The sequence below is a fragment of the Brassica napus genome, chromosome C1 (genome assembly GCF_020379485.1).
Source record: "Brassica napus cultivar Da-Ae chromosome C1, Da-Ae, whole genome shotgun sequence".
Classification (NCBI taxonomy): domain Eukaryota; kingdom Viridiplantae; phylum Streptophyta; class Magnoliopsida; order Brassicales; family Brassicaceae; genus Brassica; species Brassica napus.
The window spans coordinates 39,864,171-39,933,572 of record NC_063444.1 but is presented as its reverse complement, the minus strand read 5'-3'; the positions used below and the strand labels follow the sequence as shown (position 1 = coordinate 39,933,572).

The 69,402-nt window shown below is 38.8% G+C and overlaps 11 protein-coding genes across 13 annotated transcripts; 5 read left to right on the top strand and 6 right to left on the bottom strand.

The window, feature by feature from the left end:
* Positions 1-6,676: 6,676 nt before the first annotated feature.
* On the bottom strand, positions 6,677-10,398 carry LOC106401823 (EH domain-containing protein 1). The gene is made up of 16 exons (XM_013842423.3): positions 10,144-10,398; positions 9,982-10,061; positions 9,778-9,846; positions 9,644-9,701; positions 9,500-9,555; positions 9,368-9,413; positions 9,227-9,288; positions 8,882-8,995; positions 8,653-8,755; positions 8,510-8,559; positions 8,170-8,298; positions 7,823-8,074; positions 7,629-7,708; positions 7,399-7,525; positions 7,180-7,323; positions 6,677-7,072 (listed from the first exon to the last, which is right to left on the bottom strand). Exons 1-16 carry the CDS (start codon positions 10,226-10,228, stop codon positions 6,887-6,889), a joined length of 1,641 nt encoding a protein of 546 aa, XP_013697877.2. The 5' UTR covers positions 10,229-10,398; the 3' UTR covers positions 6,677-6,886.
* Positions 10,399-23,911: 13,513 nt separating this feature from the next.
* LOC106399274 lies at positions 23,912-26,303 on the bottom strand. Its single transcript, XM_022696730.2, has 4 exons — positions 25,654-26,303; positions 24,721-25,170; positions 24,319-24,640; positions 23,912-24,245 (listed from the first exon to the last, which is right to left on the bottom strand). Exons 1-4 carry the CDS (start codon positions 26,098-26,100, stop codon positions 24,109-24,111), a joined length of 1,356 nt encoding a protein of 451 aa, XP_022552451.2. The 5' UTR covers positions 26,101-26,303; the 3' UTR covers positions 23,912-24,108.
* A 9,284-nt stretch (positions 26,304-35,587) lies between these two features.
* Positions 35,588-41,335, top strand: LOC106393717. Its single transcript, XM_048743952.1, has 10 exons — positions 35,588-38,712; positions 39,311-39,584; positions 39,650-39,740; positions 39,812-39,936; positions 40,014-40,095; positions 40,194-40,311; positions 40,386-40,543; positions 40,619-40,733; positions 40,807-40,992; positions 41,058-41,335. Exons 1-10 carry the CDS (start codon positions 38,563-38,565, stop codon positions 41,181-41,183), a joined length of 1,425 nt encoding a protein of 474 aa, XP_048599909.1. The 5' UTR covers positions 35,588-38,562; the 3' UTR covers positions 41,184-41,335.
* Positions 41,336-43,419: 2,084 nt separating this feature from the next.
* On the top strand, positions 43,420-45,662 carry LOC125580019. Its single transcript, XM_048743951.1, has 2 exons — positions 43,420-44,524; positions 44,623-45,662. The coding sequence occupies exons 1-2, from the start codon at positions 43,420-43,422 to the stop codon at positions 45,660-45,662; spliced, it is 2,145 nt and encodes a 714-aa protein (XP_048599908.1).
* Positions 45,663-45,694: 32 nt separating this feature from the next.
* On the top strand, positions 45,695-49,308 carry LOC125580245 (ATP-dependent DNA helicase pif1-like). The gene has a single exon (XM_048744493.1). The coding sequence runs from the start codon at positions 45,739-45,741 to the stop codon at positions 47,572-47,574; it is 1,836 nt and encodes a 611-aa protein (XP_048600450.1). The 5' UTR covers positions 45,695-45,738; the 3' UTR covers positions 47,575-49,308.
* On the top strand, positions 49,098-50,307 carry LOC125580018. Its single transcript, XM_048743950.1, has 4 exons — positions 49,098-49,247; positions 49,650-49,923; positions 49,986-50,076; positions 50,166-50,307. The coding sequence occupies exons 1-4, from the start codon at positions 49,098-49,100 to the stop codon at positions 50,305-50,307; spliced, it is 657 nt and encodes a 218-aa protein (XP_048599907.1).
* LOC125580244 lies at positions 49,358-53,545 on the top strand. Of its 2 annotated transcripts, XM_048744492.1 has the most exons (4): positions 49,358-49,923; positions 49,986-50,900; positions 50,979-51,093; positions 51,167-53,545. In XM_048744492.1, the coding sequence occupies exons 2-4, from the start codon at positions 50,653-50,655 to the stop codon at positions 51,374-51,376; spliced, it is 573 nt and encodes a 190-aa protein (XP_048600449.1). In that variant the 5' UTR covers positions 49,358-49,923; positions 49,986-50,652; the 3' UTR covers positions 51,377-53,545. The 2 variants fall into 2 exon arrangements, with proteins under 2 accessions (XP_048600449.1, XP_048600448.1); XM_048744491.1 differs by having other exon boundaries at positions 49,986-51,093.
* A 668-nt stretch (positions 53,546-54,213) lies between these two features.
* Positions 54,214-55,365, bottom strand: LOC106346152 (ethylene-responsive transcription factor 7-like). Its single transcript, XM_013785410.3, has one exon. It carries the CDS (start codon positions 55,176-55,178, stop codon positions 54,507-54,509), a length of 672 nt encoding a protein of 223 aa, XP_013640864.2. The 5' UTR covers positions 55,179-55,365; the 3' UTR covers positions 54,214-54,506.
* Positions 55,366-55,639: 274 nt separating this feature from the next.
* On the bottom strand, positions 55,640-58,050 carry LOC111203209 (protein TRIGALACTOSYLDIACYLGLYCEROL 2, chloroplastic-like). 2 transcript variants are annotated; one of them, XM_048744490.1, is made up of 6 exons: positions 57,897-58,050; positions 56,954-57,796; positions 56,728-56,843; positions 56,164-56,254; positions 55,981-56,081; positions 55,640-55,848 (listed from the first exon to the last, which is right to left on the bottom strand). In XM_048744490.1, the coding sequence occupies exons 2-5, from the start codon at positions 57,755-57,757 to the stop codon at positions 55,989-55,991; spliced, it is 1,104 nt and encodes a 367-aa protein (XP_048600447.1). In that variant the 5' UTR covers positions 57,758-57,796; positions 57,897-58,050; the 3' UTR covers positions 55,640-55,848; positions 55,981-55,988. The 2 variants fall into 2 exon arrangements, 1 of the variants encoding a protein (XP_048600447.1); XR_007318006.1 differs by lacking the exon at positions 55,640-55,848 and having other exon boundaries at positions 56,058-56,081; positions 56,728-56,854.
* Positions 58,051-58,162: 112 nt separating this feature from the next.
* On the bottom strand, positions 58,163-60,310 carry LOC111203208 (aspartate carbamoyltransferase, chloroplastic-like). Its single transcript, XM_022696728.2, has 6 exons — positions 60,136-60,310; positions 59,311-59,855; positions 59,093-59,232; positions 58,840-59,013; positions 58,530-58,766; positions 58,163-58,452 (listed from the first exon to the last, which is right to left on the bottom strand). Exons 2-6 carry the CDS (start codon positions 59,807-59,809, stop codon positions 58,345-58,347), a joined length of 1,158 nt encoding a protein of 385 aa, XP_022552449.2. The 5' UTR covers positions 59,810-59,855; positions 60,136-60,310; the 3' UTR covers positions 58,163-58,344.
* Positions 60,311-60,386: 76 nt separating this feature from the next.
* Positions 60,387-60,972, bottom strand: BNACNNG10880D. The gene has a single exon (XM_013838290.3). It carries the CDS (start codon positions 60,868-60,870, stop codon positions 60,544-60,546), a length of 327 nt encoding a protein of 108 aa, XP_013693744.1. The 5' UTR covers positions 60,871-60,972; the 3' UTR covers positions 60,387-60,543.
* Between the last annotated feature and the right edge of the window lie 8,430 nt (positions 60,973-69,402).

Here is a 69,402-nt window from a genome sequence, read left to right as displayed (position 1 = left end):
ATGGGTCCGAAGCAGAAGCAGAAGCCGAAGCTAAAGCATAAGCAGCCGGTTGTTTATGAGGAAGATTAGGTACCAATTAAAACTTGTAAGTTTCTATTCCTTTCAGCAAGCTGACTTGAACGACATTATGTTTTTTTTTTCGATTGCTAGATTTGTTTATTGCACTGCCTGAGGTTGATTTCCTTGTGTTCTGTAATTATCCTGTATGAGCTTCAATTCTACAAATCTTTGTCCTTGATATGTTATTCTGTTCCGTGTTATTCAAGTAACCAAGTACTGTCTAGAGGCTAAAATTGTGAAAACACTGGGAGATGGTGACATCTGGAATAATCTTCTGACCACAAAGAACATCAGAAACAACAAGAAGCTCCTCGCTGGAATCAAAGCTCTACCAGAGGCTAATTATGACCAAATCTGTGAAGCTGTTGACGATATAATGGTTAGTTTAAAACGTTTTGCTTTTTTTTTGTGTTTGGTCAGAATAACACTGATACAACAATATGTACTTTGTTTCAGGCTTCACTAACCTCCGAAGTTCAAATCTTCATTGAAAAGACTCTAGTTTCACTTGAAGAGATGTACGATAAAAAAAGGTGATGACATGAAACCTATTGTTCGTGCCACTTCAAAATGCGTTGAAGCCTGTTACTCATTCGATGAGATGCATGAGACATTGTCTGCTAGATTTGGTCAGCCACGCAGAACAACACAGAAGATGTATGACTTTTATTTTACTGGTAAAAAAGGATGTAAAGCTTACAAGCAACTTTCATTGGTGCGTGCTGCACAAAGTGTTGGATTAAGCTTGAAGATTACTTGAGAAACAAGTCATTATCCTAATCCTATCGAGTAATGGAATTATGAATATATTTAGGAGTTATCTAGATGTATTACCTATTAGGATTAGGAAATAATAATCTCTATATAAGGATATGCAAGAGTGTTGCATAACTTGTGAGTTGATAGAGATAGAGCTTAAGTTTTGAGTTAGTTTCTTAAAGCATTAATAAAGAGAGTTATTCTTTATACTTGATCTAGTTTGTTTCATACGTTTGAGCTCTATATTTGGTATCAGAGCCATACAAGCGAAATGGGAGATATCGTAGCAATTACAGAGAGACCTAAAGGAGGAGGAACGATCCAATGCCCTATGCTCACGGCAACAAATTACACAGTGTGGGCGATGCGCATAAAGATAGCCCTCAAAGTGCATAAGGTTTGGGAAACCGTAGAAGATGATTCGATCGAGGGAGACAAGAACAACTTGGCTATTGCGCTCCTTTTTCAATCAATACCTGAGACCCTTACATTGCAAGTTGGAGAGATGGATACGGCGAAAAAGGTTTGGGAAGCCATTAAAGCAAGATATGTGGGTGCAGAGAGAGTCAAAGAAGCCCGCTTGCAAACCCTAATGAATGAATTTGAGCGACTGAAGATGAAGGATAAGGAAACAATTGATGAGTTTGGTGGTAAATTATCAGAACTTGCGTCGAAGTCAGCTGCTTTGGGAGTAAGCATCGAAGAGCCGAAGTTGGTCAAGAAGTTTCTATCAAGTCTTCCACGGAAGAAATATATCCATATTGTGGCCTCACTTGAGCAGGTTCTAGACCTAAATACCACAGGATTTGAAGACATCATAGGACGTCTTAAAGCTTATGAAGAACGCGTAGCTGAAGAAGAAGAAGATCCTCAAGAAGATTCAAAACAACTGATGTATACAAACACAGAATCTCAAGAAAATCAGTCAAACAAAGGATACAATGAATATCGGAACAGAGGACGAGGTGGACGCGGTTCATGGTATAGAGGACGAGGTCGCGGTAGAGGAGGAAGAGATACATCGAGAGTTATGTGCTATAGGTGTGATATACTTGGGCATTACGCGATTCAACAGATAGGTGGAGTGTCGTGTCGCCTCACCCCATAGGAAGTTCGGAATTCTCATGTCCTTCAAGATACCTCTCCTCATCTCCATTAACGTTCTGTTACGTCTCTCAACCACTCCGTTCTGTTGCGGGGTGTAGGGCGCTGTAAGGTGCCTCTTGATCCCTGAATCTTCACAGAACTTATTGAATTCATGAGACGCGGTTCATGGTATAGAGGACGAGGTCGCGGTAGAGGAGGAAGAGATACATCGAGAGTTATGTGCTATAGGTGTGATAAACTTGGGCATTACGCATCAGACTGTCCGGACCGACTTCTCAACCTGCAAGAAACTGAAGAGAACAAAAGCGAAACACACGACGCTGATGAGCTCATGATACATGAGATTGTTTACCTCAATGAAGATGGAATTGTGGCAAGCAAATATGAAGTAGACGAGAGTGGAGACAATGTTTGGTACCTAGATAACGGAGCTAGCAATCACATGACAGGAGATAAGAGATATTTCAGGATTCTTGATGATACCATCACCGGAAAGGTCAAATTTGGAGATGATTCTCGGATAGATATCAAAGGGAAAGGTTCTATAGAGTTTATTGATAGAAACGGTGAAACAAGAATGATGGAAGAGGTGTACTATATTCCTGATTTGAAAAGTAACATCATCTCGCTTGGTCAAGCCACAGAGTCAGGATGCGATATAAGGTTAAGAGGTGAGTACTTAACCATGCATGATCGTGAAGGGAAGTTACTTGTCAAGGCGCTTAGAGCAAGAAACAGACTCTACAAAGTTCGTATGGGTCTAAAAGAGGAGTTGTGTCTACACTCAACGATGTTAGGAGACTCTAACATCTGGCATTCACGACTGGGACACGTAAACCAAGAGACAATACGGTATATGATGCAAAGAGACCTTGTTACAGGCATGCCACAGCAAAAAATTGAAAAAGAGGTATGTGGATCTTGCATGCTTGGGAAGCAAGCAAGACAACCTTTTCCAAAATCAACATCATATCGAGCAACAAAGATACGGAGATTTGTGTGGCCCCATTACTCCCAAAACAACTGCAGGAAACAGGTATATCTTTGTTCTCGTGGACGATCATTCAAGGTACATGTGGTCAATATTACTCAAGGAGAAGAGTGATGCGTTTGTGAAGTTCAAGAAATTTAAAGAGATAGTAGAACGGGATTCGAGAGCAAAGATACAAACCTTTAGAACAGACAGAGGCGGAGAGTTTGTGTCTCATGAATTCAACAAGTTCTGTGAAGATTCAGGGATCAAGAGGCACCTTACAGCGCCCTACACCCCGCAACAGAATGGAGTGGTTGAGAGACGTAACAGAACGTTAATGGAGATGATGAGAAGTATCTTGAAGGACATGAGAATTCCGAACTTCCTATGGGGTGAGGCGACACGACACTCCACCTATCTGTTGAATCGAATTGGGACGAGATCACTGGTGAATATGACTTCGTACGAAGCGTTTTAACGGTAGGAAACCTAATATAAGTCACCTACGTGTGTTTGGTTGCATTGGATATGCAAAAGTCGAGAAGCCGTACTTAAAAAAGCTTGACGATAGGTCGCGTATACTGGTTCATCTCGGGACAGAACCAGGGTCAAAGGCTTATAGAATGCTTGATCCTAAGACACGTAAGATCATAGTGAGCCGTGACGTAGTCTTTGAAGAGACAAAAGGATGGAACTGGAGTCATAATAACAGTGAAGAAAACAAAGTTGGAGACTTTAAGATCACACTTGGAGAATTTGGAAATTATGGTATACAAGAAAATAATCTTGATGGTGATAAAAGTCCAAAAGGAGAAGAAGACATCAAGACAGAAGATGAAGATCTTTCGAGAGAGTTGATAACTCAAGGAGAGATCCATGAAAATAACGAAGAGGCAGATGAGGAAGAGCCACCGTTAAGACGATCTCAGAGGCAAGTATTCACACCTAAATACCTTGATGACTATATTCTACTAATCGAATAAGAAGAAGGAGAGCTACTTCTCAATATGATAAATCAAGAGCCAAGAAACTTAGGAGAAGCACAAGAGTTAGAAGAGTGGATCAAGGCGTGCGAAGAAGAAATACAATCCATTGTGAAGAATGGAACGTGGGAACTTGTGGACCTTCCAAGAGGAGCTAAAGCCATCGGTCTAAAGTAGGTGTTTAAGCTGAAGAGAAACGCAGATGGCAGCATAAATAAATACAAGGCTCGGCTCGTGGCAAAAGGGTATGTACAGGAGTATGGTGTGGACTTTGATGAAGTCTTTGCACCTGTTGCGCGTATGGAGACAATCCGCCTCCTTATCAGTTAGCAGCTACAAGGGGATGGGAGATTCATCATCTTGATGTCAAGACGGCGTTTCTCCACGGAGAGCTGAAAGAAACCGTGTATATCACACAGCCTGAAGGCTTCATTGTTAATGGTTTCGAAGCAAAAGTCTACAAATTAAAGAAAGAATTATACGGACTTAGGCGAGCGCCTAGAGCCTGGAACAATAAGCTTAATCAGATTCTGAAGGAGCTAAAATTTACGAAGTGTTCAAAGGAACCGTCGGTATATCGAAGGGAAGTAGACGGACGCCTCTTACTTCTTGCAGTTTATGTGGATGACTTATTTGTCACAGGTATGAGCAGTGATATGATTAAAGAGTTCAAAAAAGAGATGTCAAGCAAGTTTGAGATGAGTGATCTCGAGAAGCTTTCTTATTATCTCGGAATAGAGGTTCATCAACATGATGGAGGTATAACGCTGAACCAAAAACGTTATGCATTGAGAATCCTAGAAGAAGCAAGAATGAAGAACTGTAACCCGTGCCAAATACCTATGGAGGCAGGACTGAAACTTTCTAAAGCATTGAAAGAAGAAGAGATAGACGCCACTAGCTATAGAAGGAATGTTGGTTGTTTGCGATACTTACTTCACACCCAACCAGATCTGGCTTACTGCGTCGGGGTCTTGAGCAGATATATGCAGGCACCAAGAGTATCACACGGAGCAGCGATGAAGCAGTGTATAAGGTATCTACAAGGAACTACAATGTATGGGATCACGTTCGAGCGAACAAGATCAAAGCCATTGAAGATAGTGGGATATAGCGACAGTAGTCACAATGTTGATGAAGATGATGGAAGAAGTACCACAGGACACATATTTTACGCTGGTGATAGTCCTATCACGTGGTGCTCGCAGAAACAGGAGACAGTCGCCTTGTCTTCGTGTGAGGCAGAGTTTATGGTCGGGACTGAAGCAGCTCAACAAGCCATCTGGTTGCAAGACTTGATCGACGAGATCATGGGTAATGGAAGTGAACGTGTGGTCATCAGGATTGATAATCAGTCAGCGATTGCTTTAACTAAGAACCCAGTGTTCCATGGCCGAAGCAAACACATCCATACACGCTACCACTTTATAAGAGAGTGTGTTGAGAAGGACAAGATCAAAGTGGAGCACATACCCGGACAAGAACAAAAAGCTGACATCCTAACTAAGGCACTAGGAAGAATCAAGTTCAAGGAGATGAGGGAGCTCATAGGAGTTCAAGATGTGTTGACAAATGACTTCAAGCTTAAGGGGGAGAATGTTGGATTAAGCTTGAAGATTACTTGAGAAACAAGTCATTATCCTAATCCTATCGAGTAATGGAATTATGAATATATTTAGGAGTTATCTAGATGTATTACCTATTAGGATTAGGAGATAATAATCTCTATATAAGGATATGCAAGAGTGTTGCATAACTTGTGAGTTGATAGAGATTAAGAGAGTTTAAGTTTTGAGTTAGTTTCTTAAAACATTAATAAAGAGAGTTATTCTTTATATTTGATCTAGTTTGATTTATACGTTTGAGCTCTATACAAAGAAGAGCAGAGAAACTTCAGCAGCTCAAAATCTGTGAAGCAGTTGACAAGGTTAGTCTTAAAAAACATATAATAAATAGGATATATTGCATAAATAATAGAACTTCCAAAACCTTTACACAATTTCAGATTAATATTGAGCAGGAGCAAGTTGGAGAAGATCAAGTTCATGAGTAAGCTAGGGAAGATCAAGTTCCTGAGCTGAAGCACGCTAGAGAAGATCAAATTTCATGAGAAGAAGGAGCAAGCTAAATGACCCACACAGAGTTTCCAATAGTCGTATTTTAATAACAACGTTAACAAAAAAAATCAGAATCACGGCCGGATTGGCACCTAATAGTTTTAAAAGACTGAAGTACCCCTACCTGGTTCGCAGACTGTGACAGTATGTTAAGCCCGGTTTCGTCATTTTCTTGTTTCGCTTAAAAATTGATAACTTGGTTTGCCACGTGTTGAAACATCTAACTATCACCTCACCACCAAAAACACACACTTTAGTTCTCTGTGTTTTTCTTTATAGATGCGCTCATACACACACCTGCACAGAAATATTTTGATGTATTAAAACCAAAATAACATTCAGATTTTCATTTATAGTTATATCAGATCAAGACTCGAAGATCACTGCCAAAGCATCCATTATTCAGCTTATCAGGCCTCCCTATGGTGAAAAACAGCTCCGCGGCCTCCTTTGGGGTCATGTAACTAGCTTTCACAAAGCAAGAAGGAAACATAAATTGTTCTATATTTTTTACAAAATGTCCTGGGAGATTCACAGAAAGGTGAAGGGTCAAATTTTTTGAGATGATAGACATCAGGAACAACCTTCAGATCCTGCCTAAAATTCTTATATGAAATCAAATAAAAATTGATATAATGCTGACAATTACAGAGTTACGATCAAGAGGCTATCATTTGTAGGCTTTGATAACGATAATACTTTTATTTTGTGGTATAATGATATACACCATTATCAAGTCGATACTCTTTATGCGTCTTCATTGTTTACAAGTCTTTTCAAGAATACAAAATGTGCATTTGTGCTCACAAGGGAAGGTTTAGGCCAAAGGTGAATGCATAGATAGGATTATAACAGTAAACACATAAGCTAAGAAGGGGTGATATATATTAATCATAGGGGTTTCTGAAATTTTTCAAGAGCTCTGGAATGTCATACCCCAACATATCATCAACAGTCTGCAACATTTTCGGCTTTAGCTTCTCGAACTTGTCGATGTTGTAACCACTTAGCACCTCCCTGAACTGCTCCACGTTTGGGAAATCTCCTTTTGGTAAGTGATGCTCTCTTTGTACCTGTTTCCATGTCAAACACAAAATTCAACACACAAACAGACATTGGTATTAAGAATCTGAGAATTAGAAATGCCATATTGAATAGATCCTTTAGAAGTCGGTTCAACCTTTCCAAAGACGTCTTCCAAGTTATCTACCAGTTTCTGTTGAGCTTTGGCTTTTCCCATTATGGCTGGCATCTCCTTCTTCAAATGGCTGATGATGCACGCATGTATCTTTGCAGCTCTTGCCCTTTTCACAAACTCATTTATCTGTTATAGCACAAAGAAGATTGTTAGATCCAATCGGGGGGGGGAGGAAGTGAAAGAAGTCTCGTTCACACTCACTCGACGATCACAAGCTTTCTTTGGAATGTCTTTCAAATCAGCGAGAAGGTCATCTTGCTCCTTTTCAAACAATTCTCTCCCAATTGGACCAGTCGCAGCTTCATTAATGGGTTTATCACTGAACGAACTGTAAAAAGCAAACAAATAAACAAGATCATCAAAACATAAACTTCAGTTTCAAACCGCTTTATTGTCTGCCAACAACAAGTTGAAGAAAAAAGTTCACTTACCCAATGTAGACACGGGAAACCTCGGGAGTATTGAGAACTTTCCCAAGTGACCACATGAGAGCACCATATACTCTCATTAACTGTCCAACATTCAGAGACAGACGTGTAAATGTATCAGAACATGGAAAACAATAAAAGGAGTGTGTGAAAGAAGGAACGAAATAAGAATTGATAACAGATTGGGGCGTGTCAACCTGCTGAGTGTCCACTTGGTCAGCCTTATTCAGAACAACGCGGATCTTGTCGTCGTGACCTCGTAAAGATGAAATAACCCGCTTGAACTCATCGCTTACATCCAGCTTGTGAGGATCGAACAGGAGGAGGATGAGATCACACTTAGAGGCGAACCATGATGTAACACCAGTGAAGTCATATGCTCGCTGTGTCCGTTGCTTTTCCCCTGATAAAACTCCAGGAGTGTCGACAAATGCTACGTGCTCCAGCAGCTTCAGTAAAGGTGAAGTGATCAACAATTATCAGTAAATCAATAGAAGCAAAAATCAAGAACAATCTCCATTGGGAAGCATGAGGTTAGACATACAGGGTGAGGCATCTGAGAACATTCAAACTTCGACAAAAAGGCAGTCCCGAAAGTTGTAAGACCGCTGAATGGCATATCTGCTTGAACCGCTACTGTGTTCCCTGGAATGCTTCTTTCATCAGGTCCAGACTGTGAAACACAATAAACAGATTGAAATCATTCTTCACTCAAGGTGAAAATGAAATAACATAGCCACTATTGTCAACCACCGAGTTAAAACTTAGTCAGTACTATTCACCACAAAAATCAAATGTTTAGCAGGAGATGATGAATATCGTTTTAAAGAGACTAATACATCCTACCAGAAATGAAAGTATCGGTAAACTACAAATTATCATACCATGACAACAACAAATCTGTCAGTAGTTGGTTCAGGTCCAATATGAGCTCCTGAAAGTATGATAGGTGACGTTATAAGAAGCTGTTTTACAGCTTAGCATTGTCTCTTTTTAAACATAGAAACTACTAAGTAGGATAACTTGCCTGGATAACTAGCTTTAAGCAAATGCTTAATGAATGTTGTTTTTCCTGTGGAATATTGACCCAGAAGCATTACCATGGGTTTTGCATCGAAATCACTGTTCGTCTACGTAAAACACAAGTAATTAGTTTAATGGTCAATACAGTTTACAACTCAATAACATTCGAAACTTAAATAACAACTATCCCGAATTAATATTATAAGAGTACCAATAAGCGATGCCCAACTTACCAACAAAGGGGATACAAAATCGTTGAACCGATAAGCAACTTCGAGTGGCTTCAGCTTTTGAATGTACAGCCTCTTCAGGCCATCGACTATAGATGTTACGGAGGACAGAGAAATCTGAAAACAAGATATTCAGTTTAGACAAACAGTAGATGTAAATGAAAATAAAACAGATGTTAGCAACTAAGAAAACTCGACTTTAACTCCACCAATGATCTTTTTGAATACATAATAAAGAGTAGGTAAGAAGGACCATCATAAATATTTGCTAAATATGGGAATATTTTGATTCTTGAACCCTGAACTGTTGGCAGTTAAATAGACTGGTTAAAGCAAAGCAAAGCAAACCTTTTTAGAAGATTTTGAAGAGAACCAGTGAGCTGTAAGTGATGCATCTGCAGAAGGACTACCTGAACAATTTAAACCAATATGAGGTATTAAATTACAAAAATTAAACCGTTGGGTCTAGTATAAGGAGATTCTTCATACCATTAACATTAAGATCACTGGACTTTGATGATGAATGCTTCTTCTTCTGAATGACAAACATGAACAGTTGTAAGCAACAGTTATTTAACCCTCGAAAGACATCAAAAAGGAAACTACAGGACCAACACTAACCGCCATTAATACACCTAGACCTTCCATAACAGGAGGATTCATATTCTTGAAGTCAACTGCAATTACCCAGATTATCATTCAGAAACAAGAACCAACACATTAACTAGCCAAAGGAAGGTACTATTAATGCTTTAGTGGCCATGCCGTCGCTATGAAGAACGTCATGCGAAATCTCATGTCCAGTTTGAGCCAAAGAAACGAGCTATAACAAACAACAAATAGATTAGAATTTCAAGAGCGATACAAGGAGATTTGAAATAAAAGAAATGGATGTGAACCTGCATAGCAACAATGAAATCTTTGAAACCAAGATACCCCTGTCTCTTTGCATCTGCAATTGCCCACACCTATCAGAAATTCACAAGACACAGTGTAGAGCATGATCGCAAAAGCCGATTTAATAATAATGAACAAAATTTATAATCCCTCAAGTGAACTTGTTCCAATCACTTATTCAACCAACGCAATCAAAATCCTTATACCTGCTTCAACTCGGGTCGAGGCAAATTCGACATGGAGAAGAACTTGATCGCGTCGCTACCAGTAATGCGTCCATCTCCGTCTGCTCGTTACAACCAAAACCAGAGAAGCTCTTTAGCGGGCGATAAACTGAGTAAACAAATCGTAGATTGAAGAAGTGAGACCTGAATCGGCGAACTCGAACCATTCCTTGTAGATCAGTTGATTCTCCTTTGAACACGAACCAGCTGCCACGGAATCGATCTCCATCTCCGAAAGCGGGTTCTTCTTCTTCTTCGTCTCGACGGGGGGCAAGAAAGAGAATTAGCAATGCGAGAAAGTGTCCTATACTTTCATAAATTTTCACATATGCCCCAATTACTGTTGATTGCGTCGTAATAGCCCCCTATTAATAAAGAGAGAGAAAGAGAGAGTTTTAAGATTCCCTTTTAAGATTGGTCAGTATAGTAATAAATACAGTACTTTGTTTTGCCAACATGGTAAAATCCAAATACAACTCAATATGGTTAAAGTATTTTAGATTTTAATCAAGACAAAAAGACAAAAATAGCACTAAATCAAGTTTTTGTTTCCAAACTAGCATTCAAAATCAAAAGCCATAAAAATAGCACTTAATGTTTTATCAAAAGTCACAAACTTAAGGTTTAGAGTTAAAGGGTGGGATTTAAGATTTAGGGTTTAGAGTTTAGAGTTTAGAGTTTAGGGTTTAGGGTTTAGGGTTTAGAATTTAGGGTTTAGGGTTTAGAGTTTAGGGTTTAGGGTTTAGGGTTTAGGATTTAGGGTTTAGAATTTAGGGTTTAGGGTTTAGGGTTTAGGGTTTAGAATTTAGAAATGAGGTTTTGGGGATAAGATATAAACTTAGAAATGTGCTATTTTGGTCATTTTAGTTTTTGAATGCTATTTTTGTGATATAAACTTAGAAATGTGCTATTTTGGACATTTGCCCTTTAGTCAACATGTGAAGGATTTATTTGATTATATCATGGAGATTAACAGATTCAACATTAAAAATGTTTAATTTTCATCCAAAAACTTTAATGAAGTCTAATGTTATTGAATGATTTTTGTACACCTGGTGCAAAAATAGTCAACATAATTTTGAAATCTAATTATGAACATTATTCATTACCAACTAAAAGAGAAAGTTTTATTGGTTTTAGTATTCTAAATTTCTACCACATTTAAAAAAAAAATTGTATCTGAGATTCCAGAATATTTTAATCCTCCTATATATTAATTGAGAAGTCACTTTAGTAATTTATGCTAATGTGTCATTCATTGAAGATGTTTGAGAAAAATTGTTATAACTTGATTGGTTCATGATTTTCTATTTTTTATTTATTTTTAAAAATTATAAAGACAATAATATCAAAACTAAACAAAACTCATTGCCATTGACGATGTTTCAAAAAAAAAAAAAAAAAAAACTCATTGCCAAACAACTTGACTTGTAACCTAATAAGTAACAATTCCATATTGTATTCTTTATTTTCCGTCGATCATTCAATTTTTCATATAGAATTTAAGACTGCAGCTAGCTAATCTCAACGAAAGTTGCTCAAATAAAATCAGATCACGAAGAAAAAAACCTTTTTCTTCAGTACCATTGACGATGTTCGGGCTCAATAACGCCAAGTCAACTGTCACAGCATATATGAAACTTTTCTAAGAAGAATCCTTAGTTTGTTGAGAAGTGTAACAGGAAGCAAAGCCTTTTCTCAAACGCACACAATAAGTAAGCTTCTTTTTATCCTCTTTGTATTTCCTTTGTAGTTTGTAGCTTCATTTTATGACCAAGAAAGTGATTAATTGTTTATGGTAGTGGAGAGTAAATGGTGTTTGCAACAGTTGAGAAAGTTTTTCGCTTTAGGATCTTGATTACACCTTGTATCTTATGGCAACTGATTGTTTAGAGTCAATGTTACATCTTTTTCGCATGTTTTCAGATGTCTTGAAGAAAATCCTCACAACTGTTTGACAAATATTGCTCTCGAAGGTGGTGATTCAGATAGTGATGGATATTTGGCTGAGGTATTATTCAGACACAATGAAACGTAAAGTACTCTCATGATCTGTTTTAAGCTCTTGCTCTGACCTAGCCACTAGAAAAAAAATAATTTAAGATTGTTACATGATTGTGTAAGAGCAGGAGGTGGAGATGAAGAAGCTAGAAGAAGAGAAGGAAGATGCATTAGCGGCACATGATGCCCCAGAGTAAGCATTGAGTATGTTAGCTTTTAACTACTTTAGATGTCCGGAATCGACATTTGAGATTCAGATAAAATCTCAACTTGTTGTAAAACTTAGGATTGGAATCAGTAAGTTCTTATTTCATTAATTATAAAGTGTGTCTTTTATATACGGAATTACAAGATAGATAAAAGGAAAGATTACAAATCATAAACACAAAGGGAAAAAGAAAAAGGAAAACACAAGGTAGCCGCCTCTCTCTCTTTGGCCGACTCTCTCTCCTCTCTCTCTCTCTCCTGCGGATTGGGCCTCTAATGGATCGGGCCGATTATGAACATCCATCACATGATTTATAACACTCTCCATTGGATGCCATAACCATACAGAGTTCGTAATACGCTTTGGATGCTGCCTCATTAAAACCTTATCAGGAAAACCCAGTGGAACAAAACCATGATGAAGGAAAAAGAGTACAACACGTATTACTCCCCCTGATGTGAACCTCAGTGAACGTCTTTCAGTCGACGCATCCCAATCTGATGCGTGAGCTTCCTGAATGTAGAAGTCGGGAGTGACTTAGTGAATAGGTCAGCTGAATTTTCGCTGGACCGTATCTGGACGATATGGACCTCGCCGGCTTTCTGAAGCTCGTGCATGAAGAAGAACTTTGGCAATATGTGCTACGTTTTGTCTCTTCTGATGTAACCATCTTTGAGCTAAGCAATGCACGCAGCATTGTCCTCACACATCATGGTCGGTTCCTTGCACTCGACCATCCCACAATCTGATCGGACATGTTGGGTCATCGACCTTAACCAGACGACCTCGCGGATGGCCTCATGAATGGCCAATATTTCCGAGTGATTAGATGAAGTGGCCGCGATCGTCTGTTTCATGGAACGCCATGATATGGTCGTACCTCCATGTGTAAAGACATATCCTGTCTGTGATCAAGCATTGTGTGGATCTGATAGATAGCATGCATCAGCAAAGCCAACTAAACCATATTTGTTATGGTTAGTATAAAATAGACTCGAGTCTTTCATTCCTTGCAGGTAACGAAGAACATGTTTAATCTCATTCCAGTGCCTTTGGGTCGGACATGAGCTAAACCTAGATAGTAGGTTCACGGCAAAGCTTATATCAGGCCGTGTGTGAGTTGCAAAATACATTAAAGCTCCTATGGCACTGAGATATGACATTTCGGGACCTAGGACATCTTCATCGTCCATTTTAGGACGGAAGGGATCAGTGTCCAGGCCGAGTGACCTCACGACCATGGGGCTGGACAAAGGGTGTGAGTCGGCCATGTTAAACCTCTTGAGTACTTTTTCTGTATATGTCATTTGATGCACAAGGATTCCATCATTTATGTACTCAAGTTGTAATCCCAAACAGAATTTTGTTTTTCCGAGATCTTTCATCTCGAATTCTTTCTTAAGGTATTCAGCCGTTTGGGAAATCTCTCCAGAGGTTCCTAGGATATTCAGATCATCAACATATACTGCTATGATCACGAATCCTTTGTTTTCGAATTTCTTAATGAAAATACATGGACTGATAGGGTCATTTCTATATCCCTTTTTCACTAGGTTCTCACTTAGTCTATTGTACCACATTCGACCTGATTGTTTCAGTCCATAAAGAGATTTATTCAACTTAATACAATGTTGTTCTCGAGAACTCTCTTTGTTTTTCAATTCGATACCCTCTGGGACTTTCATGTAAATCTCATTATCCAGTGGACCATATAGGTATGCGGTGACAATATCCATTAACCATAAATCTAGACTTTCTTTCACGGCCAGACTTATTAAAAATCTGAAGGTCGTAGCATCCACCACAGGGGAGTATGTCTCCTCATAGTCTATTCCTGGTCTCTGTGAGAATCCTTCTGCCACAAGTCGTGCCTTATATCTCACGACTTCACCATTTTCATTTCTTTTTCTCATAAAGACCTATTTATATCCAACTGGTTTGATATCATGAGATGTCCGGATTAGTGGACCAAATACACCTCTTTTTCTCAATGATTCTAACTCCACGTTTATGGCTTCTTTCCACTTAAGCCAATCTGATCGTTGCATGCATTCATATTTAGACGTGGGTTTATGATCCTCATTATCCATAAGTTCAAGTGCTACTTCATAAGCAAATATATCATCCATGTCGACATGTTTTCTGTTCCATCGTTTCCTAGACAAGACATAGTTTATTGAGATCTCATTATTTTCTCGACCATCAGTACCATGAAGCTTGGCGTCCCAAGCAACATTGTTAGGCACATCAGGGCCGGCCACATTAATGGCATCAGGTCAGGTTATGTCTAAACCCGGAGAGTCGGGTGCGGCCACATTACGGGCTGGATCGGCCGCGACCATGTCTGGTATCTTATCAACCTCGGTTTTATTTTCTGCACCTCTCTTTGTTTTCCGAGGGTTCTTATCTTTGGAACCTATTGGTCTACCACGTTTCACACGTTTTCTAGACACTGTAGCAACTTGATTGTGTCACTCTTGAACATCAATTCTTATTGGTGCATTAGCAGCTGGTATGTATGACTTAGTCACAATTTTCGGGTCAGCAAAGGAATCTGGCAATTGATTAGCTAGCTTTTGTAAATGTATGATCTTTTGAACTTCTAGATCACATTCTTGAGTTCGAGGATCTTGCCAAGATATGGATGTTTGATTCCATGAAATTTATTTTACCATTTTACTGCTATATCCCCCTAATGTTGGAAGTTCGGATTCATTAAATTGACAATCCGCGTATCTGGCCTTAAATAAATCACCCGTAGTTGGCTCAAGATACTTTATAATGGTGGGAGAATCAAATCCAACATATATCCTCATCCTCCTTTGAGGTCCCATCTTTGTTCTCTGTGGTGGAGCAATTGGAACATAAACGGCACAGCCGAATGTCTTAAGATGGGAAATGTCTGGCTCATGACCCGTAAGCAATTGTGATGGGGAATACTTATGTTCACTAGATGTCCTGATGCGTATGAGCTCGGCTGCGTGAAGGACGGCATGTCCCCATGCAGAAACTGGCAGCTTTGATTTCATAAGCAACAGTCTAGCAATGAGCTGTATGCGTTTTATAAATGATTCAGCTAAGCCGCTATGTGTATGTACATGTGCCACGGAGTATTCTACAGTTACCCCCATGGACATACAATAATCATTAAACGCTTGGGAAGTAAACTCACCAGCATTGTCAAGACGTATAGTCTTCAAAGGAAAATCTGGAAAATGAGCTCGTAATCGAATTATCTGAGCAAGTAACCTTGCAAATGCCAATTTTCTGGTCGAGGGGAGACAGACATGCGACCATCTAGTGGACGCATCTATGAGGACCAAGAAATATCGAAATGTCCCACTAGGTGGGTGAATTGGTCCACAGATTTCTCCTTGAATTCTTTCCAGAAAGTTTATCATTTCCTTAGTGACTTTAACTGGTGATGGCCTAGAAATGAGTTTCCCTTGGGAACAAGAAACACACTATAGGTTCTTAGGGATAATTCATTTCTCTTTAAGGGTATGGCCGTTAGTGTTCAGGATCAGTTTACGCATCATGGTCGAACCGGGATGGCCAAGCTGGTCGTACCATAAAGTGAAGTTGTCGATTGCCTCTTTATTAAAAGTGGCATTGGCCTCGATCATACTGAATTTAGCATGGTAAAGACCAGTAGATAGTGCGGGTATGAATTCTAAAACTTTCTTATTGTCATGGACGATTTCAATGATCTGAAGGGATTCTTTGTTTCCTTCGCCCGTGGTTTCAATATGAAAGTCATTCATTAAAATGTCTTTAAAGCTTAATAGACTTCTCTTAGATTTGGGTGAATGCAAGGCATCTGATATCTCAAGATATGTACTCATAGGCAACAGGATGTTGGCCTGGCCGTGACCCTCTATGAGACTAGATATACCCGCAATGGTGGAGATGTTGGCATTTTTCAGAGTTAGGTTTATGAAGTATCTCTTGTCCTTAAAGATTGTGTCGCTTGACCCACTGTTCACAACGAGTACATCCTTGTTCTCGTTCATTTCTAAAACAAGATTCAAAAGGATGTTACTTAGAGACTTCATATATAAAAACCATTCATTTATTATTAAGTTTTAAGTTCAAAGGAATGACAACATAGAAATGAAAAACAACAAATCAAAGAACACCAAAATTTAGATTACAAATGTCGAAATCAATCTTCAGTCTTTAAGACAATCTGAAGTTTCATAGTCCATAAGATCGTCCTTTTCATGATCGAAGTCATGTTCATCATCTTGATAGGTCATATGGGCTTCTGGATTCTTCCCTTTCAAACTCTCTTGATAGAGTTCAACTAGATGTTTGGGAGTCCTACAAGTCTTAGCCCAATGATTACTCATTCCACATCTATGGCACACAGATTTATCTGATTTGGTCGAGTGTTGGGGGTTTGAATGAAGATCCACGGCCGCGACCATAACCTCTTCCAAATGAGCCATGGTCACGCCCATGGTCTCTACCATGTTGATTCCCTCGCCCGCGGCCAAAGGAGCTTCGGCCACGTCCACGTCCGTTCCACTTTCCTCGACCACGGCCATGATGGCCTTTTCCTTGGACGTGGTTGGACTCTTTATTGCCCTCTGTCGTGTGTGCTTCAGGTAGTGGAGCTGATCCAAGAGGTCTCATCTGAATGTTTCTCATCAATAATTCATTGTTCTGCTCAGCGAGCAAGAGACAAGAAATAAAATTAGCATAGGTCTTCAAACCTTTCTCACGGTACTGTAGTTGTAACAGCACATTGCTTGCATGGAAAGTGGAAAAGGTTTTCTCAAGCATATCCTGATCCGTAATACTTTCACCACACAGTTTCAATTTAGAAACAATCTTAAACAGTGCAGAGTTATACTCGTCCACAGACTTATAGTCTTGGATCCTGAGATTCGTCCAATCAAACCGAGCTTTTGGTAAGATCACCGTTCTCTGGTGATCATATCTCGATTTCAATTATGTCCAAAGATCTAGTGGATTCTCAATGGTTAGATATTGATCCTTGAGACTCTCAGCTAGATGATGATGAATGATCAAGATGGCTCTGTATCGATCTTTCTCATTAGCATTACTGTTCTCGGTGATACATTCACCGAGTCTCTTGGATTTCAGGATGATCTTAGCATCAAGCGCCCACTGAAGTTAATTATCTCCAGAGAGATTTAGGGCAGCAAAATCAAGGTTGTTAATTTTCGATATCTGAAATCATAGATTAATATTTTTAGATCTTTTAGGAATAGTTTCAATGTTTTAAACGAACAAGTTTTATGTTTAAACAATCAATCAAGCCTCACGGCCAAGATCTATGCCTTACGACCAAGTTAAGCCACACGGCTATGTATGCAAGGTAAGCCACACAGCTATGGATGCAGTCGGTTCAATCTTATACATTTAGTTTATCATGTAATTGCAATCCTAACATATATTGTTTCTATCAGTTCATACGATGCAATCAATACAAACAAAACTCTCGGCCAAGCAAAAGAACAAGCACACGGCTACTTGATTTTAATTCAATACCATTCCTAGAATAATGTTCTAAGTGTAATTTGCAATCAATCAATTGTGATCAATTAGGGTATGAATGCAACAAGGCCACACGGCCACGAGGTATGATCTAGAACAATTAACCTAGCATGTAGTTTCAGATTCGATTTTAAAACAATCTAGACTAGGTTATTAGGGTTTCAGTTTAAACAAGCCAAACAATCTTAATTTATTCAGATTCGAGTTTAAACAATCTTTAGAAACAGTTCTAGGTGATCAAATCAATCAATCAATATTCAAATTTAAACAATCAAAACCGATTCTTTCAAATTAGGGTTTTAGGGTTTCGATTTGATCTTAGATCAAAGGGGTTTGATTTGAGATTCAAAACCATTAAAGCTTTGATTTTAATTGATCAATAGATCAATCTCGATTTTAGGGTTTGGGGATCGAACTTTTAGAGCTTCGATTTACTCATTAGGGTTTGATCTATTATCCTATGGCTTTTATCATAAAGATTATATTTTATGGTTTCATTCTTTATCAACCAACCCAATTTGATTCATATGTTCTTAGAATTCGAATTACATTTAGCTTAGTTGTTTGATGAACCGGACCACCAAAGAATGAACCTCGAGCTGCAACACGAACGGGAACGATCTATACGCGAGCTGGACACGAGCTGTTTGCTGTCGGATCGCGAACGGCTCACTACAAGAAAACACGGATTTACCGACTGTTTTTCCCGACCACAATTGCAGTCGCTAAATTTACGGACTGATTAGCGACTGACTTGCGACCAAAAAATAATCAGTAGCTAAAGAGTCATTAAGTAAGGACTACGGAGTAACGTCGCACTTTAGTTGTAAATTAGCGACTAAAGTGTAACTAATATGTAGTCGGTAAATTACAGTCGGCAATTGGTCACTAATTTAGCGACTGATTACCGACTGAATATGTGGGTGGAAAAACAATCGCTTTTCAGTCTTTAAAAATCGGTATTAAACATGTGAATGTCGTTTTGGAGGTATGTATACCAAATATATACGATTGAATATATCAGTCGCAAAATCAGTCGGAAATTAGTTGAAAATTAGTCAGAAATCAGTCGGAAAATGTTACCCGAAACATAGATCTCATACCCTAAACCCTAAAAATGGTTTTAAACTCCAAATTTTAAATATAAACCTTAAAACTATAAACTTTTCACACTTTAAATCTTAATCTAAACCCTAAACAACATTTCTCAAAATCCTATATTATAAATACAAATCCAATTATAATATTTTAAAACCTAAACTCCAAAACTTAGATATAAAGTTTAACATCAAATCTTAGATCTATAACCCAAATACTATACACCAAACTCTAATCTCTAAACCTAAACCATATTCTCCAAATCACAAATAGCAAATCTTGAATTTCAAATTTAAATACAAATCTTATATTATAAAACACTAAACCATATACTCCAAATACTATAAAGTAATCTTAAACTTAAAAATTGTTCTTTTAATAATTGATCTCAAACCTTAAAATTTAATTCTTCACACAACCAACTCTAATATTTCATACTCTAATATCTAATCCTAAACTTAAACTAAAAATGGATTTTGAAATTAAATTTTAAATTTTAATCTAATTTCCAAATAATATACAATTCGAAACTTTAAACACCAAACTTAAATCCAATACTCCAAATCATAAATTTAAACACAAATGCTTGATAATGTAAATGTATAACTTAATTGTTATAAAACAATTAGTATAATAATACAATTACAAATTTTAAAACAATATTAAATGAAATATATTGAATTTTAAGTTAATTGGTTAATCTTTAATAACCATATGTTGATTTTAATATAATTACAAATGAAGCTTTGTTTCCCTTTGTCTTATTAGTTATTACTCAATATTTAAAAATTAGGATAATATTTTCTAACCATTGATTGTTTTGGATCTGACGGTCTTTGTTTTGGATCTGATAGTCTGAGACTAATCTTTTTTCATTGGTTGATATCAAATGGCAAGGATTGTGTTAGATTCAATAACAACCATTGATTAAAGTTTAATCAAATGGTGGAGATTCAATCTCAACTTTATCGTTTGTTTTGTTCTTCTAGACTTCTACCCACCACAAAGAAACATCTAACTTGTTTTCTTTTTGTTTTGAACGACACATCCACTTGTTCTCTTCATTAAGATAATTGTCAGACGACGAAAAAAAACTCGTCGTCTTCACTATATTTTGTTCCAGTGTCAGACTTCACTTTGCTCAACCCACGGCGTCTTCTCCCTTGCTCAACCCACGGCGTCTCCTCCCTTCTCAACCCACGGCGTTTAGACAGAGAAGAACCCACCGTGGCTTGACAGAGAAGAACCCACCGTCGCTTGACAGATAAGAACCCACCGGCGCTTGTCAAGAAGAACCCACCGGCGCTTGTCAAGAAGAACCCACAGGCGTTTCACAGAGCGTGACTGGAGATGGAGAAGACAGAGCAGTGTGACCGGAGACAGAGAAGACAGAGGAGGAGGAGGAAAATGGCGGTGGCAAATCTCGAGCTTCTCTCCCTCAGTCTCGGAAACAAAGAAGACAGAGGAAAAGGACGACCGCGGTGGCAAATCCCGAGCTTCTCTCCTCTGCTTCTCCGGTTATGCTCTCCGACGTTGCCGCTGCGTTTCGCCTCTGCTCACCTCGCCGGCTATGATGGAGAAGACAACACGCTGGGCTGAGGAGATTAGGTCTAGTTTTTTTTAATTTAGGTTTTGGTTAGGTGTGGTTATGTAAACCGGTTTAGAAAGATCACTAATTGTAAACCAATTTTAATTTCTAAATAAAAATTTATTCGGTAAAATTTTAATTTTGTAAACTGGTTTAAATTAATAAACTAAAAATCCGATTTTAATTTTAACCAAATATATGCATAAATATTTTTTATTTATATTTTGTAAAAATATATATATATATATATATGTAAATATATTTATAATAGTAGTCGCAAATCAGTCGCTAAAGTGGTCGCTATTCAGTCGCTAAAATTAACGACTGAATAGCGACCACTTTAGCGACTGATATATTGGTCGTAAATCAGTCGGTAATTACCGACTGATTACCGACTGATAAATTTAGCGACGAGCACTATTACGACGACATGAATCAGTCGTTAATCAGTCGTAAAACTTGATTTACCGACTGATTTCCTACTAATTTTGCAGTAGGAAAACACTTGTTTTCTTGTAGTGGCTGATCGTCGAACGGGAGCTTTTGCTGTCGGATCGCGAACTGTCCTGGTCAAGAGCTAGGCTGAGTTCGTATATGATCAGGAATGCCTTGGGGCTGGAGCTGATCGGATGAAGCTGAGACGGGAACGCTTGCAGGAACAAGAGACGCGATCGGGTTAGGGTTCGTCGGGTATGATTAGGGTTTTCGATTTCTGGTTTGTAGCTTTAAGGTTTTTAGAGGCTATCGTGCTGATAACGTGTTGTAAAATTTAGGATTGGAATCAGTAAGTTCTTATTTCATTAATTATAAAGTGTGCCCTTTATATAGGGAATTACAAGATAGATAAAAGGAAAGATTACAAATCATAAACACAAAGGGAAAGGAAAAAGGAAAACACAAGGTAGCCGCCTCTCTCTCTTTGGCCGACTCTCTCTCCTCTCTCTCTCTCCTGCGGATTGGACCTCTAATGGATCGGACCAATTATGGACATCCATCACATGATTTATAACACAACTGTCTTTTTGAATTTGTCGCAGATTATGTTGTGAGCAATACAATTAAAACAAAAACTCAAAATTGGACCCAACTTCGTTCTAGGTAAAAAAATTAAAATACTATATAATATAATTAATATCTCTACAACATTATTCTTAAGCATAATGCATTTATATTTATTTATAAAAGAACTACCATAAATTATCTCCAATTTATGGTAAGAATTGATGTAAAAACAATTTATGATAAAAATTTAAATGGAAGAATTATTAATGATTTCTTAATCGAATTTAAGAGATTTATAGCAACAAACATCAATCTCTCTAAATCTTAACTTATTTAACCAAAAATATTTTTTTCTAAATAGGTTGTTACATATCTTAATTTCCCCAACGATTTAAATTTATATATTCACAATAATAACAAATAAATATTTCAAATATTTCTTATACGATCTGGCATCTTTAAACTTACAATATAAATAACAAAACAAACTAATATGTCATATAATAAGTTTATGTTTTATCTAATATAATTTTCTTTATATTTTGAATAGTAAAAAATCATCAAAGTACAAAAAAAATTATAATAGTTTTTCATTTTTATGTACAATTTAAAAGTATATAAAATTTTAATTTTAGAAATATTATCAGTTTCTCTGGGGTTTTTATGGGTCAACCATGGTTAGGTCATGAGTTAATGATAATTGTTTGGATTTTTGCCGAGTTTTTTTCAGATTTTTGAATAACAAAATTTTTATTAAACTTAAACCAGATTATATACAGATCAATGGGTTTGCCGGTTCAACCGCGGGTCTGGGTCGGATATGAAGACACACTGAATATCTATTTATAGCATAAATATGTAGATCAAAATTCAAAAAACAGTTCTAAATACCAACTAACACTTTTATCCAAAAATCAAACCGGTGCTTTGAAGTCTTCCACAACATATTCCTATATTTCTTAAATAAGAAGTCACTTAAGTGATTTTTGCTTAGATGTCTATTATACAGAAAGTTTAAGAAAAATTGTTATAATTTGATTGGGTGAGAGATTTTAAATTTTTAATTATTTTAATTTGATCTAAAATAAAAGGTAAGTATAGAACTAATTAATATCACTTACCAACTAAATGATATTATAAATAATAATATATGGTACCTAACTGTCAAAATTATAGAAAGTTTAATAATGTTTGATTAATTCCTATTATATCTATATACTACATAAAATAATTGATAGAACACAATTTATTGAAATCGATATAATGATTACATATTCTTATATAAACATCATATTCGTTTATAAAGTATTATAATAATTATTAATTAATGTCTTACAATGTTCATATATGTCTTATAAGTCATTAATTAAAACATTTATAAAATTATCTATCATGGCTTACAAAATTATTATATCATAATTTAAAATTATTTTTAAGATTCTATAAAACATTTATAAAAAATAGAGATCCTCCTATATATTAAACGATAATTCCCTTAAGTGACTTTTGCGTACATGTCGATCATTTGTGAAGTCTTAAGTATTATCACTTGCCAAATAACCTAAATGATATTGCAAATAATAGTATATGGTAGCTAATTTTAAAAGTTATAGAAAGTGTAATAATGTTTGATCAATTATTTTTATATTTATATACTACATAAAATAATGATTTATAATTTTATATACTACATAAAATAATGGATATAAAACAATTTATAGAAGTTGATATAATGATTTCATATTCATATAAAATATAATTGTATCTTTAATAATTATTAATCTCTTATAATTTTCATATATATGCTTTTTAAATAATTAGGCTTTGAAGATTGGATAAATTATATTGAACGAACATGTGAGAATTTTGATTACAAAATGTTTTGCATTTAAATCAAATAATAAAGTGAATAAGGTAATGTTATGATTGAAAGAATTATAAGATGGGTTTTTGGTTCATTGATTGTATAATTTTTATTACTATTTAGAGAGAAATAAATATTTGGCAAAAATATGTAAAAAAATAGGAAAACATTAGCAAAAATTTAATAAAAATGAAATAATAACAAAAAAAAAGCGGAAGACGATGCATAATATATGTTGAAGAAGTAAATATGATAATTACATATTTGATTTCATATTTAATTTCACAAACATTTGTTACTATTAAATATTAATCAGTCATATTTACATCAAATTTATGAAAATTTTATGACATTCTATACATAATATATATTTTCATGCAATATTTATATCCGCGAATTCGCGTGAAACCACCTAGGTTATACTTAAAATGAACTTTCAAATTTATCAGAAATATTGGAAGTAAACTGACTAGAAATTATTTCATAAAACTGGCTACAAACCATACTACCAGAGATCTAATCTTATCAACTCGATAGAGTAATATGGAAAACAGATGAAAGCAATATCACAAAGTTGAATATAACAAGTTCAAAATCACAAAACAGATATGACTAAGGCGTGAAATTCGTAAAACCAATCTTATTTACTTGAAGATCTCTTGATAAACATATGAAATTGTTGCAAAATCGACACATTGAACATACAACATGATTTACAACGATTAATTTTTTAGGAAATGTTACATGTTACATGTAGTAATATCATCCAACAAGGGAGCCAGAACCAAAACTTCGAGACTTTACGATCCAAAAAAAAATGATTCAAGAGATCCCAATGGTCTTACCCAAAAGCCAGAGAACAAGCGACATTTCGATCCCAAATATTGTATGGAGAGTACTTCTATCAAGTGTAAACCCGAACACTGTGATTCCTGCTTTGTTGTTCTCAAAGTAATGCACTGAAAAGTCCAACAAAAATAGTGAAGATGAGTATAAATAACTAGAAATAGAAGAGGTATGTATATATGTTACCTAGAGCTTGTCGTTTTTGGAATGATATGGTGCTATAAGCATAAGCAGGAATGCGATCATTGTTATCAAAATCATCTTCTTCCTCTCCATAATCTTCACTATCGTCTGTGTCTCCAATTTCCACATCTGTTGAATAGAATCCGTGTCCGCTTGCTCTATCAACTAACCTTGGAGTCCCTCCATCCACCGTCTCAAATGATTCTATTGTCGCGCACACATGCCACTTTGCAGCAAGGCAAGTCACCGCCTGAGCCTTGTGTGTGATCTTTGAGGCACTTCGTAGTAGAATGAGCAGCGCAGTGACCAGCGTCATTGAACATAGCTGAGATCCAAAAGAGTTAGCATAACTTTCTCACTGAGATCTAATAGAAAGCCAAAAAAAAAAAGAGAGATAAAACTCACAGCGAGTTCTCCAGCACTGTTGACATTTAATCCAGCATGGGACTTGGTGCTAATAAGCAACGAGTAAAACTGACTTCCAGTGACAAGAATCAAGGACGACAATATGAAGATTCGGTAACGGTGGCTGATGATTCTCAGGTGACGTCTGATGCGGAGATGTTCAGACAAGATGGAGCCAACGTCTGAATCCATTTGAAAAACCTGAGCAAAGTCTTGAAGCCTGAGGATCTGGAGATGGCAGATGAGACGGAAGAGGACACAAACCAAGAAGATCACTGTAGTACGGTAGAGCCACGAGCAGAGCTCCATCAGACAAGCGACTGTATCACTCAAGATAACGTTACCGAGGAAAGGAATCTGAGATGCTCCTGAAGCGTACCACCATATCTTGTATGAGCTCATTGCTAAGAAACAAGGAGCGACGAAGTAGAAGAGAATCTTAAGCGATCTCTGCATAACGAAAGCAGTTGTTATGTTAGAAAACAACTATATACACATACCTATGTGCTAATTCATAAAACCAAAGGCAAAACATGTGTTCCTTGTGGAACAAGTAAACAGAGGGTTTTCAAGATTCAAAATAGTTCGTTGTTTACACCACCAGAGGCCCTAAATAAGTTGGCTATGAGCTAATTCAATCATATATATATATGGCTATATGCTAATTAAATTATATAAATATGGCTATGTGCTAATTTATGTTCCTTGTGTGGCAAGTAAACATAGGGTTTTCAAGATTCAACCTTCAAAGTACGTAGTTCGTTGTTTACACCACCGTAGGCCCTGCCCTATATAAACATGGCTATGTGCTAATTTAACTATATATTTATATAACATGGCTAATTCATAAAACTAAAGAAAGCATTGAGTTCCCTGTGGAGCAAGTAAACATAGGGTTTTCAAGATTCAAAGTAATTAGTTGTTTACACTCACATTGAGCTGACTGGTGTAGCCTCGGCGAACAGTGGAGCTCTCATCCCAAAGCTTATCGAAGAAGAGGAACCGTCGGAGACCAAACTTGCTGACAAATTTTGAGAGACAAAGAAAAGAAAGGGCCGCAAAGCTGCTGAGAGAAAGCTGAACCCCAGAATCGTACGGCCTCGAGTGATGGCTATCGCAGTTGGCGCAAGCGAGCATGAAGTGAGACATCGCCGGAACCACGAGCGTGAAAACGACGAACATCGACCAGGAGAGAACCGCTGTCCAAGGGCTCGACTGGTCCACGCACATCCATCTCAGATATTTCCTGAAACTATGGAGTTCGTCGTGCACGTTCGAGACAGAACGCTTGAACTTCTTTTCACGGTTAATCAACGGCTCTCGTCTTCCTCCTCCGTCGTCGTTTCTCTCTGCTGCGGTTCCGATGTCGATGTCCGTCATGGACGATCGCTCGGAAAATAAAAATATAAATGTGTGCGAGAAATTAGACGATAGACTCTGTCTTTTCTCTCCATCCCAGGAAGAAGGCTGAGAATCAGGAATAGCTAAAATTATGAAGGTTATTTATAAATGATTGATGCTAACGTAACGTGTCCTTTGACTACCCCATCTAGATACAACTTAAATTTTGTAATAAACCTATTACTATGATTATTACTTTGAAGATGTATAAATGTATATGGGTTTTTTTTTTTTCGGTTGGACTCAAGAAAACCTTTTTCTCCCAGACACGCTTTTCGAGGTGCGAAAGAGACACATTCCTACCTTGTTCCCTGCTGAGGAAATCTGGTTTTGCCCCCCCCCCCATCAGACTGGTTTTCCACCGCAGCTACCTGGTTTACCACCGTAGTCGTCGGAATTTTTTGAAATCTTTAAAATTTCCGATTCGCTTGCTCGTCTGGGATCGCTGGTGTGGTTTCTGCTGTCCTCACATCTGCTGGAGCTCGCATTCTCACACTAATCTCGAAAAGTATGAGGTTTTAGATTCCCGTCGTTTCAGAGCTTCTCGTGGGACTTGAGATAACTCTGTCTGCCCTGTCGCTGGGGTTCTTCTTACTGTCTGAGTGCAGTCTTTGAATTATCTAATCCTACTGTCGATCTTTGATTCATAACCTATTCCTTCTTACTGAGGCTTCTGGGCAGAGTGTGTTAGTTTTTGAACTGAGCTTCAACAAACCACTCTTCTCTCGCTTCAACATGTCTCGTCGATACTCTAGCCGAGATAAGGAAAAATGGGTCTCCGACCCTTCTCGCCCACCAAAGCGCTCTCCAATTGTCCTTCCTGAGACCAACTACTCCCGGCTCATTGAGGAACACAGGTATACCCTGATAGGGCGGTTTACAAATCCTGCTATGCAAAACACCAGGGCTCTGGTGGACTTCTTCTTGCAACAATGGCAGGTGGTGGGATCTTTTACTGGGCGAAGCCTCGGGCCACTCTTGTTCCAATTTACCTTTGAATCGGAACAGGATCTCCAAGCGATTATGGCTAAGGCGCCTTATCACTTCAAAAAGTGGATGTTCATCCTTCAACGCTGGGAACCTATTGTGTCTGATCTTTTCCCAGCAACTCTCCCTTTCTGGGTGAAAATTCATGGTATACCCCTTCACTACTGGACGGACGACTCTCTTAGAGCTATAGGGAAGTCTCTAGGACCGGTGGAGACCACCGATGAGGTGAAAGGAAGGGTTCGTGTTATTGTTAACGGGCTTAAACCCCTTGAGAGATTCCTGGAAATAAGTTTAAAATCTGGAGAAACAAAGAAGGTTGAACTTGAGTATGAGAAGCTAGAGAAGCATTGCTTCTCGTGTCTCTCACTATCTCATGAAGCTGGAAACTGCCCCAATAAAACCGCTTCAGAAGACTCCCCCTCCCCACGCTTGGGTATCACGCAATTGCGCACTCTAGATCGTATTGCTGAGAGCAGAAAGAGATCTGATAACCGTAAGCTCTCTCGCTTCTCCCCGTATGATAGAAACCATGGAGAACCTACAAATGACAGTCGCCGTGACCATCCTCGTGGGCAACCACAACAAAGACACGATTACTATAATTGGCACGATGGAAGGGGAGATGATATGAGGGGGGAACATCACTCTATTAACTCTTCCTCGGGGGAGAGAGGTGGCGACAGAGCTTGCCTGTACTACAATGAACCCCTCCCTCCTATTAGAGAAAGCTCACCTGTCTCTCTAAGGTCAAAGACGATGCGCTCCGCTAATCCTACTGCTAAATCCTACTGGAGGCCTGTTTCGGAGGAAGGAAATGGCAGACAGGCGCACTCTGTTCAGTTGCAAATCTCCCACACTCCATCTCCAAAACCTCAGCGTGAACCAATGGCGACAGGCAAGAGCCTACTAACCAACTCCCCCCCATACTCCACGAGGCAGTGCACATTCAGGAGAGCGTCGTTCAGCTCTTGAACATCTCTCAGGTGAACTGCTCTCTGCAGGCCAAGACAGGGCACTGCTCTCAAGGGGGGAGAACAGCCTACCTTTCGGAGAGCGCAGATCAGCCTAGGAACGTCTCTCGGGAGTTCCTGATAGAGTCCCGCTACTTCATAATGGTATAGCAAACTCTGACTCGGGTAGGTTGCAAGACGTTAATATCCAATACCTGGAAGATGCTCCACCATACCAGACCCCTCCAGAGCTTTTGAGAGCCTCGACATCGAAAGCGGCTGCTGCTGGTAGTGCTCAAGAGCAAAGTCAAATCCAAACCAGAAAACAAGCTGCTAGAGAGGACTCGCCGATAAGAACTCTAAGTGAAGACAGAGCTCATGTCTCTCTTCGGCTAGGGCCGATGCCACCTCTGACCGGTGCTACCTCCCCAGAGCCTACCCTTTCAAAGGCTGCGGGCAAGCGAGTTACCCGAGCCCCACCAAAGAGTCGTGTGCAAGGAAGTCCTGCTAAGGGAGTTCCCGTAAACAAGAGGAAGGTCACAAAAGCTAAAAGTTCACCAAAACGCAAGCTGGGGGTAGTTTCTAAGGCCAAAGGAAAAGGGAAAGCACTAGCACCTGGAGCTCGCCCTGCTACCACTCTGATTCCAGCAATCACTAAGAAGCGAGCGGATTTTCAGACCGCTCCTCCCTCTCTTCCTTAGCAAGTTTGAGCTGGAACTGTCAGGGGATAAGGAGCCCCCTTACAGTTCGTCGTCTTCGGGAAATCAAGTCGAAGCTTTCCCCGGACATTATGTTCCTTATGGAGACAAAAAATCAAGATGAAGCGGTGCTGAATACGTACCGGAGCTCGGACTACTCTCACCACTATACTGTCCCACCCGAAGGACTTAGCGGTGGCCTTGCGCTTTCTTGGAAGTCAAACATACAGCTTGATGTCTTGTACTCCTCACCAAACATCATTGATACTTGTATCACGCACCAGAATAAAACCTTCTTTGTTTCATATGTGTATGATGCCCCAAGAAGAGATGAAAGAGTCGAATTTTGGAATAAATTAACTGAACTTGAAACTCAACGGGATGAATCATGGCTAATAACGGGTGATTTTAACGATCTGTTAAATAACTCGGAGAAGATTAGAGAGCCTATGCGGTGGGAAGGCTCCTTCTTATCTTTCCGTAGTTTCGTCACTCAGTTTGGAATCTGGGATCTCCAACATTCGGGTAACTCACTATCATGGAGAGGAACCCGCTATAGCCACTTCATCCAATCCCGCCTGGACCGGTCAATGGCCAATCTGGCATGGAGTGAAATGTTCCCGCAAGGACGCTGCGAATATCATCGCTTCAAAGGCTCAGACCACAGGCCAGTGCTCACTCTCTTTGACAGTAACTTACTAAGGAAACATAAAGGTGTCTTCCGGTTTGATAGAAGCCTTCGCGAGAAGCCTGAAATCAGATCTCTTGTGGAAGAAACATGGAGCCAGCAACTTCAGGAGTCAGTCCTTACGAAAATCTGTCGGGTTAGAACGAAGATAGTGGAGTGGACAAAACTTCAGAACTAGAACAGCAGAGAGCTTATCCAGTCTACACAAGAACAACTTGAAGCTGCATTATCGGATATTATACCAAACGCGGGTCTCATTGACTCGCTACAAGCGGTGCTTAGTGCAGCTTATGCGGATGAGGAACAATACTGGCGGCAACGAAGCCGCATCCAATGGCTAAGCTGCGGTTATAGGAACTCCACCTTTTTTCACTCGGTTACGAGAGGGCGCAGAGCACAAAATAAATTTGCTGTCATAGAAGATGCTACCGGTAACGCGTTTGTGGAAGAGAGAAAAATTGTGCAAACCATAGAAAACTATTACCAAGATATCTTCTCCTCTCGTTCAGTTGGAGACCTAAGTGTTGTCCAGGAAGCTCTCAGCCCCAAGGTCTCTCCGGAAATGAACCAAGCTCTCATTGCATTACCTACCGACCTGGAAATCAGAGCTGCTGTCTTTTCTATTAATGCGGATAAAGCTCCGGGGCCTGATGGGTTCTCAGCGGGTTTCTACCAGTCCTTTTGGGATATCATTGGCGACGATATCTCAAGAGATATCAGGGGCTTCTTCTCTTCCGGCGAGATTCATAGGCGCCAAAATGAAACACATGTACGCCTCATACCAAAGATCTCTGGACCAAGGAAGGTAGCGGACTATAGACCCATTGCCTTGTGCAACACTCATTACAAGATCATCGCCAAGATTCTCACCAAGCGACTTCAGCCCATTCTCTCACATCTCATCTCAGAACATCAGTCGGCTTTTGTTCCAGGTCAGGCAATTTCCGACAATGTACTTATTACCCATGAGATTCTCTATTATCTCCGTACGTCGGCTGCCCGACAAAGATGCTCAATGGCGGTAGAAACCGACATGAGCAAGGCGTACGATAGGATTGAATGGGATTTTCTCCGAGAGGTGTTGACACGACTTGGGTTCCACAGTGTGTGGATTTCTTGGATTATGGAATGCGTATCTTCGGTCTCATACGCTTTTCTCATAAACGGTGCACCACAGGGCAATGTCGCTCCGACGAGAGGACTCCGGCAGGGCGATCCCTTGTCCCCTTACCTCTTTATCATGTGTACCGAGGTATTATCTGGCTTATGCAACAAGGCACAAGAACATGGAGAGCTAACGGGCGTTAAGGTAGCTCGCGGAAGCCCCCCGATCAACCATCTATTGTTCGCCGACGATACCATGTTCTTCTGAAGATCGGACCAGGCTAGCTGTGAGACACTCATGAAGATCCTTAACCGGTATGAGCTAGCCTCGGGTCAGTGCATAAACCGTGATAAGTCAGCCATCACCTTCTCGTCAAAAACACTACCGTCAACAAAGCACAACGTTAAGACGGCCTTGGGGATTGGACAGGAAGGCGGTTTTGGCAAATATCTTGGGTTACCGGAGCACTTTGGAAGGAAGAAGAGAGACATCTTCTCCTCTATTGTTGATCGTATCAGACAAAAAGCCCACGGGTGGACCAATCGATTCCTCTCGGGAGCGGGAAAGTTGGTTCTTCTAAAAACTGTGTTGACAGCCATGCCAGCTTATACTATGTCATGCTTTAAGCTGCCGGTATCGTTGTGTAAACAGATCCAATCGGTGCTGACACGCTTCTGGTGGGACCTTAAGCTGGAACACAAACGACTATGCTGGGTTTCTTGGGATAAACTCACCTTGCCCAAGTCAGTGGGAGGACTCGGGTTTAGAGATATCGAGCACTTCAATGATGCGTTATTGGCTAAGTTAGCGTGGCGGCTTTTGAAAAACCCAGCCTCCCTGTTGGGAAAGACCTTGCTCGGGAAATACTGCCAATCCTCAAGCCTCCTTGATTGTCCCACAAGTGGAGCTATGTCTCACGGCTGGCGTGGTATATTGGCAGGCCGAGAAGTTCTAAAGCTAGGTGTTGGATGGGCCATAGGAGATGGGAAAGAAGTTAATCTTTGGGAGGAGAACTGGCTATCAACATCAGATATGCAGCGCCCGATCAGTCCTCCTCCTTTTGACGCTCAAGAACTAACGGTTCACGACCTCTTACACCATGACTCGGGTGATTGGAACTTGGAAGCTATCCGATCTCACTTACCGCAGTATGAGGAGACGACTCGCCTGATTCACCCAAGCTCATACAATGTGGAAGATGCTCTTGTCTGGCTACCTGGTAAGACAGGAAGCTACACAACAAAGTCTGGATACGCCCTGGCCAAGATTGCGCGAGATCAAGATAGATTGCAACCGGTTACAAGCCAGGTTAACCAGTTTGGCTGGCGATCGTGTGTCTGGAATATAGAAACCGCCCCGAAGCTTAATGTATTTCTATGGAGACTGGCCAACAAGGCCCTCCCGGTGGGTGCAACATTAGCTCGTAGAGGTATCCAAGCTACAACAACATGCAAGCGTTGTAACGCCATTGAGAGTGAAATCCACACCTTTTTTCACTGCCCCTTTGCGAAAAAAGTCTGGGATCTCCTTCCGGCATTACACAAACCGTGCAACACTACCTCTACAATTTTGAGCCTCATGGAGAACGGTAAAAGGATGATCTCCCTCCCACCAACAGGTATCTCGAAGCCTCTGTTTCCTTGGATATTATGGAACTTATGGATAAGTAGAAATCAGCTCATGTTTGAAGATAGAAAGTTCTCTGAAGAAGAAGTCCTAAACAAGGCTATTAGGAACGCCAAAGAATGGTGCCAGGCGCAGCCATGCGTGGTGAAACAGCCATGCGTGGTGAAACAGCCACCCGTCCGGCCATCAGTGAAACCTAGCGGTACTTCACCCTCCACTCTAGACTGCTATACAGATGGGGCCTGGGATTCGACATCAAAAACAGGTGGAATGGGCTGGATCTTCAAAGATCGTTCAGGTACGGTTAGTCTCCAAGGTGCAAATGCAAAGAGATATGTTGGGTCCGCTTTAATGGCGGAGGCTCTAGCTCTGAAAGCTGCACTAGAAGCGGCAAACCAACAGGGTCTTATCGACCTGAGGTGTTTCTCCGACTCTCGTAGTCTAGTCTCTCTGCTCACAACGGACTCGTCTACAGTTGAGCTCCAAGGGATCCTCCACGACATCCGCGTGTTGAGTAGTTCTCTTACATCTATCTCCTTTTGTTTTATTGGCCGGTCGGAGAATGTTTTGGCCGACGGGTTAGCAAAGTCTGCCCTTCGTTTATGCTTGAACTCTCCTGTTGTCAAATAACCTTTTCTATTTTGAATGAATGAATGAAGTATGGTTTGAACAAAAAAAAAAGTATATGTGTTTTTTAATAGAGTTATTCTTGGGTTCATCCAACCTCTAGGTTCACCAACCAATAGGATTGTGTTATTTCATATTTGATATCTTTTAAAAAAGAAAACAAAATATTGTCAAATTATATTATCTTTTTAAAATTAATAGGTAAAAAGAAATAAATAAAAAATAGTAGTAGTTACAAAAAAAAATATTTTTAACTTCGTCAGCAAAACATTAAACCCTAAATCCTAATCCCTAAACCCTAAATCCTAAACCCTAAACTGTTGGGTAAACCCTAAACTTTAGGATAAATCTTAAACTCTAAATCAAAATCACTAAACACTAAAACACTCGAGGGTTTAGGGTTTAGAGTTTTAGGGTTTAGTGTTTTTATTTAGAGTTTATGATTTATCCAAGGTTTAGGGTTTACCCAAGGGTTTAGAGTTTACCAAGGGTTTAGGGTTCACCCAAGAGTTTAGGGTTTAGGATTTAGGGTTTAGGGATTAGGATTTAGGGTTTAGTGTTTTGCTGACGACGTTAAAAAAAAATTTTAATTCTTTTTTCTGTAACTATTTTATTTTATTTTTTATTTTAAAAATATAATATAACTTGACAATATTTTGTTTCCTTTTTTAAAAGATATTGAATTTAAAATAATAAAATCTTATTGTTTGGTCAACCTAGAGGTTCACCCTAATGGGTGAACCCAAGAATAACTCTTTTTAATATCCTTGTTTTAAGGTGCCTGCTTTTTTTGTTTATGCGTTATTATGTTTCCTTGGACAAATGCATCTATATTATTAAAAATGAAATACATTTTGATACTGTTTGAAAATACGAATGAGCACAAATGAAAATTGTTTGAAAACATAAGTAGCAATATAAAAAAGTATAGTGTTCTTAGTAATTTCATTAATACAATTACATTAATTGTTTTTTTATATTTCACTCAGTTTAACAATACATTACATCATTAACCATAATAATAAATAATAGTGCAGACTTTTATTTTTAAGTTAATCAACATTAATTTTGTGCTAATTATAAAAACCAAAAATGTAAAATAATTTTATTTTTCATATGGTTAAATGATTGGTTTTGTTTATTTTTTACTAATTTTTTTTTCTATATTTTAGTTTCAATCGATGGGAAATTGCGTAGCTAAAAACATAATTCAAATACATATTTTGTGAATAAAATAATAACTTAAATAAAAAAAATTATATTTATTGTCACTTAATTTTTCACTCTATAAAATTATTTACTAAATAAAAAACATTTTTTATTTCACTTAGTTTAGCCAAACAAACAGAAAGATTCATTTTTATTAGTTTATAGAATCAGGTAGGCGTGAACATTGACTATCCATTTAGGTACGAGTTATTTTTTCGGATATCGTTATTTTATTTTTTTAAATTAGGTCCTGCTTGAATATTATAAATTTATGTGTGAGTTTTGAATTGGGTCATTCTGTGTCTGAATGAATTTGGTTCTGATATATAAGAACCTAAAAATATCTAAATAACAAATATATTTAAAACGAGTTCAAATATTTGTACCAAAAATAACTATATTATCCAATTCGGTCCATGTATTTTGAATACAATTAGTTATATGATGATTTGTCTAAAATATATAGCACTAATTATGAAAAATAAATATCAATGAATAAAAATGTAAAAACTAATATCAGTGCGGATGCACGGATCAATTTATAGTTGTGTTTTATAAATGATTCAATTTATATAAGGTTCTGAAATGTAATAATTCAAATGCTTGTCGTGGCTTGTCGGATAAACAAAAAAATTTGATATTATTATTTCTTCAAAAAATAACTTTACCTTAGGAGCTATTACTTCCTTAGCTCAACACATGTACTTTTTACCTGCTTATGCCTAATTTATTTTTTCTGTTTCTTAAATTTGGTTTATTAATAATTAATTTAACAGTTTTCAAGAGTTTTTATTAACTGATATAAATATTTGAAAATTAGAGTACCTGTTATATACTATGAACTTTAGTTTAATTAAGGTTGCAGTTATAAACTTATATAGGGAGACATCAAAAATATTAAATTTTGGATTTTGATGGTGCGTGACTGAATTTTTTTTTTGTAACATATATTATACTGGTAGTTCTGCATATATTCTATGTTGCTCGCACCGTCTCTATTTGGAGCCAACGTGTAAAATTTGGATTTGACAAACGAATTTGTGTAGTAGCATTGTAAGATTGACTATTGTTTCCTAATAAAACAAAAAAAAACAAAAAATGTAATTATGTCTTCATAAATATTATAGATATGTGTTCATAAAACAACAGAAATGTAGATATGTGTTCATGAGAAAATCCTGATTTGACAAATCACGGGATACTAAAATAAAAAAAAAAATCACGGGATACTACTGATACTATTTCCTACGAATTTTAAATATTGTCATGAATTAAAAGCAAGTCTTCCTTCTAGTTTTTTCACTGATAGCATGGATTTTTTTACCATATAGTATATCACTGAAAACAGTTTCAACTCCTACGGAACTTATTTACAGAAAGTTAATTTGCATGGTAAACAATAAATCGGTATTTGTTATTATTTCTAACAAAATTGATGTTATAATGACTTTTTTAACTCGTCCACATTTCTTAGTTGTTTAAAAACAAACTATTTTTGTCTTATAGACTAGTTTAATTTAATTATTATCATTTATCAGTGGAAAAATACGTGGCAATAAAAAATATCATAAAAACATGAAGAGTTGCAAGCTTACAAGATGATAGTGAACAAAACAGGCTGTATGACAATAACATGTGATGTGTAAAATTTAGGTAGTAGATTACGAAATCACCGTACATACGGCGCCACGTACATGTTAAGCTGTTCCTACTTGCCATCTTAAACTAATTTGACATCTTAACCAAGAAACAAAATCCCCTATATGATTTTTTATATTTCAGACCAGATGTTATATCAAACGCAACAAGTAAACTCTCAATGTGTTCCCTTAATTTTTAATTTTTAATTTTTAATTTTTAAGATTACTTAAGGGATTCTAAGTCCCTGGCGGCATGTCTTAAGTTTATTGGTTCAAATAGAACAAAAGAATACAATACAGTTTTAATAAGAAATTGTCAATTTATTTGAATAATTCATGGGCTTGGTTTGTGATTGCTTGGGACCTTGTGAATCGCCATCCATATAGGGGTGGGCACTTTACCCGATACCCGAAGCCGCATCCGAATCCGACCCGAAAAACCTGAACCGAAATCCGTACCGAAATAGCAAAATGCCCGAATGGGTATAAAGTTAAGAGAGATTGGATATCCGAACCCGAACGGATAATATCTGAACCCGAATGGATATCCGAAAATAACCGAACATATATATATACTTATCCGTGTATTTCTAGTTTACATTTCTCATTTTTTAAAAATATTTATATTGATGTTACACATACTTTAAGATCATAAGTATATATATAATTATGGAGAAAATGATTTGATATTCATTTAAAATGCATGTCAATTTTTTTGTTTCATGTATTAAGAAAAGTTACATTCAAAGTTTTAAAACAATACCCAAATTAATATCTATTTGTTTTTGTAATATTATCTTCAAATCTATGAATCTTTCAATCTATAAAAATATAAAAAAATCAGTTAAGTGAAATCTATATTTTTAAATATAAGAAACTTAAAAAATGAAATTTTTTTTTCTTTTAAAATTTAAATATCCGAACCCGATTCAAAATAACCGAACCCGAACTAAAAAAACCTGAACCCGACCCGGAGTACAGAAATACCCGAACGGATTTTCTATCCCTATACCGAAATACCCGGAAATCCAAAATACCCGACCCGAACCCGAACGAGTATCCGAACGCCCACCCTTGCATCCATCCATGTCTACGCAGAGAGAAAATTATAGAAGGTTTAAATGTCATCAAATGTAGTCGTTTTATTTAATTATATATATTATAAACTTTGTTTTTTTTTTCTGAAAGCACTTATACCATAATACACACAATTTAACAGTATACACGAAAAACGAATGAACACACATTGAGATTCTTAGAAAAAAATGTAATAAAAATAAATGAAAAAAATAAAAATTAAGTGAATAAGGGAAGCATCGGTCTTCAAAGAAGAAGGGTTTAGAACACGAAAAATTCTTAATAGAGCCGGTTGTTAACTTTTTTATTAAAAAGTTAAGAGACGGTTTCTTATATTCTCCATCCTAAGAACCTCCCATTAATCATACTCTAAGAATATGATTAATGAGGTTTTTTAAGATATGTTCTTAACGGAATATAAAAACCGTCTCTTAACTTTTAACTAAAAAAAAATTAAAAACCGGTTCTTAATTAAAGTTCTCTAAGGACTTCTCTCTATATCCAAAGCCCACCTGTTCGTTTATTACTTGTCAGATTTTTATAAAACATCCAGACTTTATTATTTAACCTAATTCTAACTAAATTATTAATTTTTGTGTGTGTAGGACTTTAATAAAGGTTCTAAATGGTTACAGTGTATAAATTCGAGTTACGTGGTTTAAGCTTTGGTTTAAAATAAGTTGAATTTTTACTGATAGAAAGGTTGATTATCTACTCGTAATGATGCTCTTAACAGTCAAACATATATGGACCTAAAATTCGTAAACCAGTAAATATTGGAACGGGTGATATCGTGTAGAACCGTAGAAGAGGTAAAATTTGTGACTAAACTGAACATAAAACTTTCAAGTAAAAGAGTAGACAAGCTTTTATGGGCTACCAAAATTTCCGTCACAGAAACATAAGTCGTGCTGGTAACACGCAAGCCAACCAAGCCTATGTATATTGATTGTATTTAGACATATTTCAGACGTTTGTCAGAAAAGTCTTATTGATTTTCCAACAACTGACTTTTTTTTATAGTTTTATGCGTATGTTTTGTTGTTACACATCTTTGATAAGATATGTTTTGATGGTTAGGATAAGAAGGAATCATTTCGTTTCTGGTTTGTGAAAATTTAGAGATGATAAGGAAAGGCATGCCAGTTCGGTTTGTTAGAAGTTTTCGGGTAGCTTGGATAGCCAAATTAAAATCTATCAAAACAACCAAATTCAACTGCGGTTCAGTTGGGTTTAGGTATCAGATGGTTTAGATTTAAAATTTTGATTAAATTCTTATAATTCGTTTCTTTGACTTGGAATTTTAAATAAAATTTATCTAAATCCAATATAATTCGGTACAAATAATTTTCTATGTCTATTTTATACCAATCAATCTTATAACATAAAGAACAAGGCTACTCTCTTTTTAGAGCTCCACGTCATCAAATAGGAGAGCGAGAAGCTGCCACGTGTCGAAGCATCCAAACGCATCGCGTTGTTTAGTCTGTGGGTTATAGACGCTTTGTTTGTTGGGCCTTGCCATTTAGCCCATGCAATATAAGATTATACAAAACACAGCGCTTTGAGTTAGGTTTACGGTGGTTGTTTTGTTGCGTCTCCAGCTTAGATCGTTTCACTCCTTGCGCATCTGACCTTCCATCTCCTCCATCGCAAGACCTCAGAAACTGAACGAGCGTCTTTAATCCCGTCATTAATCTATCACCCACGATCTGGATTCAATGCGATATTTTGATGTGCGATGCGTTTGAGACGACTATAAGAAGGTATCTTTCGTTCTTCTCAGATACTACATCACTTCCGTTCTACATTCTTCTCGGAAAAAAGTGCTATGGCTAACGTTTTGGTTCTCCTATCCGATCTCCATTCCGGTCGCTCTTCCTCCGCCGTCGAAGTCCGCTTGCTCCGCTTCTGGGAGGCCAGAAACGTCCGCCGTAGTGGAGAACTCATGGGCGTCGACATGCTCTTACTCGACTCGCAGGTTAGGTTTTACATCCGCCATTGGTTTTGATTATCCGATTGAATCTGTACGCGTAGCCGCCGTCTTGAATCAATATTAAAAGCACGCCGATCAAATCTTTGGTTCTTGCTGATGCTCATAATATATTTAATTAATTTGTTCACAACTTCACTGCCTTGAGTTTACATTTGTCGGAATTATTGATGGAAGATTTCGTAGATAATTATATAAGGTTTGTCAGTTTCTTCACGTTGGCTTTTGTTGATAATTTTATAAGATTTGTATATAATAATTTTTAGATCTACCTTATTATGATTTGCCTTGAGTTTACATTTGTTGGATTCATTGATATAAGATTTGCGAGATAATTATATGAGGTTTGTCAGTTTATAATTATGTTATTTAAGATTTTAAAAGATTTGTTGGATAATAATATTTAGTTCTCGCTCATTATGATCTAAATATTTGGTTACTAGGTTCACAACTTCATTGCCTTGAGTTTACATTTGTTAGATTTAGAAAATTATTTGAGGTTTGTCGGTTTATTCAGAGTTTTGTATAAGATTTGTTTAGATTTTTTTTCTTTGTTAATCATAGTTGTGTTTTGTTTCATTTTCAGTCAACCATGATGCCGGCTACAGTTAATGTTAACCGTCTCGCAACACACCTGACTAATCTTGAAGAGGGTTCGGTCTACTCTCTTACAGGTTTTGAAGTCACACATTGTAACCAGAATTATCGCCTGTCAGACTCTTCTCTACTAATCCGGTTTACCGACTCCACCTCTTTCAAGAAGGTCACCGAACCAGCCGTTCCAATACCTCTTGAATCATTCCGGTTCCGTAACTACAGTGAAATGCTTGGTCTTGCTAATTCCAACAATCAATTACCGGGTAATGCTCCTCTTATTACCTCTTCTGATTACATATATATATATCTGATAGTCTTTTGCTCACAGATCTTATTGGCGAGATTACTGCTGTCAAGAGTACGGTAACTGACCCTCCTCAGGATAAGAATCGTGTCATGGCGACCATTAGGATGGACAAGTAAGTTTTTATGAGCTTCAGTATCTTCACAGTTGTTTTGTCTTCTTACTGTTCAGTTTCCAAAATTGCAGTGACACGTCTGTGACTATGAGCCTCTTTGACGCTCAGGCTGTTAAGATTCATAATCAGCTAGAACAGATAGGAGTGGATCCAAGGGTTGTTGTTGCAACCAGTGTGAACCCAAATATTGTGGGAGGTAAGCAACCAGTGTGATACAAACATGTCTAGCCCTGAAATGGTGTTGATATCATTCATACTCGACTTATAATGCAGGGCGTCTGTTTTTGAACGCCACATCCGGCACACACATCTATTTCGACAAGCAAACAGATGCAGGGGAACGATTGTTTTACAGGTATCAGTTTGCGTGCCATTGCTTTCAAACATCTTGATTGTAGTATTTTCTGAACTGTGCATGGGAGTGCCTAAGGACATTGTTATCTTCGTAAACAGGTTGGTTGAGCGAGACACTGGACTCCCGCCAGTAGCTCCGCTGCTAAAGAGTTATGCTAAGGTGGAGAAGCTGAGTATATCTGAGCTCAATGATTTTGTCGTCACTGCTACGTCTCAGGTTTGTTAGCATGATTGTCATGACCCATATCGAATGTGATTTAGAATTCTTAATCTGACTTTATAACAATGCAGGAAATTGATTTCATTTGCGCCGGAAAGGTGACTGGAGTGAAATTGGACAAGGGGTGGTGCTATGTTTCCTGTTCAAAATGTTTCAAGAAACTCCAACGGTCTGTCTCATCTCTCACGTGTATGTCTTGCAACAACACCAGTGCAGTTGGTGTTCTTCGGTATGTACTTACCCTAAGCGGCTTAATCATCTACGCTGAACTAACTGTGTGATTTGAAAATTTTATATGCACTAGATACCGTGTGGAGATGTCAATCGCAGACGAGACTGGTGAAGGTTTGTTTGTTGCGTTTGATGGAGTTATTGCGAAGCTCCATAACATGAGGGCCCATGAAGCTGCCAACCTCTTGGTACGTTATTTTATAAGGTGCTTTAATTGTCGGTTGAATATATACTTAGTGAACCGTACCATTGTAAATGCAGGCCGGTGATGATGTCAACCCCGAAGAAACTGATGCTCCTCCGTTTGTTCGAGACCTGGAGGGAAAGTCATACACGTTCCAGGTGAAGGTGGGTCCATACAATTTCACAGCAAATCATCAAAGCTTCACCATCTCACGTATTCTCGGGGAGGGTGAACGTGCGCCACAGCCTGAGTTTGTTGAAGATGTAATACTCTTATATCCTCCACTACCGTTTCTGCTTTGAATAAATTTAACGTTTTCATTCTATAGGGTGGTGACGATGACAATGGAGATGACAACGACGGTGCTGGCTTGGTGAGACGTAAGATGAAGGATGGTGGATGTAGCAAGTCCGCAGGGCCATCTGCTAAGTCTAAGAAGGCACGGAAGGCATAAGTGGGAAGGCAGATACCCCTTCTCAATAATAATAAAGTTTTTGCTTTTTTTTCAATAGACAATTATGCATTTGGTGTTTCTCCTTTGGTGTTTTTATCTTTGTTGACAATTGCGTTTTCTTTATGAACAAGTATGCATTTGGTATTTCCCTATTTATTATTCCATGTTTCGTGATAGCTTATAATTTTATCTACCATTATTAAAGATCGAATTATTTTGCAAAAATGATATTGTTTATTTTCCTTGGGAATAAACCAGCTAGCGTTACATAACATCAATTTCCCATAAAATATTTTTAGTTGTTTATTTGTTTCCATTATGTGGATTTAGTATATTTGTCCACTTATTACCTTCATGGTGATTAGCATGTTCCTATAAAAAATCAAACAAATAGATTATTGTTTTGGCGGTGGTCTCTTTGCGTTACTGATTTCATAAAGTACAAGCGCTCCTGTAAATATATATTGTTTATTCTCTCTTTATTGACATTTGAGTTGTTCCTTTTTTTATGTTATGTGCTATCTTACGGCTTTAACTATATTTATAAAACATCTAATTATTTTAGCAGAACTGTTAACGTCGATCATTTATACAGTATTATTATGTAAATGTCACAATTATCATTCCATCAATGGTTTTTTTTTTTAAAAAAATGATCAGTTAGTATACAATTTATAAATTTGTTCGGTATTGAATTTAATATCTTATATCTTTTATGTTATAAGATATTAGTTTAGATCATTTAAAAATATTAAAAAAAAAATACACCTAAATAGCTAGGTACTAAAAAATATATTATTGACAATCATTACATAGCTTTGGAATATTTATCGATTACACCTATTAATATTCAAACTGATAAATGTTTAAAAGGTTATAAATTCTCTCTGGCATGTTTACTACCGTCACTATGAACACAATTCCTGATGCAACTCTTCACATACGCATCAGTCACTTTGTAACTGCCAATTAAATGCCTCGCAGAAGGCTGTATATGTGGGACGCTAGATCGTCAGCAATACATACACGTCCCTCATGAACCCTCAAGATCCACTAAACAACTGAGAAAAACCATACTCGGAGATTTCTTTACGATGAGGTTATGGTGAAGAATTCAACTGCCCAATCCTCAGACGCATCTAACGTTGCTACTACCTCGATTACATGTTTGTATTATCTACTTATCCATATCAGTCGGCGAATTTTTTATACTTGAGTTTTACTGACATATTAAAGTTCCGGCTCGACCCTTTGAACAAAAACTAAATTTTCAACCACATTCTCATACGGTCCAGGTGCAGCGCGACATGTGAGGGCTGTCATTCGAGCATCTAAGAGAAGACAGCCATCGACGAGAGGTTATGCATTTATTTTGTTTTGGAACATATTAATTGAGAGTTGGGTCCGCATGTACTAACACAGACTACACGTTTTTAAAATTTACTTCTTAGATCCAACTGAGCAACCAAATAAACGAAGAAGAGGGAGACCGTCACTTAAACATCAAAGTACAACACACACAGTTTTATAAAGAAAAATACATAGAAGTGAATATACAGTGTCTAAATAAACATCATATTTCTTTTTGTCGAGGTCAATGCTCTTCCTCGAATGGAGATACTGACGTGCTTCATCGGCCGTGGCTAAATGAAATATACAGAGTACCTGAGTCATCGCATAACAATAATCAAGCGAGCAGCATACCATCTGGTACACAAGAATTATGTTGAACAAATAATTGCTGGTTTACCGAACTTTCTGTTTTCTAATCACGACCACGTTGCAGGTTCTGCTAAAAAAGCAAGATTTCTTAGGAAGGCACTATGTGTACGTAAGAAGGAGTCGCAATTCACACAATCAAGCGATAATAAAGGTCAGTGTTGTGCTCAACTATTCGTATAAATAATAAAGACAGAACTGTAGTAAAACATATTCGGTCAACACACAATCTAATACTCTGGCCCATAATATGTTGTGATCAGGAAAAAGGAAAAAAAAAAGTGATGCCAGGTACGAGATAGTATCATGTCCATCATGCAACGCTTTACTGTGGGCTGGTGAAGCTGTTGGTGGTGATATCAACCGCGGGGAAGGACAGTTCAGCATTTGTTGTCAACAGGGCAGAGTCAGGCTACCACCCGTGCGAGAAGCACCGTCACCCCTCAAAGAACTTCTTGAAAGTAATAAATTCCGCCCCAACATCAGAGTAGCTAACAGTCTGTTGGCATTCACATCAATGGGTGCTAATGTGGATCACAGTGTAACTGGTACTTCTGGACCATTTACATACCGGGTCAATGGACAGGTTATACACAGGATCGGGTCTCTACTACCTGACGATGGTGCTCTGCCAGAATATTTACAGTTATATATTTTTGACACCGATAATGAGCTAGAAAACAGAAAAAGAGCGTTCACTCAAGGTTCCTCCTCTTTGGCTATCCCTGACAGTATTATTGTTCAGTTAATTGAGATGATGGACAAACATAACCACCTTGCAAAGACGTTTCGTCACGCCCGTGATAGATTTAAAGAGACTGGTACCATTGAGTACAGTATCACTCTGGTCAGTCAAACTAACCTTGGACGTCAGTATGATCTACCAAGTGCGAGCGAGATTGGTGGATTGATTGTTGGGGACCTATCTGCGACGTCTGTTGGTAGAGATATTGTTGTGGAGCTTAAATCATCTGCTTTGCAGCGAATAAATGATCAACACCCCCTGATGATGAGTCTCCAATATCCATTGTTGTTTCCGTACGGGGAGACTGGATATAACCAGAGACTGCCATATGAAGGTCCTCAGATGTCTAAAATAAGAAGAGAATATATGACAATGCGTGAGTTTTACGCTTATCAGTTTCAGACTCGGCCAACTGAGGGAATGACAATCATAAAAGGCGGGAGATTGCTGCACCAGTATATTGTAGATGCATACACTGCAACCGAGCAAGAGAGATTAAGGTTTATTCTGTTGAACCAAAAGAAACTCCGAGCAGATTTGTATAGCAACTTGTGTGATGCTGTGGAGAGCGGAGATTCAGATGCAACACAGCTTGGCAGGAAGATCATTCTACCTTCTTCATTCACTGGTGGTCCTAGGTACATGGCTGAGAAGTATCAAGACGCAATGGCTATATGTCGGTGGTATGGCAATCCTCATCTGTTCATCACAGTCACAGCAAATCCAAACTGGGTGGAGTTAAAGCATCATCTGGACGCATACGGTGGTGAATCTGCTAATAGCCGACCCGACCTTGAATGTAGACTGTTCAAACTCAAACTGGAGGAGATGGTTTCTGATTTCAAGAAAGGAGTTTTCTTTCCCAAAACTTCTGCAGGTAAACACTCTTTATCGTTATATTAGCATATTAATTTATATATGTTACATACTCAAATTGTGTTATTAACTTGATTGTTTTTTTTTTGGAAAATTTAGTTGTATACACCATTGAATTCCAGAAACGAGGACTGCCTCATGCCCATATTTTATTATGGTTAGAAGGCATTAAGAAAGAAGCAACCACCTCAATGATTGATCAGTATATATCAGCTGAATTGCCAGACAGAGATGTAGATCCTGAAGGTTTTGCATTGGTCGACCGCCATATGATTCATGGGCCATGCGGAAAACGTCGACCAACATCACCTTGCATGGACAAGGGAGAGTGCACCAAGGCTTACCCTAAGCCGTTATCAGATCATTCACACATTGACAAGTCTGGGTTTGTCAGATACAGAAGGCGATCAAATCCCAAGCATTTAGTCTTGAAGAGCAATATTGAGATAGGGAATCAGTACGTTGTCCCTCACAACCTCAGTCTCCTTAAAAAATATCAGGCCCATATCAATGTTGAATGGTGCTGCAGAACCAGTGCAATCAAATATCTTTTTAAATACATTACAAAAGGTGTTGATCGAGCTACTGTTCTTTTAAAGGAGGTGGAAAAAAGAGGCGATGGGAAGGAGAAAAAGAAAGAAGGGGTGGATGTGGTCAATGAGATAGATAGATATATGGAATGTCGATACATCTCTGCATGTGAGGCCTCATGGAGATTATTTACCTTTCAGATACATCACAATCAACCTAATGTTATTAAGCTGCATGTACATCTACCAGGTCAGCACTATACTGTCTACGACGAGTCTTCTAACTTAGAAGAAGTTATTTCAAAAGAAGACATCGAGAAAACGATGTTAACTGCATGGTTTGTAGCATGTGAAACGTATGAAGAAGCACGAGACCTGACGTACGTTGAGCTCCCTACTAGGTTCGTTTATCACACATCAGGGAAACTATGGACCCCCAGGAAAACGGGTGGAGCAATAGGCAGGGTGGTTTACGTCAGTCCAGCGGCCGGTGATAACTATTTCTTGCGGATTTTGGTAAATGTTGTTAGAGGCCCAAGGTGTTACGAGGACTTAAGAACAGTTGGTGGTGTGGTGTTGAGAAGCATGTTACGCACGCGGTTTGCTTGACGACGACAGAGAGTGGCATGATGCTATAGAGGAGCCATCATATTGGGCTACTGGTCGCCAGCTCAGACGGTTGTTTATGATTATCTTATTGTTTTGTCGAGTTGTAAATCCACTGAAGCTTTGGGAACATACCTGGAAGTTCCTGGCAGAAGACATCCTCTACACGAAACGCAAAGAATTCAGATTCCCAGGTCTTGAGCTCAACGACGACCAGCTGAAGCAATATACTCTCATCGAGCTCGAGCAACTCTTGAAGGAGAATGATCAGTCACTTGCGGACTACCCTGACATTCCATTGCCTGATGATGCTATTTTGACTGAGATTTCAAACACAGTGCTGATGCAGGAGTTGAGTTATGACATTCAGCAGGAGAATGAGACACATACAGAGTTGTTTGCATCAATGAATCAAGATCAGAAAATGGTATATCATGCAGTGCTTCAATCTGTTGATAAGCAATCTGGGCAGTTGTTTTTTGTTAATGGGGCAGGAGGTACAGGTAAAACATACCTATACAGGACCATCATCGCAAAGCTTAGATCAACCAATAAAGTTGTTATCCCAGTCGCATCATCTGGTGTTGCTGCGCTATTGCTCCCAGGAGGAAGAACAGCCCATTCTCGGTTCAAACTGCCGCTTACACTGAGCGATGTGTCAATGTGTAATATTCCCAAGTGTTCTATGTTGGCTTCATTGATAGCAAAGTCGGATTTAATAATCTGGGACGAAGCTCCGATGGCCCATCGCCAAGCATTTGAGACACTTGACCGTTCACTCCGGGATTTGTTGAGTCCTTCAGATCCAACGGCTTCCGACAAACCATTTGGTGGTAAGACCGTTCTCTTGGGAGGTGATTTCAGGCAAATATTACCAGTCGTGCCTCAAGGAAGACGTCCAGACACAGTCCTTGCATCAATCAGCAAATCTTATCTATGGAAAAAGGCAGAAGTTTATACTCTTTCCATGAACATGCGATTGGAAAAAGAAGAAAGGGAATTTGCTAAATGGATCCTTGAGGTTGGTGATGGAACAGCTGATACCATCCTCTCTCATACGAGCAGCAATGAAGAGGGTGAACAAATTGTTGTGGACCAAAGATTCATGATCCCTTCAACAGATAAACCACACGAAGCACTAGCAGCTGCGGCATATCCTGACTTCCTTCATAATTATCGGAACAAGAAGTACTTGACAGAGAGAGCGGTGCTGACACCTACAAATAGTACTGTTCATGAGCTAAATGCATACATGCTGTCCCAAGTTCCCTCACAAGCTAAAGAGTATTTGAGCTCCGATTCCGTTGAGCTGGAGGCCACACCAGAAGATGATTGGAGTAGCCACTATACTCAAGAGTATCTTAATTCTCTTGAGTTCTCTGGACTGCCTAACCACAGACTATGCCTGAAGGTGGGGTCCCCGGTGATGATGCTGCGTAATCTTAACCAAGCGTATGGGTTATGCAATGGGACACGGATGATAGTCAGTCGTGTAGGTGACAGGATAGTAGAAGTTGAGATCATGACTGGCACACAAGTAGGCAAAACAGTGTTGATCCCTCGAATACAGCTTTCTCCTCTTGACACCGTGCATCCATTCACGTTTTGCCGCCGTCAGTATCCTCTGCGCTTATGCTACGCAATGACAATCAATAAAAGTCAGGGACAAAGTCTCAAACAAGCTGCTTTGTACCTCCCTAGATCGGTCTTCACCCATGGCCAGTTGTACGTAGCTTTATCTAGAGTGACATCACCAGAGGGGCTTAAGATATTAGACGATTCTTCTGATTCGGACGGTACGGACGGAGTAAGAAATATTGTGTACAAAGAGATCTTCCAGGGCCTCTGTGACAGAAAGGTTTACATTCAAGTGATTTTCTTAATATGTCAGTCTCATACGGATTGTTTCGACTAATAACCAAATCAAAATGCTTGCAGGGAAAGAAGGCACTGTGGACTTGAACATCCAAAAATCATGTACTTCTACTGCAGTTTTATTCCACCTTATGCAGTTCTGTTCTAATCAATCATATATCCTTCTCATTTTCTCTGTTATTTTCAGTGTGCAACCCTCATGGATCAAATGGTGAGAACACTTTCATTCCAGTGATTGGATCAAGCGTCAAGTATTATAACTTCATATTCTGTAAAAGACATTGGCGTGACTGTGAACATAGTGTTTCTTCTAACACACGCAATTCATCCTATCTGTTATCAAACTTTTTGAATTTTTCCACTCATTTACCCAGTCCTTACAATTTCATTATTACAACTCCATTTAATATTATCCTCTTTGGTTCCTACTCTATTATTCACAGTTTGCAAACAACATATTAAAAACATATCACTCAACAACATATGGAACCCAGAAGAAAAACGTTAACAAGTCATGGCATGCAACAATGTATTCTATCACCAATGTATTCTCGACTGGATGCGCTCGAATAAAATATTCTTTACCATCCTCATGAATACTCTACACCTATTAACCAGGCGGAATAAATTGGTAAATAGTGTTTGATCAAAAAAAAATAGAAGTTTATGATCTGAAGCACGCAATGCATCATGTTTGTTATTTACCTTTAAGATTTTCCACTTTTATTTTCAGTCATTACAATAGCATTCTAAAAAGTCGATTTTATCAATCCGGTTTAGTTGGCAAACTTAACCGGACATGTTATTGTCTTTAAGTATGTATATTAGTTTCGTGATACTTCTATTTCACTAATTCCTTAACATTAAGTTTTACAATCAAATGAACCAAAATAACAAATCAGACCGAACATGAAATTAAATAAAAATTTACAGGTTCATCAAAACCCCCCGTACTTACAAAATTGTATACATTACTAAAATGACTCAAACTGCATCTGAACTCTTAGCAACACTTATCAAACTCTAGAAAGGCACTGATCTTAGAACAGCTTACATATACTTCTGAGTACACGATACAGTCGAACACTAAATAAGTCTACCCCAAAAAAAAAAAATATTAGATGATAATAATCTAGAAATACTAAATATAAATCTAATAACATACAGTGCAGCCTATTAGAACATGGCGTTACTCCACTTCCAAATTTCGCGTAAAAAAACGTCATTGGGCCTTATCAACATGCAGCCCATAATGACACGGATTTAAAAACATAATGTCACGATACGCAACGTTTTGGATCAGGTTACGCTGGGATTTCCTCGCGTCTCTAGCTCGAAAGTCGATTCACCTTGCGCATCTGACCCTCGGTCTCCTTCATCGCTCGAACTCATAAACCGACCAAACAATCATCTTTAATCACCCCCTCCCTAATTAATCTATCATCCACGATCTCGATTCAATGCGATGTGCAAGGCGTTAGAGTCGACTATAAGAAGGTATGCTTGGTTCTTCTCATAAACTACATCTCTTTCGTTTTAAACTAATCAAAAAAATACAGTACTATGGCTGACGATTTAGTTTTCCTCTCCGATCTCCAGGCCGGTCACTCATCCTCCACCGTCGAAGTCCGCTTGCTCCGCTCTTGGGATGCTAGAACCCTACGCCGTGGTGGAGAACGAATGAGCGTCGAGATGCTCTTGCTTGACTCTCAGGTTATGTTTTACATCCGCCGTTAGTTTAACGATTTCCCGACTGAAAACAAATATTCAAATATTATATATCTACCCGACGATCATTTTTTTTATCTTCCTGATTAAAATATATAATATAAAAAATATCCAATAAGATTTATTTACATATTTACATCTTCATACATATTTGTTAGATTTATTTACATATTTACATCAAATTTGTTAGATTGATTTACATCAGATTTGTTAGATTTGTTGGATTTATTTCAATAAGATTTGTTAGATAGTTGTATGATATTTGTTATATATCCTCACGTAAGAATTGATAGATTGATAGATAATTATATATTTAATCAATTCTGTGGCACTTTCTTTTATTCCATCTGTTTTTGTTAATTGTATTTGTGTTTGTTTCATTTTCAGGCGACCATGATGCCGGCTTCTGTGAACGTTAACCGTCTCGCAACGCACCAGACTAATCTTGAAGCGGGTACGGTTTACTCCCTGACCGGTTTTGAAGTAACAAGGTGTAACCAGGATTACCGCCTCTCGGACTCTTCTCTACTAATCCGGTTTACTGACTCCACCACTTTCGAGAAGATCACTGACCCGGCTGTTCCGATACCTCTTGAATCATTCCGGTTCCGTAACTACAGTGAGATGCTTCGTCTTGCTAACTCCAACAACCAACTTCCAGGTAATGATCCTCTTATCATCTCCTCCGACAACATATTTAAGTTTCTGATAGTCTTTTCACAGATCTTATTGGTAAGATAACTGCTGTCAAGAGTACGATCACTGAACCTCCTCTGGACAAGAACCGTGTTAGTGCAACCATCAAGATGGACAAGTAAGTTTTTATGAATTATGATGTCTTAACAATCATTTTTGGAAATTGTAACTACAATATTCTCACTGTTATGCCTTCCCACAATGCAGTGACACATCTGTGACTTTAACACTCTTTGACGCTCAAGCTGTGAAGATCCATAACCAGCTCGCTCAGATGGCGGTAGATCCACGAATTTGCGTTGCAACCAGTGTGAATCCGAGAATGGTGGGAGGTAAGCAACCAGTTTAACACTAAAATGGCTGCCTCTGTAATGATGTCGAGTTCATACATATTCTACTCATAATGCAGGGCGTCTGTTTTTTAATGGCACAGCCGGCACACACATCCATTTCGACGTGGAAACAGTTGCCGGGGAAAGTTTGTTTTCCAGGTAGCATTTTCCGAGACATTACTTTTAAACATACCGTGACTATAAAATTCTCTATTTGTTCATGGATGTGCCTAATCACATTGTTATCTTCGTAAGCGGTTTGCTTGAACAAGACACTGGGCTTGCGCCAGTAGGACGGCTGGTAAGGAGTTTTGCTAAGGTGGAGACACTGAGCATAGCTGAGCTGAACGATTTTGTCCTCAATGCTTCGTCTCAGGTTGGCTATCATAGTTGTGATACTCTATATGGAATGTAAATTATCATGGTCGTATCCTAACTTTACAACCATGCAGAACATTGATTTCATTTGTACGGGGAAAGTTACTGGAATCAAGTTAGACAAGGGGTGGTGCTATGTCTCCTGTGCAAAATGCTTCAGGAAACTCCACCGGTCTGTCTCATCGCTCACGTGTCTATCTTGCAACAACACCGATGCAGTTGGTATCCTTCGGTATGTACTGACTCTGATCAAGTTAAACATGTACGTTAAACTTGATGTGTTATTTGATACATTTATTCTACGCGCTAGGTACCGTGTGGAGATATCAATTGCAGACGAGACTGGTGAGGGTTTGTTTGTTGCGTTTGATGGAGTTATGGCGAAACTCCATAACATGAGGGCCCATGAAGCTGTCAACCTCTTGGTACGTTCTTCAATTCTGTGATTTATTTGTCAGCTGAATATATACTCAAGCAATCGTATCATTGTACATGCAGCCTGGTAATGATGTCAACCCCGAAGAATCTGATGCCCCTCAGTTTGTTCTAGACATGGAGGGAAATACATACACGTTTCAGGTTAAGGTGGGGCCATACAATTTCACGGCAAATAATCACAGCTTCACCATTTCACGCATTCTCGGTGAGGGTGACCCTGAGCCACAACCTGCGTTCGTTGATGATGTGAGATCCTTATATTTGCCCTAGCGTCTGTTTTTTTACCTGCATATAACTTTTCCATTCGATAGGGTGCTGCTGATGACAATGGAGACGACAACAACGATGTGTAGAATCGGCCAAGTTGCATGCGTGGAAACGCATACTACATTCTAAATAATAATGAAGTTGTTTTTTCTTTTTAAACCAAGTATGCATTTCGTTTTTATACTTTGCTGTTTATCTTTTTTGCCATTCGAGTGTTTCCTATATACACAAGTATGCATTTCGTATTAACATATTTCATAATTTCTACTATCTGTTACCTTATAGGTCGAACTAAATCTATTATGCCTTGGCAATATTCCGTTTCTTTTTTTCCTTTTACTTATAGATTATGACCTTATACAATAGAAAACAAATTTTGGTGATCATATAGCTTACCATCTCTTATTACATGCTCAAATTTTAGTGATCATATAGTTAAAATATACTTTTACCCTTTAATACATATTTTTTGGTCATTTTTGTCATTAAAAATTATTTTGTAACAAAAACTAAGAAAACTATCTTAAAAAATTATTAACATATACATAATATTTTGAAAACCACAACTCCGTTAGAGATTAGATACAGACACTATAAGCCAACTACAATATATATTCGTTTAACGCAACAAAACACTTTTAACTACCAAAAAATGTCATTGTACCAAGTAAAACAATACAAGCATAATTAATTAGCCTTTGACCAAAAATTCAACATTGCAAAAATAGTTGCGTCAAACACATTAAATTTTTGTTACCTGATATCTCATTGTAACTGAACCATTCTTCTAAACCAAAGTCTCCGATGTAAAACAATTACACGAAACTGCTTCATTAAAACCCCATCTACAAACACTCTATATAAACATCCAACCCGTGGAAACATACATATAAAACCTGTTATTCCTAAAATTATCAGGTGGAAAAAAAAACACTACAAATGGTATCTGACATTTCAGAACACAATTATGACTCGGACGAGAGCATTGGTAGTTCTGAAGAAAACTCCTATAACATACCCCCAACCATCTTTTTCAAGAATCAAACCCTCAGTTACTTTGTAGCAGAACCACTCCGTATGCTATACAACTTCAGTGATTTGAAGAATGAATGTTTAGTTGCTGGCAATCCAAGGGCTCACTACATAGAGGGGTTGCTTCAATACTTTCAGTGCCGTAAATCTATCAAAGGACTTGACCATCTTCGTCAATCCGCAGATGGAAACTATGATAATGGTACCTATATTTATGGTATTTTAATGTTGTGCAGGGGCAACTTTGCTGAGGGACAATATTACCTCGATATGTTATCCTGGAAAACTAATCAGGACAGAACTACCCAATGCTTGACAATGCTTAAGCAATCCCTTAAAGCAATCAGGGTCAGTGTGAAGGCAAAATATGTAGCAAATACAGACACAATGGAACCCTTAGCAGATTGCAACACTCATGCGATGGATAGCGCATGCGAGGATTGTTATTACTTTAAGAAGATGAAAGAATTTGTTGACTACATTCGCAACAAAAAACAGTAGACAACACAGATCGGTCTTTCGATTTATTTTACAGGTGTTTTGTATTATGCTTATGCGTAATAATATGAATTTGACCGCCTCCTACCCGAGCCCATAAAGAAATTAGGGAAAATAAATAATTACTAAACCTACTAAATAAAATTAAATATTATCCTAATTTAAATAAATTTGGAACAAATAAATTATTAAATAATACGTTAGTATCAAATCAAATTTGTCTGAAGAGAGATCAGCATGTGTTTTGAACATAAACCAAAAGCATGGAAGGGAAAATATACACTTTCCAGGTCAAGTCGACTACTTATGATGACTGCAAAACACATACAACACCTTCCGAACCATGCAGATCTATCACCAACCATATACAAAAATTCTTAAAAGATTTTCCAAAAGATTCTTAAAAGATTTTCCAAAAACAAAATTATTAAAAACGGTCCGTCTCGCCATCAAATCCCGCGCGTAGCGCGGGCACCGCCTAGTTTAACTTAAATAAACAAAACAAAATATTCTGTCCGGCTTGGTTTAGAATTCCAGTTCGGAGCTTTTACTTTTTGGACCAGAATTCGAACCCCAAAATGAAAAGAGAAAGCGACTTAAGAGTTGAAATAGGTTCAAGTAATAAATCTTTGCAGTAAAGAACAAGACTTCGTAAATTCCACAATATCTTTCAAAGATTTTCCATAAATAAAGCCTACCCGACAACGGTTTAAAAACAAAAAAGCTCGTTCTTTCTTCAAACCCATAGAGACTCACTCACTGTCTGAATCCGTGGCAGAGAAGCAAAGTAGATACCAAATTCGAGACAACTCGACTAGCAAACTTTAATCAAATGGTCAAAACACATACAGTGAAATTCTACCACGCAACAGCATTTACAGATCAACATCATCTCAGCCACCAAACTTCAACCTAAAGAGTTGGCCTTTCCCCATCGAGCTTTATCATTCACCTAAAACACCATTGACCATGCCCATCTCCAAACATTTGATGAGGTACACGAAAGGGAAAGCCTTTCTCGTCTCCCTGCTACACCTAACAAGATGAATGAAACACTTCAGAAGCTTAGCAAAGGAGCAGCTCCACCATCTTTCTTTCTTCAAGCTTCTTACTACCACAAAGTGAAGCCAATCAGATCTTATGCATATATGTCCACATAGCTTGCTTCAATTTCAGAGCCAAACTCGATCACAAGGACCATTAAAATTTACTTGTAGAATAGAAACCCTCAGATTGATCAAAAACCAAAGACAAACAAGTAGTGTCTGTGTCCTGTGTGTTTGTGAAAATGCAGCTCATACTCACCATAATAATCAAAACTGGGGGAACTCTATAAAATCTACAGATGTTGGATTTAGAATCATTCATCATCATCAGCTATAGAAATGTTACATGTAACAAAGGGTTGATCTTAAATAAGAAACAGACAAACGAAACTCAGATCTGGTTCTTACAGTTAACAGATCTCAACACAACCTCTCTCTCTCTCTCTCTCTCTCTCTCTCTCTCTCTCTCTTTGTATCGTTATCATCATCTTCGTGGTAATAAAATCACCTTGCTCACTTTTTTTTTCCTTTTAATAAAAGAAAAAAAAAAGGGCAAATCAAAGACGTAGATCGGTGCAGTGGAGATCGTCTGCGAATAAGTCAGCACCATCCAACGGCGGAAAATTAAGATCAAACATAAACGGCGCTTTCCGCCGCGAAGACGACGACGCTATATCGTCTCCGTCGTCGATCACCGACGACGACGAATCGCAGTCGCTGTGGCAATCTTCCGGAGCCACCGGCGGAGTCCGCGGATGATACCTCTTCGTCGCCTTCGCCGCCGGTCTCGGTCCGCTACACGATTTCACGGTGCTGCTCAAGCTGCTACTCGCCGGCCGGCTGATAACCTGCTGCTCCTGGAAGCTACCACCACCTCCGCCGTATAACCGGTGGTCCATAAACGGATCCATCTGGTTCTGATTCGGAGCAAGATTCCGATGATGATTCTGGTAATTGAGTGGCTGGAGAGGAGAGGAAGGAGAGCAGTCGATGGGGAAATTGGTCTTGGCCTTGGAGCCACGGAGGTTACGCGCGGCTGCATCGTAGGCGCGTGCAGCTTCCACGGCGGAGTCGAAGGTACCGAGCCAGACGCGCGATTTCTTCAAGGGGTCACGGATCTCGGCGGCGAAACGGCCCCAAGGTCTCTTCCTGACGCCTCTATACCTCGGCTCCTTCACGGATCCGTGAAGGGCGGTTGGAACTGCGGAAGAGCCTCTCCCTTTCCTCATGGTGAAGAAGAAGAAACCAGAAGTAATGTGATTTGAAGAAGAGAGATCTGTGTCTGAAGTTGGAGAAGAAAGAATGTTGTAATGAGGAAAGATGGTGGAACAAGGGTAGGAGTTGGAAATTTTTAAAAATAATTATTATTATTTATCATTTCTTTTTAAAATTTTACTCAAATAATTTTATTTATTTAATTATTTATGGTTGGAATAGCTTTTTTCTTTCTCTACCTTCACGCCCGTCCAACAAGTCCGACCAAATCGTTTCGCTTTATTTTTATTTATGGAGTATATCATTTTCCAAACTTTGATTCTTTTTTCCTTTTGCTTTAAACTTTTATTCGACATATTTATATTTTTATTTACAATGTTTAATTTTTTTGTTCTTCATTTTTCGATTTAAAAACAAAAATTTGAAAGTCTTTAAAAGAGTTCACAAGACAAGAGATATGTCTCGAAATGCGAAGAAAGCAAAAGAGGGTAAGCACTTGCGCCTTCTGTCCTGACCCCGACCATTATTATTAAATTAAATGCTTAAAAAGACCAAACTGTCCACACGTCATGACCAAAACACCCTCGTCTATTTTATTTGAATTTAAAATTATATAATATATAATAATAAACCTCTCGAAATTATTAAGTGAGAGAGGTCTTCCTTCTCCTTCCTTGGGAGACCCTACAAAGAAAACGAGACGCGCTTATCGTCATCATCGTCTCTCCCGTGTGAAAAGTAAATGCTGTTCGACTAAATGCATTAATGCAGAAAACACACACATTTTAAAAAAAGAAAAATATAAAAGTTGCTCACCTTGATGATCATAATAGCCTACTGAGTGATTTGATGAGTAGTTTAAGGTTCTTTCTTGTGGCTTCATCGCCTGTGAATCCTAGAATATCTGAGCTTATGCTCTACAATGAAACAATCAAAAACCATGTTAAACATGTCTTTAACTTGTTCAGAGCTCTTACTTTTGTTGTCTAGCAAAGTTACCTCGACGTTCTTCAAAGTGTAAACCAGAGTGTAGACTGACTTCTGTATTAGTTCTGTATTCTCAGGTGTCAAAATCGATGAATGAACCTTTCTGCAATGTAACAAAAATAAAAGGTCAAGAAGATTTACATTCTCACAGTCCTCTACCACATTATCTAATCACAGAGTTTATTTCTAAGTAAGCATTAGTGTATGTAAACGAGCTTTGACATATATATATATATGTGGTCCTAGTACTGCTTTAATATTGCCACAGACAAGTTTCCAATCCATACATTAACTGATAGAAGCAGCACACTTTGGTTTCAGAAGATAAGAACATGCAAAAACGATCATCAACTAATGCAGATTGTAAAAACAATAGATCAAATCGGACACTTCATCTGATATGGTGCACGTGAAGGCTATAAACTGGGATGCAATTCAAACTTGACACTTGCACTGTGAACTTCCTCAGAAAGACTATCTAAAGTGTGGCTCTAAGGATTTACAGTCAATAATGCCAAGATTATTACTAATAGTACCTAAAGCCTAAGTTTGGTCACTAAGAGTAAGATCCATTACCTCATATCATCAGAAGCTTGGGTCAGGCTTCGAGTCAAACCCTCAACTTCCTTGAGCAAGCCGCTATCACGGAACTCAGACAGCAAAGGTTGAGCATCTTCAGCCATGGCTTGAATCTGTGACATCACTACATCAAAACCCAACGCTCACGCATGAGAAATACATTACCTTTTTTTTAATAAACTCTTCTCAATCTAAACGATTCACCAAAACAAACTCATATCACCTTTTTGAGCAACGGCTTTGCATCTTCAATAACCGACACAGCTCTCTCAGCAAGAGAAAACGCATTGGCAACACCAATCTCCTCCACATCACGCCCCATACGAGTGAATATCCCAACTAGTTCATCTAAACTCACTCCTTGCTCTCCCTTTATCTTCTCCTTATCACATACAATCAGACCTTCTTTGCCGCACTCTTGATGCAGAGGCCCTACCGAAGGTTCCGGTATCGGATCCTTCGGCGTAATGTCGATCATAGTCTCCATAAGAAGACCAGACTGATTCACCTCAACCAGTGAGTTCCTAGGGATGATAATCTTATCATCTTCAATCTCAGCAACAGCTTCAATGTTCTTCAAGGACGGATTAACACGGATAACCGAACCAACGGTCACACCACGGATCCTAACCGGTGTTCCCGTGCAAATGCCAGAGGCTTGACTAAGCTCAAACACGGTCTGATACTTCCTGAACTTGGCACGCATTTGAAACCCTCTTAACCAAGCCCAGCTAAGAGCAAGAAGAGTAGCTCCGGAGACAAGAAATAAACCAACCCCACCTTCCCAAACACTTCTCTTACCAAACCCAAAATCACTCAGAGGTTTCAAAGTCTGTCTCCATATACTCCTCGGCACATCCAAAACAACCGTGAGAGGGCTCTTCCCTTCTGGTTGACTGGAAGGGGATGCAGCTCTGACCACTAAACGCCTAGTTCTAGGTTTCGGTGGGAGATGAGGAAGCCCATTGGGAGAAACTCGAGGGCAGACGATCATGGAAGACGATGACATTACAGGGCTCCCAATCATCTTTTTATGTAGTAGAGTTGCAATCTCTCCGAGCTGCAGCTGGTAAGAACATGTGAATTGCGTGAGACTTCTACTTTAATCAATTGAATTACAAGTCGAAATTAGGGTTTCTTGAGAGAGATTAGATAGAGATAGATACCTGCGCTCGAAGTTTAATTACCGAACTAGTTGTCCTGAATCTGAGATTGACGTCAATGACTTTGCTGATGATCCCCCATGTGTTTATTTGTTATTTCTTTATTAATTAAAAAAAAACAATAATTAAATTAACTAATTCCGAACTGTAAAGGGAGGGGTATTTACGTAATAATTTAAAAGTATACAGTGAAACTGAACTAAAACGCTTTTTATCTTCGCCCTTTGGAGGAGCGTTAAGACACAAAAGTGTTTGCTTTTGACCGTAAATGGTGGAAGAAAGCTCAGAATCAATTTTATTCATAAAGTTCAACAAAAAGACTCTTCCTCATATGAATTGATTAATGTAATCTCAAAGACCAACAAAACAACTGCTTTGACCATATTATGTTCTTTTGAGTAACATCAAGATCACAATCTTGAGATTCTGTTTATTAAAGGGTGACCATCCATCACCAACCAACAAGCAGTAGCTTCAGAAGAGCCATTCTAATGAACAAACCGTTCTTCGCTTGTCTGAAGTAAGCAGCTCTTGGATCAGCGTCCACATCCGCAGTGATCTACGCATATATAGAATTACACAGAGTGAGGATTTGTGTCAGGAAAAAAAGAAGAGGTTAGTTAGATATAAACTCACTTCATCTAATCTCGGTAAAGGATGCATGATAACAGCATCTTTCTGCATCACTCCTAACAGCGCCTTGTCTACGATATACTTCCCACGAGCCGCCTCGTAAAGGTCAAGCCTTTCTCCAAATCGCTCTCTCTGGATCCGGGTTTGATACACTACGTCACACTTCGATGCTACTTCCATCAAATCGGAGCTTTCTTCCCATTCCACCCCGTTTAATGTCAAATAGTCCTTTATATCATCCTAACCATTACCAATAAAAACATTTAAGCAACACAAACCAAATAATGTTTTCTTCAAGTTTAGTGACACTAACCTTCATCTTAACAATTTCAGGAGAAACCAAGTAAATCTTCACGTCTTTAAATTTGGCAAGCAGGTATGCAAGGGACCTGACTGTTCTTCCGTTGGCAAGATCTCCAACTAAGGCTACACTGATGCCATCTAGTTTCCCAATTTCACTTTGGATTGTATACACGTCCAAGAGAGCCTTCTCAACAGCAACAAAACCAATATGTTTGTTCAGGATAACTAAAAAACACTAAAGGTCATGATGAACACAAGCACACCTGAGTAGGATGCTCTCCAGGACCATCACCTGCATTAATGACAGGTATATTGGCAGTAGCTGCAGCTTTTTTAGCAGCGCCGCTTTCGAAATGTCGCATCACAATTATATCTGAATAACCCTCCACCGTTCTTATGGTATCTGAAAAAAGTGTCCCACACAAATTCAATCTAAACATAATCAAACATGTTGGATACTTTAGCTGAGAAGATGACATACCTTCTAGTGTTTCCCCTTTAGCAGCAGACGAGAACTCTCTAGCGTTCTCGGTGGTTAAGACTTCCCCTCCCAAACGTTTCATGGCGGATTCGAAGGAGAGCCTGGTGCGAGTGGAAGGCTCGTAAAAGAGAGTAGCCATTAGATAGCCCTTGAGTATTTCACTCTGAGAAGAGCTCTTTTCTATCTTCTCCATTTCTAGTGCAACGTCGAAGATGGCACTTAGCATCTCCCTATCAAACTGTTGTCCTTCGATCACATCACTGAGTTGAAACTCCTTCCCAGCTGTAAAGGCTTCCCTCGTCTCAACTTGCATAGCATGACACCTGATTCCTTGGACCGGAGCAATACTTTTCTTGGGATTTGCAGTCAAACAAAGCTTTGAGCTTTCGAAAGGATTCGAGAAATGATTGCTTGGGAACGCATTGCTGCAGCCTAAAGCTTTAGGAGAAACCAAGCTCCCGCAAAGTGTGGCTGAAGTAAATGATGATGTGATAGACATTTCGTTCGAGGGATGTGCTTAGATACAACAACCTCAAGAACAGAACCTGCAAAGATTACATTGGTTTACTTATCTTACACATCACTTTACAGAAACTCCAAAAAAAAACAAAACAATAACAAAAACAGCCAAGTGCTTTTACAGTTGTGTCCGTATGATGTGTCTAAGAAACCAAACATGATCCAGTCCTGAATGCAAGTGTATAAAGAAAATATATTTTCTTTCACGGGTAGACTCAAAAACCTTCATTAATCTATTTAAAGTAGCGATAATCTTGATTAAGATGATAATGACTGTGCTTTCTCTTATCATAAACTTGCACAGACCTTAAGGATCGTTTAGAGCAGTGAGGTAGAGAGATGGTCAATCTGTAACGCCGGGAGAGAAATTACAGCTTCTTAAGTCAGAGAACTGACGACGGGAAACGCAGCGGCGGCCGGAGGAGGAGCTAGGGCTGATGAATTCGAGACGTTTTTTTTTAAGAATAGCGGAGGGAAAGAAGAAAAATAAAGCTTTTTCTTTTTGTTTCTGTTAATGGGCTTTATTAGGCCCAATACGTTTGCTTTTCTCCTTCATGTAAAGCCCAACTAGATTTATTATATTTCATATTTACAATCTGACAACACAAAAATGGAGAAATGTTGTGTACTAATTCGGAAATTTACATCAAAATCCTAACCAACCCCTAAAGAATATACAAACATGGTCTGATCATCTCCCGGGAAAATATTAAATTAAACCTCCGGTATGCTGTGCAGAACCGGTGTCCATAACCGGTGATGGTTGCCTTCTTCAGTTTTACGATCAGAACCGGTCAGGTCATGGACGTTGACTTGATTCAGTAGATCCTGGAGTTGCTTCTTCGTGAGCCTGATCTTTATCTCATGATGAGATGATTTACTGTCTTGCGTGACAATTACTGTTTTACTAGCCTTAATGGATGTCGTCTTGGAGCTATGATGATGATGATCTTGTTCTTCTTCATGTTCTGTGATGAAATCATCATCCCAATCTTCACCAGACCAGTGCGTTTCTGACTCATGCCTTAGACAATTCCCCATTCTTTCTTTTTCGTTTCTTTGGAGGTAAAGTGTCTGGTTTACAGATGATGATGGTTTTATATAAAACGTAGGTAGAAAGGTGGTGGGATATTAAAATCATTAAAAGGAGATAAAGATTAGATCAAATACCACGTCAGATTTTATAGTACTTTTATCCTACGTGGACATGTGTTTGTTGAACTCATCGTCACCAGCTTTTGCCATTTTTTTTTTCTTTTTCGGCGCTTCGTTCCACGTGTCTTTCTCGGCTAGTCAGCTCGGCTTGGATATATTTGCTGGTTTTTGTTTTCCAGTGTGCCGGTGAAAATGCAGTGCCAACCGAGCCCATGAATAAAGGAAGAAAGAAGAACTGAATGCCTAACGTGACATCTAAACATAACAGAAATAACACGAAAAGTTTGTATAGGACATGACTAAAGAGAAACATGTATAGAGAATAAATAATGACAAGTACTCCATTTTCATTATCCAATCCTCCATTTTTCATTATTGCAGGAAAATTATTTGTTTATGAACAAAATTTCATGTTGTCCGTTTCTTAATGTTAAATTTAGTCATAATATATAATTTCATTTTGTCAGTTTCTTAATGTTAAATTTAGTCATAATATATAATTTCCATCTAATTTTAGTAAACCACTAGCACTACTACTTAATTTATAAAACGTATTTTAAAAAATATATCATTTTTTTAGAAATATAGATGGAGCCGAGTTAAGAGGAAGCCGAATGAAGTGAAGTGTGAACACGGCACTTGGGGAGGGATCTTCAAAGTGTGAACGCAACCAAAGGGAACAGAATCTCTGAGGCCAAAGATGCTCACCCCACATTTTCAATTACTCGATTAAGCCATATGAGTAAACGCACCCACGTCTCCCACCTTTAACTTCCCACCCATGGTTTTTCTATTACCTTTAATAATTCGGTTTACATAAGATTTCCTGCTTTATATTACTATTCAACTCCTGTTCTACATTAATCAGTACTATTATTTGTTTTACCAAAGACGATCCTTACAATTCAGACTAATCACAAGTTTTGTATATTATTCGTGGGAACATATCAACTTTCACATACCAACCGATCCTAGCATCAGTTACCCTACAAATAAATACATATTCAAACGTAACTCAACAACTAATATACCATAATCATTATTTCTTGAAAGTCAAAATCTCAAAGTTGGTGTTATGGAGAATAGGAAAGACTCTATATTTGGGTGAAATCTGTATTACTCTGGATAGATTACAAAGTGAAGATTTACAATGCTTTATATAACTTGAAATGAAGATTACAAAGTGAAGATTTACAATGCTTTATATAACTTGACAGAACAATCTAGATGGATCAGAAGCAAATCTTATCCCTGAACCTTAATTAGTTGTATGTGGTGAGTCATCAGTCAAGGTTTGAATGGAATCAAATCTGTTTCGTAGAGGGAGAGTTCTCTCTTTTGTCAAGGCATAGCCGTTGAGCTTTGTCTCGTTGTGTTAAGAGTGTGACCCTTCAGCTCTCATAGTTCCATTTGGGCTATCCTGGCTGAGGTCCATTGCACTATCACTCACATCCCCCCCCCTCAAACTCGTCATGGGTGGAACAATCAAGTCGAATTTGCTTCTCAGTTCAAGGAAGGCACGTCGAGGAAGAGACTTTGTAAAGGTGTCAGCAATCTGCTTGTCAGCAAAGATATGTTGTGTCTCGATGTATCCAAAATCCACTTGTTCTCTGATATAGTGAAAATCAGTGTCAAAGTGTTTGGAACGGTTGTGGAGAGTTGGATTTGTTGAGAGATAGACGGCAGATAAGTTATCGAAGTGCACCTTTGTAGGTTGATGTTGAGAAATGCCAAGGGCTCTTAGAAGATTTGAAATCCAGGTGAGTTCTCTAGCGGTGGATGACAGAGCTCTGTACTCTGCTTCTATAGAGGAGTGAGACATAGTCGGTTGACGCTTGACAGACCATGAAACAAGATTAGGACCAAGCAGCGTACAAAAGCCGGTTGTTGAGCGACGTGTCTCCTTACAACCCGCCCAGTCGCTGTCGCAGAAGGCAGAGAGAAGGAAAGTATTGTCCTTGCGTATTGCAAGACCCATTGTAATGGTGCATTTGATGTACCTTAGGATTCTCTTGAGCAGGCCAAAGTTAGAGATTGTTGGTGAGTGCATTCGTTAAGAGACAAAGTTGACAGCAAACTGAATATCTGGTCGTGTGATCGTTAAATATTGAAGCTTACCGGCGAGGCTGCGAAAATAGGTAGGTTCAGAAAACAACTCTGATTTGAGGTTCTCTAGGCTTTGAGGTAAGGGTGTTGGCATAGCATTACAGTCTGACATTCCAGCTTGATGAAGAATATCAGACCCATAAGAGTTTTGATGCATAAACAAGCCTTCATGCGATGAGGCAATCTCTATGCCAAGAAAGTATCGAGGCTGTCCCTAGTCTTTCATGAGGAACCGGTTATGAAGAGCCTTCAAAAACTCATCAAGGAGAGCTGAGTTGCTTCCTATTAACAGAATGTCATCAACGTAGAGAAGAAGCACCAGAGTTTTACCAATATGATGTTACACAAACATAGACGGGTCTGCTTTGCTGCAGGAGAAGCCAAAGTCAATCAAAAAGTTACTAAACGTGTCAAACCACGCTCTTGGAGCTTGTTTGAAACCATAGAGTGCTTTGGTAAGCCGACATACCTGATTAGGCTTCTCAGGATCAACAAAACCAGCTGGCTGATACATGTAGACTGGTTCTTGTAACTCGTCATGTAAAAACGCATTGGACACATCAAGTTTCTTGAGAGGCCAACTTTTAGCTACTGCAACCTCCAAAACAAGTCTGATGGTAGCTGTGCAAATGACCGGACTGAAGGTCTCCAAATAATCAAGGTTTTCTTCTTGATGACATCCTCTGACCACTAAACGAGATTTCCTTTTGTCTATTGTACCATCGGGGTTGAACTTAATCTTGAACACCCAGCGAGAGTCAAGAATGTTCATGTCCTCTGTTGGAGGAACTAGAGTCCATGTGTGGAGCATATGGTATGCGTTCCATTTCTTCACCAACTGAGGGACACCATCCTGGATGTTTCATAGCTTCAGTGATGTTTTTCGGTTCATGAGAGACAAACTTGGAGGCAAGCAGAACGTATCGAGTGTTGGGTCGTTGAATGCCTACTTTCAGACGTGTTATCATAGGATGTGAGTTGACCAACATTTGTATTATAGGTTGAGCTTGATCATTGTTGTCTTCTTGAGAGTCACTATTGGTGTCAGTATCATGATTGACGTCATGATCTTGATCAGGGGCTACAAGTTGTTGCTCTGTCTTGGGCATGGGAGTTGGTCTTGGAAAGAACTGAGGTGGTAGTGATGTGGGTGTGGAGGAGATAATCTAGACCATTGCCAAGCCTTGAGAAGAGGTGTTTGAGCCGTAGGTATCAGCATCTTAAACTTGTCTTTGTAAGGAAACAAATGCTCATCAAATATAACATGTCTTGAGATCTAGACCTTCCCTGTGGGAGGGTACAAGTAGTGGTACCCTTTATATTGACTGTTGTAACCAAGAAAGACACACTGAAGCGATCTTGGATCGAACTTATGTTGCACCACTGGTCTAAGGCATGGATAGCATGCGGAGCCAAATACGCAAAGGAAGATGTACTCGGGTGGTGTTGAGTAGAGAGCTTCATGAGGACTTTTGTTGTTGAGAACCGATGAAGGCAGCATATTGACTAAGAAGTTAGCTGTAAAAATGCCTCGACCCAGTAGACCAGAGGTGTGTGACTTCGAAACAGCATTGATAAACCAAGCTCAGTGAGATGTCGATGTTTTCTTTTTGCGGTACCGTTCTGTATAGGAGTATACGGACATGACAGGCGATGACTTATACCGCAAGCAGAGAGATGTTGCTTCACTTTCTGACTTGTGAACTCACCACCCCCATCGCTTTGGAATTGTTTGATGGTGATGTTTAGTTGATTCTCAACCAATTTTTGAAATGCAGTAAACACAGTGAAGAAATCAGACTTGTTGCACAGAGGATAGAACCAAGAGAATCTTGTGAAATCATCAACAAAAACTGCATAGTATTTGAAACCCTGATTCGATACAACTAGAGATGCCCCCCAAAGATCACAGTATATACGATCTAAGGGTTTACAAGTGACAGAATCTGAAGCTAAAAACTCTAATCTACTGTTCTTCCCCATCTGGCAAGGCTCACAAATAGAGGTATCTCTGCTCTTATTCACCATTATCTTCTTGCTGGATTGAAGTTGTTGTAGAACCTTGAAGCTTGCGTGACCCAACCTTTGATGCCATGTATCTTCACTTGCTGCACACTGTCGTGACCCAACCTTGAAGTAGTAGGCTTCAAACTCAGTGTTCTTCAACACACAAAGACCCTCATTGCGTGGTCCTTTGGCCACCACTTTCTGAGTGGGTAAATCAATAACACACACCTTTTTAGAGTCAAAGTACACACCACAGGGATAATCATCACAGAGCTTTGAAACAGAGCGTAAAGATTTTTGAATGTCAGGGCAGACTAACACTTCATTCATAGGGAGAGTACCTTTAGAAGAAGCGATGGTTGCAGAACCAACATGAGTTATCGAAAGGTACGTACCATCACCGACCAGAACCGTATCATTACCTTCATAAGTTGTGACATCTTGGAGACCATCTGTGTTGGAGGTGGCGTGGGTAGAGGCACCAGAGTCAGGGTACCATTCTCTTCCGTTGGAGTTAGAGATGCGTAGTGAGGCAAAAGCTTCAGCATTGTAGTTGTTATCAAAGCGGTTGTAGCACTTGATAGCTGTGTGTCCCACACAACCGCAAATCAGATAGACATGACGCTCTCCGGTGGACTGAGTGGGGCTCTGGTGTTGAGAGAAGCCACGACTGTGAGTGTTGTAGCTTCCTCTTCCTCGGTTCTGATTGAAATGCCCACGGCCTCTGTTGGTGGGGACATACTGAGGAGCTCATGTGTCATACCTTTCAGTGTTAAAGGCGAGGTGAGGGGTTACAGAAGTTGTGTCTTCAGAGGATTGAAGCTTGTTGGCAAACCCTTGAACCTCTGAAACGACGTCGTTGAAGGTCGGTGGTGGTAGCTTACTCAGGGAACTCTGTATCACTGTAGTTATCGGATCATATTCGCGACCCAAGCCGTTGAGAAACCCAAAGATCTTCATCGATTCATCTATCGGCTTTCCAATCGAGCTTAACGAGTCGCAGGTTGACTTGAAATCGCGTCAGTAGACAGTAAAGGTCTTGTCATTCTTGGACAGAAGTTGGAGATCCCGACGAAGTGAGAACTCTCTAGCAACACTCCTCTTGTTGAAGTTTTCAGCAAGAGACAACCAGATCTGACGCGATGTATGGAGACTGCGAACGTGAGCGAGGACTTCCTTAGTTAGAGTGCCGAACATCCATGAGCAGACTAGCTGGTCCGTACAGAACCATGACCACGTACTGTGGGTTTTGAGCTTCAACTTCAGTATCACTGTTGACGACGACACATGTCTGAGCCGGAGCTTCCACATCACCATTGATGAACCCAATGAGTTTTTGACTGGACAAGAGGGACTCAAATTGGGTTTTCCACAACAGATACTTGATGTCGTTCAACTTCAGCGTGACGCAACTGGAGACGTGAACAACATCAGGAAACTGGTACGGATCGGCCATTGTATTACCTGTTAAGGTTTACAGTGGCTCTGATACCATATGGAGAGTAGGAAAGACTCAAGATTTGGGTGAAAACTGTATTATTTTGGATAGATTACAAAGTGAGGATTTACAATGCTTTATACAACTTGACAAAACAATCTTGATGGAATAGAAGAAAATCTTATCCCTAAACCTTAGCTGCATGTGGTGAGTCATCAGTCAAGGCTTGAAGGGAATCAAATCTGTTTCGTAGAGGGAGAGTTTTCTCTTTTGTCAAGGCATAGCCATTGTGCTTTGTCTCGTTGTGTTGAGAGTGTAACCCTTCAGCTCTCATAGTTACATTTGGGCTATCCTGGCTGAGCCCCATTGCACTATCACTCATGGGTGTTGCATCGAACTTATCCCACTATACTACAACTTGCTTTTTCTGTAATATCGACTAAAACCTCGAAGTTGGTGCTACATCGAACTTATCCCACTACTGCAACTAGTTTCTTGTTTTTGTATTTGTATTGTTAATCCAGGACCGGCTTAGATAGGGAGACAGACGATGCGACCACCTTGGGCCTAATCCATTGTCCCCCTGTTTCTTAATAGATAAGAGCTCGTTTTATTAAAAGAAACACTACAAGAAAACACATGCTTTACGAGGAAATTTAACGAGGAAAAACAATCCTCGTAAATTTACGTCGATTTTACGAGGAACTTACGTGGAAAACTAAAGTCATCGTTATTTCCTCGTAACGTAACGACAAAAGCGTTTCGTCGTAAAGTGGATGTAATTTGACGAGTATTTTACGAGGAAAAACTATTTCCTCTTAAATACGACGTAAACTTTGCGTGTTATTTACGAGGAAATAGTTTACGTGTATTTAGCGAGGAAAATTTGAATCCACCAACTTTTTAGGTGTTACACGTTTTTTTTTTTGCCACCTAATTAATTTTCGTCGTAAATTCATAGGAAAATTACAACTACCAGATTCGAAATTTCCTATAAATATGGATGTTTGAACATCATTTTAAACACACCAACAACAAAAAACGTGAAAGAAAAAAAAATGGCTGGCTCCGGAACTATTTACGAGTTGCGGAAGTGGATGTATATGCATAGAGATGCTAACGGGAGAGTGACGAAAGAATACCTTGCGGGCCTGGAGACATTTATGCATCAAGCAGATTCAACACCGCTCGCCCAAGAAAGTGGTAAGATGTTCTGTCCTTGTCGGAAATGCATCAATTCGAAACTGGCTAACCGTGAAAATGTTTGGAAGCATTTAATAAATAGAGGTTTCACGCCAAATTACTATATCTGGTTTCAACATGGAGAAGGTTTTAATTATGATCAGAATGAAGCTAGTAGTAGTAATAGCAATTTTCAGGAAAAAGAACCGGTTGATCATCATTTTCATAATGAACATAGTTACCATCAGGAGGAGATGGTAGATTATGATAGGGTTCATGATATGCTAGCTGATGCATTCGTAGCTCATGATGAAGATGAAGAACCTAATATAGATGCAAAACAGTTTTACGAAATGTTAAACGCGGCGAATCAACCACTTTACAATGGTTGTAGAGAAGGTCTCTCTAGATTGTCATTAGCTGCTAGAATGATGAATATTAAAACTGATCACAAACTACCTGAAAGTTGCATGAACGAATGGGCGGACTTGTTTAAAGAGTATTTGTCGGAAGACAATGTGTCTGTTGATACTTATTATGAGATTCAGAAACTGGTTTATAGTCTTGGGTTGCCTTCGTAGATGATAGATGTTTGCATCGACAACAACATAATCTATTGGAGAGATGATGAGAAGCTAGAAGAATTTCGATTCTGCAAGAAGCCACGATTCAAGCCGCAAGGACGGGGACGTAATAGGGCACCGTACCAAATAATGTGGTACCTACCAATTACAGACAGATTGAAAAGATTGTATCAATCAGAGCAGACTGCTGGAAAGATGAGATGGCATGCCGAGCATACTCAGACGGATGGTGAGATGACTCATCCATCAGATGCAAGAGCCTGGAAACATTTCAACAAAGTACATCCGGATTTCGCTAGCAATAGCCGGAATGTGTATCTCGGACTATGCACAGATGGATTTAGTCCTTTCGGAATGTCAGGGAGACAATATTCATTGTGGCCAGCCTGCAACGGGAGTTGTGCATGTGCATGCAACGGGAGTTGCTATTCTTGACCATATTAATACCTGGTCCGAACCATCCAAAAAGGTCCCTGGATGCTTTCCTACAACCACTGATAAAAGAGTTGAAGGATTTGTGATCAACAGGGGTGAGGACGTATGACTGTTCAACGAAGACGAATTTTACGATGCGATTGATGCTTTTGTGGACCATAAGTGATTTTCATGCCTATGGGATGTTGTCTGGATGGACTACACATGGGAGATTAGTTTGTCCATATTGTAATGGAACGACAGATGCGCTTCAACTGAAGAATGGTAGGAAGACAAGTTGGTTTGATTTTCACCGTCGATTTCTTCCCATTGGCCATCCTTACCGAAGAAACAAGAATTTGTTTAGGCACAAAAGGGTTGTGAGAGACACTCCGCCTCCATATCTAACTGGAGAACAAATGAAGCGCAAATCAACTACTACGGAGCTAACGAAACAGTTCGTTGGGGTGGTAATTGGCATGTCCCTCGTAATATGCATGATTCTTACGGTGTTCATCACAACTGGCACAAGAAGAGTATATTTTGGGAGTTGCCATATTGGAAGGATCTTCTTCTGCGCCACAACCTCGATGTGATGCATATAGAGAAGAATTTCTTTGAGAACATCATGAATACAAAATTGAATGTCCCAGGGAAGACAAAAGACAACATAAAATCGAGGTTGGA

Coding starts and splice junctions, on each gene's coding strand:
- LOC106401823 (XM_013842423.3), bottom strand. CDS start 10,228: ATGGAGATCGATTCCGTGGCAGCTGGTTCGTGTTCAAAGGAGAATCAA. Junction 8,560..8,652: donor GCTTAAAGCTAGTTATCCAG/GCAAGTTATCCT, acceptor TCATACTTTCAG/GAGCTCATATTGGACCTGAA. Junction 8,299..8,509: donor ACAGATTTGTTGTTGTCATG/GTATGATAATTT, acceptor TGTGTTTCACAG/TCTGGACCTGATGAAAGAAG.
- LOC106399274 (XM_022696730.2), bottom strand. CDS start 26,100: ATGACGGACATCGACATCGGAACCGCAGCAGAGAGAAACGACGACGGA. Junction 25,171..25,653: donor GCTACACCAGTCAGCTCAAT/GTGAGTGTAAAC, acceptor TTCGTTATGCAG/AGATCGCTTAAGATTCTCTT. Junction 24,246..24,318: donor CCAAAAACGACAAGCTCTAG/GTAACATATATA, acceptor TGGACTTTTCAG/TGCATTACTTTGAGAACAAC.
- LOC106393717 (XM_048743952.1), top strand. CDS start 38,563: ATGGCTAACGTTTTGGTTCTCCTATCCGATCTCCATTCCGGTCGCTCT. Junction 39,585..39,649: donor TTCCAACAATCAATTACCGG/GTAATGCTCCTC, acceptor TTTTGCTCACAG/ATCTTATTGGCGAGATTACT. Junction 40,993..41,057: donor AGCCTGAGTTTGTTGAAGAT/GTAATACTCTTA, acceptor TTCATTCTATAG/GGTGGTGACGATGACAATGG.
- LOC125580019 (XM_048743951.1), top strand. CDS start 43,420: ATGGGTGCTAATGTGGATCACAGTGTAACTGGTACTTCTGGACCATTT. Junction 44,525..44,622: donor CTTTCCCAAAACTTCTGCAG/GTAAACACTCTT, acceptor TGGAAAATTTAG/TTGTATACACCATTGAATTC.
- LOC125580245 (XM_048744493.1), top strand. CDS start 45,739: ATGATTATCTTATTGTTTTGTCGAGTTGTAAATCCACTGAAGCTTTGG.
- LOC125580018 (XM_048743950.1), top strand. CDS start 49,098: ATGGCTGACGATTTAGTTTTCCTCTCCGATCTCCAGGCCGGTCACTCA. Junction 49,248..49,649: donor TGCTCTTGCTTGACTCTCAG/GTTATGTTTTAC, acceptor TTTCATTTTCAG/GCGACCATGATGCCGGCTTC. Junction 50,077..50,165: donor GCAACCATCAAGATGGACAA/GTAAGTTTTTAT, acceptor CCCACAATGCAG/TGACACATCTGTGACTTTAA.
- LOC125580244 (XM_048744491.1), top strand. CDS start 50,653: ATGCTTCGTCTCAGGTTGGCTATCATAGTTGTGATACTCTATATGGAA. Junction 51,094..51,166: donor ATGAAGCTGTCAACCTCTTG/GTACGTTCTTCA, acceptor TTGTACATGCAG/CCTGGTAATGATGTCAACCC.
- LOC106346152 (XM_013785410.3), bottom strand. CDS start 55,178: ATGAGGAAAGGGAGAGGCTCTTCCGCAGTTCCAACCGCCCTTCACGGA.
- LOC111203209 (XM_048744490.1), bottom strand. CDS start 57,757: ATGATTGGGAGCCCTGTAATGTCATCGTCTTCCATGATCGTCTGCCCT. Junction 56,844..56,953: donor CAAAGCCGTTGCTCAAAAAG/GTGATATGAGTT, acceptor GTGATGTCACAG/ATTCAAGCCATGGCTGAAGA. Junction 56,082..56,163: donor ACACTTTGAAGAACGTCGAG/GTAACTTTGCTA, acceptor GTTTCATTGTAG/AGCATAAGCTCAGATATTCT.
- LOC111203208 (XM_022696728.2), bottom strand. CDS start 59,809: ATGTCTATCACATCATCATTTACTTCAGCCACACTTTGCGGGAGCTTG. Junction 59,014..59,092: donor CTGGAGAGCATCCTACTCAG/GTGTGCTTGTGT, acceptor GCTGTTGAGAAG/GCTCTCTTGGACGTGTATAC. Junction 58,453..58,529: donor CTTTACCGAGATTAGATGAA/GTGAGTTTATAT, acceptor ATATATGCGTAG/ATCACTGCGGATGTGGACGC.
- BNACNNG10880D (XM_013838290.3), bottom strand. CDS start 60,870: ATGGGGAATTGTCTAAGGCATGAGTCAGAAACGCACTGGTCTGGTGAA.